The sequence below is a fragment of the Cornus florida genome, unplaced genomic scaffold (assembly GCF_030987335.1).
Source record: "Cornus florida cultivar Cherokee Brave unplaced genomic scaffold, ASM3098733v1 CherokeeBrave_3.0.0_Hap2_Chr05, whole genome shotgun sequence".
Taxonomy (NCBI): Eukaryota; Viridiplantae; Streptophyta; class Magnoliopsida; order Cornales; family Cornaceae; genus Cornus; species Cornus florida.
In genome coordinates, this window is record NW_026775575.1 from 96,363,122 (window position 1) to 96,435,210 (window position 72,089).

The window sequence follows — 72,089 nt, forward strand, 5'->3', positions numbered from 1 at the left end:
ATGTACAATTATTAGGATTTTTTTTCCCATTTGTTCTAACTTAGAACTTTTCACTCCATTTGGTTAGATAGAGAGAGCAAGAAAGGAGATGGAAAAAGGAAAACAAAAAAAAAAGTAAAGTGAATGAAAAAAAATTATTTTGCTGCGAAGCAGTTATTGAACTAGCTATTATGTAATTGAAAATCAACTTCTATCAACCAATCAAATTTGTTGAATAAGTAAAGTAGTATTCATTATGGGAGGCGAGTAACTTTACAAAAATAATTATTACTTTTTAAATGACACAACTGTCCTTTCAATTTCATCTCTTTATCTATAATCTTCAATATTTAAGGTCTCTTATGACGAGATTTTTTTTTTTTTTCAGGAAAATAAAAATTATATTGAATAAATTGCCTGATGGACTAAAATAATAAAAAATAACTATTAAAAAAATTATTTCTTTTGTCAAGATTCCAAAAGAGAAAGAAAAAATATACGAAAAGAGAAAGTTAATTTTTATTTTTTTATTTTTTTATTTTTATCTTTATTGAATAAATTATCTTTTTTGATAAGATTAAAATATATATATATTTTTATCGAATGAGTTATTTCTTAAAACAATTTTGCATGAATTTTCTATTTTGTTATTTTAAAATTTAAGGGTTTAATTTTGCAAAATTTATGAATATTATAAGATAATGTGAGAAAAAAAAAAAAAAAGTTAATTACACCAACCTCCTTTTATGATTTGTCATAAAGACTTATTCATTGATCAATGATACATTGGTGGGACCACCATTTCAGCACTCACATGTCTACCCATTGTTGGGCCTGCGTCAGATTTGGGTGACCTGAGAAGAGAAGAGGTCTCCGGTTGCTTGGATGGCCGAAAAATTTGGCCTCCCTTGTACACACACACACACACACATACACATACACATACACAGATGGCCTTGTATATATACATACATACATACGCACACATACATAGATGGGTATTTAAGTAATTTGGGAGATTCGTATAAGTTAGGTTCATTTTTATGTGATGAACCCCCATGTGTTCGTTTAAGGGTGGTTTTTTATTATTATTATTTTTATTATTTTTTATTATAACACTTCTATCAGTATAATTGGAGCCCATTTGAGATTGTTTTTCAACTACTTAAAAGTGTTTCAATTTTTTTTAAAAAAAATTGCATGTAAGTGTGTATGATAACAATTAAAAACACTTCTGAAGGTTACCAATTTTTGCTCAATAAAACTTTTAAATGAAGCTAGATTTTGGAAATTTTCATTGTGCATAGTATATTTTAGGTAATTATTTTTCCTTGGATAATTTTATCCTATTTTATTCCGTCCTAATTTTATAAAATTGCTATTATTAGATATGGTAATATTATATTAAAGGATATTATTGTAAAATTAATACTTCAATTATTTAAAAAAATATTATTACTAAACAAATTTAAAAATAATTTAAGTATAAAAAATACTTATTATAAATAGGTCACCAAACACATTAACATGTTTTTTTTACCGATTGTAATTTTTGAATAGATATGTCATAAATAAACTTTTTTAATAAATTAGATTGAAAGAAAAGAAGAAAGGAAGGATGAGACATCCTATGGAAGGGGTTATGCATTTCCTTCTATTTATTTGGTTGGATAAAAGAGAAGAGAATAAGATTATAGTTTCCGTTCCTTAAGAAGGAAGGAAAGAGAACATTTTAATTGTTTTTAGTATCATATCCAATAATATTTATAATATTATAATTCATAGAGGATAATAGTAATTCAAAACTTGCATAATTTTATATATTATTTAATTTAAAACTTTTATAATAGTCCACTTGTTTTCCCTCTATTCTTCTATCTATTTTTAGGCGAATGAAAATTTATAAAGAAAAAATGATGGGCCATCTTTCATATATTTTTTGTTTTTCTTATTTTATTTCAACATAATAATTTCAACATAATAAAGGAAGTTCATTCATTCCTTCTTGTTTTCTCTACGCACCACTTCCTTCCTTATTAGTGATATAAAATAATAAAAAAAATAAAAAATCTCAAACTTATTTGTGTAACCTATTTTCTCTACCTACCACTTCCTTCATTAGTACTGATAGAAAATAATAAAAAAATAAAAAATCTCAAACTTATTTGTGTAACCGAATTTATTCCTAAAGCACTTTTATCAACGCAGCGCTTTGGGTCTTTTTGGCATAGCACCTACCTCCCGTAAACCCTGCAAAAACTATAAAGACAAAAACCTTCGCGGTAAACCACAAAAGCCTGAACACCACCTTCGAACCCGAATAACCCAGAAACGGTGGCCGCCATGGCAGTAACTGAATTAAATCCTAACACCACCATCTTCGACGACGAAACCATAGAGAGGAAGAAGAATGGAAAGCGAAAGAGAGATAAGAAGAAGACAACTCTGGTCGAAGAAGAAGAAATCGGAGAGGAAAGGGCCAACGGAGATGAAACAAAGAAGAGCAAGTTGAAGAGAGAGAAAAGGTTGGTTGAGAATGATGATGAAAGTGGTGAAGAGAATGGGGGTGAAGAGGAGAGAGAAGAAGAAAGTGAGAAAACGATTAAGAAGAAGGTGAAGATTGGGTCTGGAATTATGAGTACCGAATCGTTTGCTTCGCTTCCCGTTATATCTGAACTCACGATGAAAGCTATTAAAGGCTTTGGTTTTCTCACTTTTCCGTACATGACTCAGGTAAAAACACTTGTACATTGTTTTTGATTTGATTAAATTGATGTTTGTTTGCAATAGCTCCTTGTGGAGCTGTATTTTATTATGTTCCTCTTTGAGCTCTGTTCGGATAGAATCAGCTCTTTGATGGAAATAATAATAAATATATAAATAAATAAAATTGAGGATTTTATTTTTCCATCCTAGTTAATTGGCTTAGACTAGGTTCATTATGACTTAGTTTAGTTTAAATTTCATTTTGTAAAATCTGGATAGATTAAAATTGAATTATATGTTTCCCCCTATTCTCACCCTCCATTTGGTAGCTAACTAATTGAGAAAAAGGAACACATAGGAAAGTAAGCATTTGATAGATATTATTATAAGAGATTTTAGAGTAAGGAAACACTGTTAGATGGGATTGAGTTTGCTGCTTATATCTGTAATTAGCTTTCAATCAGGTCAAAAGGCTATCCAGTTGGCTGCAGGGTTATAATTCTTATCAATGCATATGTTACAATATGGGTATTACTTATTTTTGCTCAACAAGATACCTACATCGGGACCAGCTCTTGTTTCTCATGTCCGCGAGTCCTATTATGTGTTCGTCTGGCCTCTCAAAAGGCCAGTAACTGATCCTGAAGAGTAAAGCACGGACTTTGGCTTTTATTCCACTACAGATTTGGAACGTCTTTTATTTGATTCTGTTGCTGTGTCTGGTTGCTTGGGGAATTGTAGAATAAAATTTCAGCTTCTCTCGACTTGAATAAAATAAATCTAACTTGACTGAGCTGAATGCAACTCTTTGGTTGAATTAAGTTAGTTTTCACAGTTCTGAAACCAATACACAAAAAATTTCAAAAGTTTCAATAATTTTTTCTTTCATGTTTCCTCCATTATTTCAGCAACAAAATGAAGGTTAATGAATTAAACTAAGAAAAGATGCTGCCCCTTTGTTTGTGGAAGTTTTGACATAGAGACCATAATAAAAGAAGGGCTGAACTTCAAAATTTGTAAAAGCCATTCCTACACCCTGCTATTTATGGATTCCTTCTTGTTTATTCTTATGAATTCTATTTAATCAAAGTCATACGAGTGTGAAGAAAAACGAAAAAGAAAAAAACCACACTAAGTGTAGGGAATACTTTTCCACATCACTTATCAGTTATCACATGGGAGGTTTTGATTGTCTTATCAATATTGGCATGCTACTAGCTACCTATTGAGAAACCTTAGGAATGCAAGAATGGGAATATATTTTTCCTGTGCTTCATTTTGCATTTTACGCTTCCTATTTGCCTGTGCATGCATGTATTTATCCATTTTGTGCATATGTATATATATTATCTCTTTGCAAGAGAAATATTTACGTTTCACTTCTCATGCATGAAGCAAAGATTAACCTTTATGCAGATAATCGTATTTGTAATATCGTATCTATATAGTTCATGTGGAACTTATATTCTTTGTTACTTTTTATTGCAATTGCAGATCCAAGCTAGAGCAATTCCACCACTATTGGAGCACAAAGATGTTCTCGGAGCTGCAAGAACAGGTTCGGGAAAGACGCTTGCCTTTCTTTTGCCGGCCGTTGAGTTGTTATACCAAATCCGCTTTACTCCTCGAAATGGGACTGGTGTGATCATTATTTGCCCTACAAGAGAGCTTGCCATACAGGTAACTACTCATTCTTCCTTTTTTATTTTTTGCAGGGGGAATATTTTGGTGAGTTATGTGCAAAGATCTTCATGATCATACATACACTCATGATGTTGACATTGAATCTCTCTAAGTTACAAGGGTCCTCTTATCTTTAACACAAACAAGGATACAAGAACGGACAACAACATGACACGAGTGCGTGACATGGATTTTTTTTGAAGTATGATATGCAGATGGTCTGAATACGACAAAAGATTGAATAAGCGTCGGAGAATTATTTAGGGGTGCAAATGAACCAAGCTGAGCTGAGCTTTGAGCTATTCGGGCTCACTCATTTAACTCAAAGGCATGTTTAGGCTTGTTTTTTTTTGCTCGAATTTGGCTTAGCATAGCTCAATCTCGATGCTGCATTGTTATCCAAGCTTGGCTCAAGATCATTAATTTTTTTTTTTGCCCGTTATTCTTTAAATAAAGGGTTCCATGTGAACGTCACCGGTGTTGCGGTTGTGTGACAAGCTCGCTTAAAATGATGGTGCAATCATGAAAGTAGTGGCGAATGGTGACATGCATAGATCTCTTGGTGGCACTTACTGGCAATAATGGTTCTGGCAGGTTGGATGCGCTGGCAGTGGTAGTTCAATACTGTGATTATTTAGGGTTGCCTGCGGTGGTTATAATCAATTTGAGCTATACGGTGAGATGCCTTACTAGAATCACTACTACTCTCCTCTCCTTATACGGTGAGATGCCTTACTAGAATCACTACTACTCTCCTCTCCTTACTCTTTTTGAACTTTCTCAGCCAAACTTAGGTAACGAGAGAGAATAGAGAGGCTGTAGTGTTGCACGCAGTGAGCCTTTGCATGATTGCACGTGGGAGCAAAAGTTGTGAGAGAGAGAGAGAGGGAGAGATCTTATATCCACAATGATTGTGTTTGGTTAAAAAACCTACTACAAGGGCTTGTTTGGTTGGTAAAGGTTATAAGGACATATTTGGTTAGACAAAATTTTAAGGATGTGTCTTTAGTTGGACAAAACTTAAGTGCATGTTTGGTTACTGAGTTGAGTGTAACAGAGCTGAGCTCACCTGTGCTTAAGTTCTGCATGTTTTATAAATGAGCTTTAATTTTACATCCGAACTTGGTCATCTAATAAATAAGAGGCAGTAAAGGAGTGGTGTCTTAGTTGCTTATTAACAACTCGGTTTATTTGCAAGTTGCAACCCTAGTATTGTTACCAATTTTGATCCTTATTAATCAAGGGTGATAGGAGGGGTAGACAAAGTGGCTGCACTCACGATTTGCACTTGGTGACTCAAGCATTAAAAAAAAATATATGAATTCAAATATTAATATCAAATATATAATTTTGATTAACGTTCTAAGTTTCTAGATTAACAGTTGAATGATGTGAAAGATGAAGCTAGATATGTGTCATTACATAAGGTTGCAAATAAGACGAGCCAATGCGCATTTTGGGTTGTTTGAGGTACCATAGCGAGGCTTGATTCTTGGTTGACCAACTTGATCTAACATGCTCAAGCTTTTAGTTATTAGTACTCTCGCAAGCTCAAGCTTTCCTGTTTTCAAACATGTTTAGAGATTTAAATATCATTATGTTGTTGTATAAGTATGGATATACATACATACTTAGCTGTAGTGAATATAGATAAGCATATGTATAGAATTATATATGTTTCACATAACTAGTGGAAGAAATTACCATTGATCTCGATGCCAGGGATGGACCTACAATATGTTCAGCCCCACCGCCCCCCGCAGCGAAATTACAAAAAAATCTCACTATTGCCCCCCCCCCCCCCCCCCCCCCTACAATTTCCTGGGTCCGTCCCTGCATGAACCTCATGTTCTACTGTTGATGTTGTTGGTATGAAAGACCTCTAACCTGCTTGGATGTTGAGGTCGTTCATGGTCAATGGCAGAGTGATTCTAGATCGTTGGAATAGATTGATGTCATTGATGGTGCGGGCTTTGCATTGCATTGCGGTAAAGTGGGTTGCAGGTTTTGATCAATTCCTTCACTTCTTCTCATTCGTAAAATCTTCTGTACTTGTTAATAGCACAACAAGATGAACCATTTTAATGACCAAAAGAAAAAGAAAGTGACATAGCTGAATTTACTCCTTTTTTTTTTTTTTTTCTTTTTTTTTTTCAAGTCGAACCAACCATAGAGATGGAAAGAGCAGCGAAAATTTAGTTGGAAGTCTGTAATAAAAAGGTAAGAAAACAATTGAAACACATTCAATTCCTAACAATCATCAAAATGTTCACACTAATTCGGAATTTTAATCTCTTTCTTACATTCCAACCGTAAAATCTCAAAATCACTTAAGCATTCTGTCTCCACCTATTTAGACAACATATTTGGTGTTATACGTGGCGATGTTCGAATATTTATATATATATATATGTGTGTGTGTGTGTGTGTGTAGATATATATATATTTGGTTATCTTTTGAAATCAATCAAATGAAGTTTTAAAGATGAAGCCAACTCAACATTGCAGCAGTAGTCTATTGGTGATAAACACTTGGAAAGTTTTTTTGCTTGCTTACCAAAAAAGAAAAGAAACATTCTCAACTTTCAAGACTCCGGATTGTGGACTTTAAGCTTAATCCATATATGCTAGTCAACTGTGAGAGCAAAATCCTGCCTCATTTTACAAACCCATATGGTCTTCAAATCCACCAAATTCAAAGCCCTTACTTGGTTGGTTGCATACAAGACAGGCGGCAAGATGTATGGTTTAAAGAGGAGCAAACTTAAAGCTCTCTCTTGTAAATTTGGTTAGCTTTTGGAATCAATCAAACGAAGTTTTCAAAGATAGAGCCGACTCAACATTGAGATATGACTTTTTATACCATATTTGCTTATTGTTTTTTTAACTTGATAACAGCTGATCCCTTTTTCAGAGGGCTTGTGAGTTGTGACCTAACCAATCATTAAAAATGTAAACAAAATTTAATCCTGTACTGTAATCCATTAAGTCACTACTTCTATGTTGAATTGTTCTGGAAATAGCAAATGAGAGAGGAAAACATTAACAGAATACAGAGATCCCAACATTGTATTCTTTTTATTTTTTATACAATAGAAATAAAATTTAACAGTTTTGTTGTTGTTTCATAATGTATATTCCAGTTATCTGACACACAACTTTCTTTCGTTATTGCAATTTGTTCTCAATCTAAAAGTTTGAACTCATTACTGCTTCAAACTAACTGCATAGAATATATATGCAATAACATTATATATTCAGAGAACTTGCACTTCCCTGACTGATTATCCATTCATTTGATGCAGACACATGACGTGGCAAAGAAACTTCTCAAGTATCACTCGCAGACTCTTGGCTTGGTTATTGGTGGTCCAGCTCGAAGGGCAGAGGCAGAACGTATTGCAAAAGGTGTGAATCTATTAGTGGCAACACCTGGTCGACTTCTTGACCATCTTCAAAACACCAAAGGCTTCATATATAAAAATTTAAAGGTATCGTGCAGTGGCATATACAATAGTTGATTTATATCCTAACTTACTACTAATGGAGAAAAAGGATTTTGTGGGTCACTTATTTATCATCTATATCTTCCAAATAGATTTTTAATGTTAGTGGCCTCTTGCCATATAATTGATAATTGAAGTTGAAGATATGATGCAAATTGCAATATATCCTATGAATCGTTAAACTAAGAGAGTGCTGATTGGTGAGTGAGTGAAACCTGGACTGCACAAATCAAATGGAAGATGAGATTTTTTCTTGGTGACATGAATGGAGGATGAAGAAAGTATAGTGTATAAAAACACATGGTATGAAGCCTTTGAATTAAAGCAGGCGAATATAATATGTTCTGTTAGGTTTAAAAATTGACATTTATATATCTTGAACTGGGTGAAGCTTAACAGGAGCTCAAAACGGGTTAAGAAATGCTCCCCAACATCAATAATTTACAATTTTGTATTAGCAAATACGGTGGATGATGTTCAAGTTTCTGTACATGGATGTGCACGTGGTCTTAATACTTGGATATACCAGTTGATTATTGTTACATATTAAAATCCAAAATTGATCAAATAGTAGTGAAGTGTAGGTAAAGGTATATTTATAGAAACATGTTTTATTGCCTCATTTGCTTCAAATTGCTAAAAAAATCTGTATAATGATCAAAGCCAAATCTTAACTAAACCGAATCAAGGCAGACCTGAGTATGACCCAATTAAATTAAATCTTTAATTTGAGTTTAGTCAAGTTCAAGAAAATCAGTCTAAACCCATTCAAATTCAGTTTTGTTTTAAATTGTTGGTAGTCCTAGGTGCATTGGAAATTTCCAAGGATATAAATTAAATCGTGGGTTGGGGGACAGCGGCATGATGTAGGAATTTATAGAATAAAAATAATTTATTTGCTTTTGGTTCATAAGCATTGCTCCTGAAAATGATGTTCATAGGTTTGATCATATTGTTCTCTTGTTGATTCCCCTCCCTCCCTCTTTCCTCTCTCTCTCTCTCTCTCTATGAAAGCATGATAAATTCATGGTCAATCTTGATTTTAGAAAGGTTCATAGATGTAGTTGAACATCAGTAAAGTGAAGAAAAACATTTACAATACATACCTGAGGTCCTTAAGATAATGGAATTGGAATAGTAGCTGGATATGAGGGAGCTTTCAGACTTTCAGGACTAGATATTAGCCAAAGAAAGACTTGGAATCTAATCTTGTACTAAAAATAGTTGAAGACCAAGACACGACATGGGAGAAGCCCTTAGATAAAACCATAAAAGATATTTCTTCAAAAAAAATTAGATCCTATTAATATTATATTCCATCGTAACCTAACGGGGACAGTACTTTGATGGAACTTCTGGGAGAAAAAAATCATGACATATGTTGCTTTTTGGAGTGACTTTTGCAAGGAATGTTATATCTGATGACCCATATAAAAAAAAGACGATGTATTGTGGTCTAGATGGTTTTCTGTGGCCTTCTATGGCACAAGACGAATTTTGTGCTATTCAAAATCCATTACGTGTATGGTGTGAAGCCATATTTAGAAAGATTCTCTGCCAGTCCATGAAACATGGAAAAAGGCACCAGGCATGGTATTGGGCATGAGGAGATTGTTGTTTTTTTGGCCTCTTTGAAGGCTTGAGGCGTTTTTTGGCCTTGTGTATTTCTTTGGGATTCGCTTCCCTTTTGAGTGCTCTTTTACTTTTACTTATCAAAAAAAAAAAAAAAATCATGTTACTTTTTTGATAGGATTTCAAATATTACTAATTACTTCATGATTAATAGATCAAATATTTTATGGTTGTAGCTGTAATCCATAACTTGTAGTTACCTTTATTGGACAGAGAACACCACGAAGACGCTTTATGTGTTTTTTTGTACAAACATTTGTATTTATATATGTATAGATAGATAATCTATATATTTGTACAGACATTTAAGATAACTCCCTCTTTGTCCTGTACAACTCCTTTTTAATTTTTAATTTTTTTTAATTCCTCCCCCCCCACCACAGTAAATGACCTTAGTGTACTTATCAATTTAAATAAATAAATAAATCAGTAAATGACCTAAATGTATCTCCATGTGTTAGATTATAAAAACTTTTTAGAATTTTACATATATCCTTATGTTGATTTTTCTTTAGAATTATTTTTTCCTATACTAAAAGAATTCTGTATCTCAACATCTAAGTTCTGACCCTGTTGTCATAAAGCTCTCAATATGTCCTGAAATACGAATTGTGGACATAAGGTGTTAGACATATTTTCAGGATTGGTTAAGTGGTGTTGTTCAAGATATGTTGAACATGAACATATTCCCTTCCTTCAGAATAATAAGAACAACCAAAAAAAAAAGAAGTACCAAGGTTAACTCCTTTTATATCATCTTTAAAGAACCCTTGAGGTGGTAAACTTACTGGAGGGACTTTAGAGATTAGTTTTAGGTTAATTCCTTTTATATAATCTTTAAAGAACCCTTGAGGTGCTAATATTCAAGTAAACTTACTGGAGGGACTTTAGTGATTAGTTTTCATTTCTCAATCTTAATACTAGGGACAGTTGCTTGGCGCATGTAGAAATTTGGAATGTCAAGCGAGAGAATCTGGTTTGGAGTTTTGCAAATAATGCCTGAGAGTTAGGTTTATATTATTATCTATCCCTCTCAGCACCGTATTTTGGCAGGAAAAACTCTGGGCAATTGCCTTTTCTATACTATATAACTTTGAGCAAAATAGTTTGTGTCTAGAAATTGAGCATGGAAGGATTTGAAACCTTTCTATAGCCATTTGGAACGGTTATTTCTACATAGTTGACACAATCATGCCTGCTACCCCTTGGCGAGAAATGAAATTCTTGACTGTCTAATAGTTCCTTTTTGTTTGTTTGTTTGTTTTTTTTTTTTTTTTTTGTTTTTTTTGTTTTTTGTCACATTCAGTGTTTAAAGTTTTTTATGTTAGTTGAAGATATTTGAAAGATTGTACGGCTGCACCTCTGAAATTAAAGTTAACATACCTGACATCTTATTATATTGATGCATCCGGTTCTTTAAATTTTCCTTCGACTTGCAGCTCCTTATTATTGACGAAGTTGACAGGATATTGGAAGCGAACTTTGAAGAAGAAATGAAGCAAATTATTAAGATTCTACCTAAGGTAAATCACCTTATATTCATTCATATTATAAACTACTGCAACACGAAGATGTTATAAAGCAGGGTTTACATGATATGCGATTGTTTTGTCATGATTTCCTGTTAATTAGCATTGTCCATCGTAGTTATCATAACTGGACCGATGACCAACCTATTTTGGTGCCTGTAACACGGTTCCACTGGCTCAACAGCGGTTCAGGCCCGCTGTTCTGGCGGCTTTGCATATATTTGGAATATAGGAAGTTATATATGATAAACAACTCAAAATGCTTAGCATATTGGCTGTTTTACTGCAGTACAGCTATATAATGGTTCATGGTTGGTGGGAAATAAACTTTTTGTAATGGCCTTTTTATTTAATTTTTTTAGGTGCAAGCTCTTCAATCATCATATCAAAGAGTCTTTTCCGATATTAAGGCTAGATGGCAGTCTAATGTGTGAATAGGACTTATAGGCTGACTGGGTCATGTTTTTCCAGTCTAATTAGCCGGTCTTGTCCAATTTGTTAACAATGGTTTCCGCTTTCTATCGGTATCTTCTCAAAGCAAAGGATATTTGATTTTATTGGGGGGACAATTTTTGGGATGAGTACTTGCAGTGCTGGTAAACTAAGGGTGTGATTGTCTTTACTATGAGCTTTCTATTTTAGTTTTCTAGAAATAAGAAGCATGTTAATGTTTTATTCTCGTTTTATAAAAGCAGAAAATAATTTTTGGTATTCTAGGGATGTTGCATGAAATTTAGAACGAAAAAACAAGAAAGTGATGTGTGTTATATCAATGATAAAAACCACTCACAATAGAACGAATCCTTGTAGGATAGGTCTATGTTGAGGGTGTTGAACCTCAAGGACTGTGGTGGATTGTCAAGTATAAAATTAATCCTAATTCAATTCAAGAGAAAGATGATTTTATTGTTTTCTACTTCTAGATTGCAATAAAAATGAAATTAAACTAAATTAACAAAGATTGAGATCAAGGGAAGAAGAACTTAGGGATTGACTTCACCGCTAGCCTCGTAACATGGTCAATTGCTTCTCCTATGGGGAAATTCACACTTATGTTTTCAGCAATTTTGGACTAACAATTAAACTTTTCATCATGGACAGCTTCTTGACTTTTATTCTTTTTAAACGATTTATAAAAACTCACCGACTGTTTAAGGGCTTTGTTGGGTTCAATTGCGAGTTTCCCCATTGCTCTGTTAGGGTGAGTGGCTTCATTGTTACTACAGATTTCACTGAAAGGGTGCATGGAAAAAAGAAAAGAAACAAAAAGAAAAGAAAAGGACTTTGTTATCTTCACCTGAAACAGAATCAAGAGGTTCAGATAGTTCTATGTAGATGGGTTACAAAGGAGATCAAGGAGCTCTGATTGTGGCCAATTCTTCAGATTTGCCATTGTGAATGCAGCGGTGTTCCACACTGAGGATCTAAGTGAGGCTTCTTGTTTCTTGGTATTGAAGAAAACTCATTTTTTGTAACGGGTATGAATGATTGTAGAGAGAAAAGATTGATGGTGTGTGATTTTGAGTGCATATGGGAGAGAGGCTTTTGACCTCCTGCAATTCCAACACCAGGTGTTCTGTTGACTAATGTATCAGTGGAAGTCTTCCATTTTTAGCAAGTATTTTTCTATTTGCTGGTGTGACACAAGGAAGCATCACTCTTTTGCTTCCAGTTTGATCCTCTCTTTTGATGGCTTGTTTCCAACTTCTGAAAACGAAATTTACATGCTTTTTCTGTTTTCCCTTTTTTTTTCTTTTTTTCTCTGGTGGTATTTGGCTTTTGGTACCGAAAGCACAAAGTAATAGCAATTCCAAATGCACCCTAATTTTTATTTCTTCAAGTTTCTTAAGGACTTGAAATTACTGGAATTTGTCAAATATGACTCGGATCTAGGAGATTAAAGATTGAACTTTTCCCCTTATAAAGGTAATAGGAGTAGTGCCCTTGAGCTATATTATTTACTGTCTGTTGACTGATATTGTTCCGCAAAAGGATCAAATCAATGGTCTAGGCAATGTATAAGATATTGGTTCTTAATATGTTGGTTTTTTTCTTTATTTTTCAAGTTACTTGGTATGTCTTATGATCTATTTTCTGGTAGTCTTCCATTCTCTGAATTATAGGGTCAATTTATATTGTATTGATTGGATAGTGTGATGAGGTGCATAAATTCTATCACTATTAGTAGTTGGAATGACATGCTAATATAACAGTAAAAATCACATAATCATGCATTGTTTTGAAAGTTGAACTAATTTAGATGCTACTTGATGTCCAGATGAGGCAGACAGCTCTTTTCTCAGCTACCCAAACTAAGAAGGTACACATATTCAAATGTCAAATTGATCATTCATTCCTTTGCCAAGGTTCCAGGCATCAACATTTGTTGTCAATGTTTAGTATTTTAATCATTTTTTTTAGCTTTATATGAACTTGGATGGTCGGATGGTGAACAAAGTTTCATTTTTCTCTATTTTTAACTCTGAATGGTATTGAAATTGGTGTCAAAAAAACTTTTTAGTTAATGTTTCATGAATGACTGAAAAGGAACATTTTCAGGTTGAGGATCTTGCACGGTTATCATTTCAGGAACGTCCTGTCTACATTAATGTGGATGATGGGAGGACAAAGGTAAGTTAATAGTATGAATTTTATTTATTTATTATGATATTCTCTAATCTCAACTTCTAGAAACTGACAAGGCGTTGGGCATTGTAGGTCACTAATGAAGGTCTGCTGCAAGGCTATTGTGAAGTGCTCAGTGCCCAGAGATTTGTTCTTCTGTATTTCTTCTTGAAAAGGAACCTCTCAAAAAAAGTGATGGTTTTCTTTTCTTCATGCAACTCAGTCAAATACCATTCGGAACTTCTCAGATACATAGGAGTGAATTGCTATGATATTCATGGAAAGCAAAAGCAGCAGAAAAAGGACCTCTACTTTTTTTGATTTTTGCAAAGCAGAGAAGGGCATCTTGTTATGTACCGATGTGGCTGCTCGCGGTCTTGATATTCCTGCTGTGGTATGCTAGTATATATATGTTATTCATTTTCTTTAGGGTCGCGATCGAAAAACACCCCTATGATATGCATATAGAGTGTTTAAATCCCTATACGTTCTAGAAATTTCCAAACATTTAATTTTGGAGCAAATAAGGACCTAAATGTTGAAAAGACTAAAATGTCCCTGAATAAAAAATAAGTAAAAAACTAATGAAAGGTGAAATGACTAAAATGTATCCCAATAAAAAACTCTCCTCTTTTCTTTCTTTCTTTTGTTTGTTTGTTTGTTTGTTTCTTCTCCATCATCACCGGCAACAAGCATACTGTCGGCAATGAAGCCAGTCGCCGCCGGAAGCGACCTCTTCTTCTGCTGATCAATCAGGTCGGCGGAGCGCGACCTGGTGAGCACCATGGACGGCGACCCAAGGGACCTAACTCCTTCACATTGCAACCCAAGGTCGCTGTTCCTCTGACCTCTTCCCACCATGGCCACCGCCATTCTCTTTTTGAAAACTAAACCTAATTTCTCTTCAACACCCAAATCAATATGGTTACACCTCTCTCAACATCCTCAAACCCAATACCACCTCCACCATCAAATTCCTGGTACAGCGGCAAAATTAATCCTCCATTCCTCCCCCATTATCCCAACGGCAAGCTCCGTTGCCATGGTGTTTTTGCTAAGATACTGCTAACCTTTTATAGTGTCATATGGTTGCAAGCTTTGATTGGGTTATTACGGTCACAAAGGTAATTACAATAATATGGTGTGGTTTGATTATGACATTCGGTTAACTCCAAACTCTTTTTTAACTCACTAACCTAACCATGTTATGGTTCAATGCTTGAATTGAAGGTTGAATGTTGTTTGGCTTGGCTCTTGACCAAGTCTGTGGTATTAAAATTGTACTGTAAATCTATATATATATATATGTATGTATGTATGTATGTATGTGTTGTATAGGGAGAGAGATCGAGATTAAATTAATATTTATATAAAATATGTAAGGGCATTATTGGAAGAGATAAGGGTATTTTCAGAATTTTGTATCGTAAAAATGACTTGTGCAATGCACATGACTTGATTTTTAACGGAACAGTGACTTTAAGCCCTTCTTTGCTACATTTTTTCAAACTTAATGAACTTGTATACGCAAAATAAACAATAGGGGTGTTATTTGCCCAAAATGTAAACGTTAGGGGTGTTTTTATCATTTTACCATTTTTTTTTTTTTAAATTTTTGTTGTTGTCTTCATTGTCGTTATTATTTCGTGATTGTTGGCCTTGGATTTCATAATGTCCAATAAAATTCTCTCCCCCTCTTAAAAATTAAAGAAAGAATTGCGGTAATCTGCTTTTACGTCAGCCCTTTTACATCAGAAAGGGATTATTGCAGCCATAGTGTTGACCACTGCTAGTGATTGTTATATTCTTTTAATTTTTTTTTAATATAGATCATTATAAGCTTATGAATCCATTGCTATTTGCTTATATAATATATTTTTGGGCAAAATTATTTGAAAATTGCGAAAGGTTGCCATAGTCAAAGCAATTATTCTCATCTATAGAAGAAATAGACAAATTATGAAGACTGAATTATTCTTTTTTCTTTTTTCTTTGCTTGCAGGACTGGATCGTGCAATATGATCCCCCAGATGAACCCAAGGTGATCAGTTTCTTTCTACGTCAATACTGATATTTATATTGTTAAGGTCCCCATTCTCATGCTCCCTTGTTGAAACATGTGCCTTTGGGTAACTACTTTTAGGAATATATTCACAGAGTTGGTCGAACTGCCCGTGGTGAAGGCGCCAAAGGAAATGCTTTGCTTTTCTTGATTCGAGAAGAAATGAAGTTTGTTAGTTATCTTAAGGTCTGTATACTTTACCATGTGAGGAAATGCAATTTTGTGAAAAAATTAAATGACCAAACAGAAAAGAAGCCAAATGAAGGCTGGGATGGTAACCCCCTAAATCTGTGATGGTGAGGAATTCTCCTCTTTACTAAAACACTGAAAGGATATAAGTTTTCCTTAATTGCATTTTTAAACAATAATCCCTCAAGGAGGGTGTGCTGGAAAATTCGAAAGCAACCGCTGTTATGATCTGTGGATAAAAGATAATAAACAAAAAGCAATCTTTCTGCTTGGTTTAATTGTAACTGAGGTTTGACTAGTCTTCTTATTTGAAATATTATTTTATTGTTTATATCAGGCTGCAAAAGTGCCTGTGAAGGAGTACAAATGCAATGAAAATAAGCTGGAAAATAAGCTGGAAAAAGTGAAGTCTTACCTGGTAATGTCTTCTTCGGCATATTTCACTTTATTTTCTCTGGTGATGTCTTACTGCTTGGGACTTAAATGGACAATTTTGATTGATGCAGGAAAAGTTGGTGGCCAACAACTATTATTTGAACAAGTCCGCTAAGGACGCGTATAGATCTTACATATTAGCATACAATTCACACTCTTCCAAGGACATCTTTGATGTTCACCGCCTTGATCTGACGGTACCAACCTTTTTTCCTAACCTTTTAAATTGAAATTATGTAAACGTATAATCTTACTGTTTTATCACATGCTTTCCAATGAATTCATGATTGAAGGCAGCCTAAAGTTGTTTAGCATTTCAAATGAATTCATGTATGTAGATGGAATAACCAAGCAATTATAGCACTTGGGAAAAGTACTGCTGCGTATAAAAGTGAGGGGTGCAATTAAGAGTTAGATTCTAATTGCTGACGATTAAAGATGTTAAAATGGAATAACAAAGAGAATTCTAGTGAGGCCATGATTGGTACGCAGTATTGGGGCTGGAATTGATGGCCAGATTGGAATTAGAACTACTCAATCTGTTTCTGGAGGCGATAGGAAAAGAAAATTTTGAGCTTCACTTCCTTGGAAATTAAAAGAAACATAAATTGCAATTTTCAGTTTTAAGGGATGGGAGGGGTGGGTCGATTTTGATTCTGGGTGGCCATCTGCTATTTGTCATATGACTCATCTCTTTCATTTAATTGCTCAGCCCCTCTTCTATTTCATCTCTCTTAGTTTTTATCACATCTCGATTGGGGATAGTTATATAATGGGATGGTAGAAAATGGAAAAAGAAAAGAAAAGAGGGAATGAGAAAATTATAATGCTTAATTTAGTTGAGAAAGTTTTGGGTGGGGTGCGGGTGAGTGTAATATAGAAGTAAAGGGGAGGGGAGAGGAAAAAAAGTTAAGGGAAGAGAAACTTATTTTCCTTTATTTGGTTTAGAAGTGGTATGTAAAGGGTCATTCCAAAATGATCTCTTACCTTCTCTCTCATTAATACAGCATCACATTTGGATTTTATGGAGGGGATCGAATTTCTCCATTCTGATTTTACTCTACTCTTGATGCTCGAAAAGTGGATGCATCTGATTCCGATAGGAACAATTTAATTTTGTTTGTGGGATGATTCAAGCGTTGGAACACAGAACTAAGAAATTAGAATTGCTATTATGTTACTTGTATCCTTTTAACTCATCCAAATTTATGAAGACATCCATTTCAAATCCTTACAATTTTAAATTTAATTTAAATCCCAGACAATTTTTTGGGTCACATCACGTCGTTAGCTATCAATTCACATTGGTACGGGAAGGCTGAATTATTTTAATAAATGCAGAAATATTCTCAACTGAGTCATTTGAATTAATAAATGTTACAAATAACTTCTGAATTACTCAGAATATGCAATCTTGTAAATTATTTATGACTTGTTGACATGTACATACTTAAATGTTTGCTGTACATGCTTCAGAAGTGTTTTTTTTTAACTTATCCGAGTGATCCTTACATTTTGAAGATGATTTATACTAATTTCAATGAATTGTTGGTTCATGGAAGGCTGTTGCTGCTTCATTCTGCTTCTCCTGCCCTCCAAAGATGAATCTAAATATAGACAGCAGCGCATCCAAGTTCAGGAAGAAGAAGCGTAAAGTTGATGGAGCCCGACATGGATTTAGTGAGAACAACCCTTATGGGAAGCGAAAAGGGGAAGATGATATTCGGCAACTTGTAAGGTATTAGCAAAACATGCATCAGCAAAAAATACTAGGTTATACTACACTAGTAAATTTATCCGTTCACAATTTCACATTGTAATACATGTTGCGCAAATGCTCGACAGATTTTTTTGTTTTGAAATTATTGGGAAACATTCAGTTGTGACAAGATCAGTGCTGCCTAACACAAAAAAAATTGAAGCCAACTTGTTTTTCCTTTGATAGCAGAGCAATTGTCCTATTTCTGAAAATGCTTGGAACTATTTTTTTGCGAAAATCAAGAGGCCATTTGTAATTGCCTAGAAAAAATCAACCGAAAATTGCTAATGTGTGAGAATGATGATGATCAATGAGAGTTTGTATGGAGTCTCAGGTGGATTGCGGTTGACGAGGTTGTCCCTTTTGAAAATACGAAATCATTATTCATTAATAACATCACTCTATTCATATAAATTAGTCGGAATTGTGATTTCCTATCATTACTCTCTTTGAACAATGTACTAAAACAAAAGGTGATAGTAATTCATAGGATTACATTAAGAATATGTTTTTTTTTTTTTTTTTTTTTTTTTTTTTTAATATTTTTGCTTTTCTTTTGTTGACATTTAAGTTGATAATTAATTTACAAATGCTTATTTTTATTTTTCCCTGTTTTTGGCATTAGCAAGAGTTATTAGCCATTCAGCATAGTATTGTATATAGGACTACACAAAATGAGCTCGAGAATACATATTTTTGCTTTTCTTTTTCTTTGCTAATCAGGGTTGGAAAAATATATGCTTAATGATGATTGTTTAGAAAATTTGTTTTACAAGTTGCCGTTTGTTCCAACTTACAATTAAAATCACCAAGCAAACAATTAAAAAAAAAAAAAAATTTATATATACACATAAGCGAAAAAAGAACATGCTACACTAGTAAATAAACATTCAAATTTTCAAGAAACCTAGAAGAGCATATTCCATAGAAGAACAATAACCATCTCCTTTGCCATTAAACCCCACCAAAACCCATCAACACCACAGCCTGAAAATCTCAATGAGGCATCAAAATGGGAATTCCTATCCCAGTTAGCATCACTCATCTTGTTAATCGAGTCCCCGCCAGGAACATTATTTTCTTTCTCGCATGGTTTTACCCCAAACGGAACATGGCTTGACGACATTAATCCAGCTGAGTAACAGAGATTCAGATTGTTCGAAGCTCGAAAACGACTTCCCATTCTCTCATAAAACCTTTCTGGGAACTCAAGTTTCCCTCCCAAATTGTTCCCATTGAGGTAAAGAGAACCAATACAAGGCATTGCTTCCAATCCTGGAGGTACATTTCCTGAGAGACTATTGTTGTTGAGCCCCAGAAACCTAAGTCTTTTCACTTTTGTCATGGACTCTGGAATGCTTCCTGTAAAACCCATGTTTGAAAGATCCAAAATTTCCAGGTTCTGTAAAATTTCCCATTGAATGCTCATCAAATCACCACCTATTGGGTTGTTAGATAACACCATCTCTTCTAAAGAAACCATTTCATGAAGTGACTCGGTTGGTAACTCACCAGAAAGTTTGTTGTTGCTCAAGTCTAGAAGTGTGAGTTGCTTTAGATTTCCAATTTCTCTTGGCAACACTCCCTCTAAAAGGTTGTTGCTCAAGTCAAGCTTCAGGAGTGAAGTCAAACCTCCAAAAGTAACAGGCAGTGTCCCTGAAAGTGAATTCCTGCTTGAGTCAAATATTAATAGCTTCTTCAGTCCTCCCAAACTAGCCGGAATCTGACCCACAAAGCGGTTTCCGGCAAGGTTGAGCCGCCTCAAGTTGACAAGATTGCCCATATCGATTGGCAATTCACCCGTTAGCCCATTTTCCAGCAGCACTAGAGATTGGAGGTTTTTGAGTCGGCTCAAAGTTGTTGGAATCGCTCCAACTAGGCCGCGGTTTGATCGGAATTCTAATGACTCTAAACTTTTTGCAAGTTTCTCCCAATTTGATGTGGGAAGTGTGACCGGGTTTCGCTGAGGCGAGGTGAAGCAATTGTAGAAGGAGATGGTCTTTAAATGCTTGAGCTCAAACAGGTGATTTCTGAATTTTGCATTTGGAGTGCACTTGAGAGAGTTGTCATAAACAGGTCCGATGTTTAAAGCTGTGACATACCAAAAGCCATTGAAGAGATCACAAGATACACCCTGTCCAATATTATCAATTGTTCAAATTAATTTCTTTTTGAAAAAAGATCATAATATATAGGAAGAATATAAAAAAATGCATTACCATTTATAAGGTAAAATATTTTTCTACATATATGAGTTTTAGTGTGGAAAAGAATAATTTATATCACAATTGATATCTGTGTGAATTGCAACTAAATTAATTTTTAAACATGAAACTGTAAATGCATGAGAAGTGAGATACAAACAAAAAATTGTACTAAATAGTGCAATTTCTCTGAACATTACTTTGTACTTTATGGTACCTAACTATAAGCAATGTACCATGACAAAATTGTTTCTTGGCATGCATGTAAAAGTTTCCAAATCTAATCACACTTTGATAATCCATATTTTGGTGTACAAGTATTGAATTCTCTTACAATGGAATGATGGATCAAGCATACTTACATACATACATACATACATACATACATACATATATAATATCATTTTTCTAATGACAAATATAGTATTGGACAATATATATTTCTTGTTATGCATGCATATATGATAGTAAAAAATTTAGCACACACACACACATATATATATATATACCTGTATGGTTGTCCACCCACAAGGGTCCGGATAGAGATCTGAGCCATTCCACCGCTTCCCCACAAAACCTTGTATAGCTGAATATAAGGCCTTCTGCTCTTTTTCTTCCATGGGAGCTACTGAATTTTCCGCTTCGCTATTGCACAAAATATATGAACAGATGAAGATGAACAGAACAAGGCCAGTCTGAATTTTGATAGTGAAATTCTCCATTTCAAATACAAATATATTACAGATAAATAGACTGACTAATTAACCAAGAAAAGAAAGGAGCAAAATGAACCAGATAGAGAGGTGGCCTGGTAACAGCTTTTAGCAAGAAGCGAATTTTTATCAGTGTCTTCAAGATTTTCTAGAGAAACAAACAAACAAACAACCAGAATGCAAAAGAAATTCGGGTTACTACTAAATTAGCCCAACTGAAAGGCAACGAAAAAGGTAAAAGAGAGAAGGAACATAGAGGACATCGAACTGTCTTGCTTCTGTTTAGTTATTACTCAACAGAAAAACAAAAGTTATGAGGAAACTCAGAGGACACAATATCTAAGAAAGTGTTGCAGACAAGTACCAAAAAACGCTTCTCGAGGCCAAAGAAAAGGTAATGATGGTAATGACTAACAATAAGATCAGAGTAGTAAGTGAAAAAGAAATGGAAGATCAGAGAGAACTTTCAGACGAGGTTACACACATAGCTAGGTCTGTGAAGTGCTGAGCTTGTGATTCTGAAGCTACTTGAATTGGTTGTTTCTATTGGACATATATATATATATATATATTAATTACATATCATGTATATTACCCAGACATGTTTGAAGGATTTGGCTATTGTTAGTTGGGGAAGATTTGATTTTTGGGTGTCGGAATTGCACTAATTAGGGTTAGGGTTAGGGTTAGGGTTAGGGTTATGGGGTGGGTGAGGGGGACCAGTTTCCATGCAATGCATGCTGAGTCATGCTTAGGTTTTCTCTCTTTCTTTGCTATTATTGACTACCATCGGGTAGGATGTTGCGTTGGGTTATATAGAATTGAAATTAAACACCTTTTAAATATTACTTCAAGTTTGGATTAGGTTTCGAAATGGAATCCTATCTAATTGATTGTGATCACTCGTGTGAATGAGATAAAACACGTACTGTTAATGCACCGATCGAATCCCCTCACTAAGTTTGGTTGGTTGTGACTTTTGACCTCCAGCTAGCAATTAAAGAATGCAAACCCTATTTATGTGTGTGTTGTACAGCTTAGCTAGGTTAGTCAAGCGACAAAGAATGGTACTGGTACTATATACATAATGCATCCTCTTATCTCAAGCATAGGTACGCGCCATGCAACTGTAGCCTCAAGTCCTATATATACATTAGATATATGTGTGTATATATATATATAGAGCTGTGTAGTGACTGAAGAAATAAAGTGAGCATAGCACAAGGACCAGTGGATCAGTGTTGATAAAGTGAACAATTTAAGGGGCTTTGGTATTTTGAACTTTGGACCATCCTACGTCCACCCCCTATTATATATACCCTACTAGCTAGTAATCGTTTGCAGGTCTAATTATTTGAGAGGTCATTTTCTCCTTTAATTATAAGATTCTCTCTCTCCACTTCAAGGATGGCCTTAATTTTGAGTCCCAAATATGGGCTTCTGGACATGGATTCAGACAAGGTTTGCACTGACCAACCAAGCCCAGCATTAGAATGGGCTTTTTGAGCTAAGTTCAAATAGCAAATTCAATGATGGGCCCAAGTGGCAGAAATAATACTCCGTACTAGTAATTAACTTGCAAAGAGAGGAAAATGTAATGGGAGGGACAAAGAGGGGAAAAACTTCCTTGCGCATATAACCTTTTATTACTGCACTTGTAATATTCGTACGGCAGTTTGTATTTGGGATGCACCCGTTGCATCGTGCAAGAAAGTATTTTTCGACAAAGAGGAGAGGAACTTGAGAGAATGTACTTGAATAATAATAATAATAATATATTATCTCCGTTCCATATTAGACGTTCATATTGTAACTACGATTCACAAAGATGTACTAAGAGTTTATATTTTAATTTTCAAGCATTTCAAATTATGGAAGTACAAACCACTTGCACCGTAATTATTGAAAAAATAATAATTTTTATAGTGGTTCCAAGACACGCAACATTCAAAACAAGACCATCTATTCATACGATGAATATCTATTTAAATAGTTACTTTTGGTTAATGGCTAATTAATGTGATTAGCCACTTAAAGTGGCCATCGTTGTGTTCATAGCTTACTATAACCGGTCAAAAAGTGGCCATGCATATATTTTATGTTATAGTCTTTTCCGTTAAACTTTTATTTTTTTTTTTATAGTTTTACTTTTCATTATTAATTTGCAAATCATTTACGAGTAAACTAATTGGTAAATTCACTTGGGTGGAGTAGAATTCCGAAAGCATTTTTCTTGTTCCGTCTATTGCTAATTCCAATTTCCAAACATAGCATACCCCCAGCTCGGGTTCGAACCGCCTTCCCAACATTCTTAGATTAAACAAAAAGACCTTACAAGTTTCAGCTTTCTTTCATAATCGAAGCACATTCCGAAGGCGGTGCAAAGAACTTTTGATTGCAAAAGAGCGATATATATATATACATATAGTGTATAGACAGTCTATGAATTGAATAGGGAGAGAGAGAAGCAACAATGGCGGAAGAATCAGAGAAGAGGTTTCATGCTGTAATGGACAAACTCTTCCACGCCCCTCCCAAACCTAGAGCTAAATCAACAACTTCTTCTACAACAATAACCAACTTCGCCAGGTTTTGTTCGATTCTTTCTATTCTTCTCTCCTAAGATTCATTCATTTCACATCGCAATTCGCTAGCTCTATATTACTACAATATTCGTAATTGTTCTATTCTTTTTGGTCATTAGTCAGATTCGTGGTTTTTTTTCCTTCATTCCGATGACATTTAGAGCTATTTGATTCCCGTTTTTATGCAATTTGAATCAATTTCATTACCTAAACATCAGATACTCTGATTTGTTTTTTCTCTGTTATATTTTGATCTTCATTGTTATTAGGGCTTATTCTTTTCAGATGGATTTTTTCACATATAGAACATGGTTTCAGATTGAATATTTAGCTAAAGATTTTTACAATTCCTTTATTATTATTATTATTATTATTATTATTATTATTATTATTATTATTTATGTTTATGTTTATGTTTCTTTTTATAGTTCGTTCTCTGCTGCATATATGATTGTTGTATTCTGTGGTTTGTAGTTCGTCTGGAGTTCAGTTGCCAAGAGGCAAAAAACGCCCAAACAGTATGGTTGAGAGATTGCAGAAGTCGTTAGTTTCAGGTGGATCAATCCAAACTCCGCTATGCAGACCATGGGATCGAGGGGATCTTTTGAAGAGGTTGGCTACATTCAAATCTATGACATGGTTTGCTAAACCTAAGGTATGATTTTTGCATTTATTCTTATCATATGAAAAGTTAAATTTATTCACTATACAACATGAAAATGGTGATTAGTTGTGTCATCAGTTTTATATCAATTACATATTCATTACTATCTGATTTTGCTTCTTAAAGTTTTTACTAGGAGAATTGACCGTGCTTGATAGTGAACTTTGCTTCAACTTTTATAGTATTGGTATTTGACTGTGGTTTATAAGTCAGTTGATTAAATATCTGAGCTCCTGTTTAGGGTAAGTGGCAGGAATTCTGCTCTGATGCATCTTATGAGAAATTACAACAGCAAATGCAGAGAAACTTCTTTTCTCCCTATTAGGTTGGTTATGAACTTGTTTGTTTAATGATTTTTCTTCTTGATACCATGTGGTGTCCAATTTATGGGACATTTTCCCACTCTTTGAGTAATAATGATTGAACATATGCTTAAAGTAGGAGACAAAGATGTTTCAAAATCATGTTGCTTTCATGGTAGGGAGAGGTCTGGTTTGGACCCTATCTTACTACTTAGGAGATTGATAATAGTAATGCTCATCAAAAAAAAAAAAAAAAAAAAAATTGGATTGATAATAATAATAATTGCTTGTAGTATTATGGCCTAGAAGAAGCATATGATGGGTTCTAAGGGAGAAAGTTACTCGGTTTTATTAAAGAATAGATATCAATTGAGACAACTACTGGATTTAAGCCATCTATGGTGGCAGGTAAATGGTATCGAAATGCTGGATGAGAAACTAGTTAACTCCATTTGCAATGTGCTTCAATCATGATTGAGCTCTTTTTTTATGAGTTGGTTGTGGATGTTTATGAAAGAAAGTTTTGTGGCCTTGAAACTAGGTAAGTGTGTGTGTGTGTGTTAGAGAGAGAGAGAGATCAATGATCTCTTAAACCATTCATTCTTACTATTCCATCTTCAAATTATTTATTTATTGTATTTTTATTGTTTTGTATAGACCTATTTATAAAAATTTTTGTGAGGTACACAATCCTAAACTTTACTAAAAGTCTATTTTTTGTTTCTTCATGAGGCGCATTCATAACTCAAGATTTTAAATGCAAACCCGGCAGAAATTAATTTCTGAAACTATCAAAACTTTCCATAAATGAGCAAATGCAACAAGATGTCTCAAAACCTCACCACAGAGAGAGAGAGAGGGAGAGAAAAAAAAAAAAAAAAAAAAAAAGATGTCCATAAAAAACTTTTAAAAAATCACTCAACATGATACTTATCAAAAAAAAAAAAAAAATCACTCAACATGACATCTTTTTGTATGACTTGCCAAACAATGTATTATCATTATCACATGCCAAACAATGTATCATATGTATGGAAATTGTCCTCTTAATGTTTAAGTATGATGAATCTTAAAATGTGAAGAAATCTCTCCCCATAAATGATTAGACCTTTATGGTATACGTCTATGATCCCCTAGAAAATATTTATGATAAGTGGTATCCATGAGTCAATCATGGAAATAGGTCCTTCAAGATGTGTGTTTGTGTCCAGACTCCAGATGCAGGAATTTGAAGTTAACTATAACTTTGTGAAAAAATACAATAAGTCATTTACTAAAAAATAAAGTTGTCTTATGGTAAGAGAATATAAGAAAGCTGTATTTCAAATAATATATAGACAAGGTTTATTGGTATACAATCTGTATATAAAAGGATTGTTCAGAAAAGTAATTAGTTTTCATAACTTTATTAATAAGAGATTTATTATTATGATAATAACACACATACAAAAGATTTATTATTGATGATAATAAGACACCTCCCAAAAGTATTAAGAGTAAATGCTACTGTTTCTTTACTGCAAGTGTTTTTGTTATGCTTTCTATCTTTTCCTTTTCCTCCTTAAATTATGTTTTAATCCATGCAACTGGGAGGAGGGATCAGATTGTTGGTCTATTGGAAAAATGGAGTTGGGGTAGGACGTATTAATGGAAAAGTGGCAGGTGCCAAAATAATTAGATGGAGGCGACACTGAAACATTAAATTGTTCCGAGGACAGGGCATTAAAGGGGAGTCTACTGTGTCAGTGCAATAACAATACGTTGGCTAGCATCATGACCTAGGAAGCACACGGAAGCTTTTCCTAGGGGTCCGTGACAATATCAGATTCTCTTACATGTGTGGGACAGAACTCAGACACTTGTCCAACACGGCTAGAAGTGTCCTGAAATTTGATTTTTTTCTGGTTGGACATGACAGAGACACATTTGGGACACTTCCAAGACATTGCGGAGTAGTTCTATAATTATTTTTCTTAGAATGTGATTCCAATGCAATTTTAAAATATATTACTAATTATTTAGAAAAATAGTATAAAATTTTCTTCTAACAAAAACGACAAACATGTAACTCTAAGTTCCAAATTAGTGATTTCATTGACTACAATGTGGATAAAATGAGTAACAATTTATATATATGTAATAATATATTATGATTAAAATTATTATATATATAATCATATCCTACTTATCAAAAAAAATTATTATATATATAATCATATCCTATGTTTTTTTAGTTTGTTGTATGGTCGTGTCCTTATCGTGTTGTCCCTGTGTCCCGTATCTATATCTGTGCTTCGTAGATCAAGATAGATTTGAACTAGGGTAGCTCTTTGTAATAAAAGGGGCTGTTTGGGGGTCAGATTATTGAACTTGAGGGTTCACACTTCAGGATATGTACATGAATTATTATATTTCCACACTTCTTTTTCTTTTCCTTTTTGTCTCCTTGGATTTTGGTTTGGGCGTTTAGCTTTCCCGCCTCCCTCCAAATTCACCTTTATAGACTATGCTCTAAATTTGATTTGATTCCTCCAATTAAGGTCATATCTTTCAGTACACACACACATATTTAAATTAGATATGAAACTTTGCAAATTTTGAGTTCTGGTCTTATTTTCAAACTTCTTATGGAACTTCATTAAGTTGACTTAATAAGTTTCTTTTCATATCACTTGCATACCTTGAGCATTATCTTATTTTAGGGTTTTGAAGTTCTACCTTTTGTTTTACTGTTTATATGAAATGGAAGCATACTTTGTTGGTTCATTTCTTTTATTTATTGTTTCTCTTTTGCATGGTTTTTTCGGACTTTGCTCTTTGAGATTTGTGGATAACTATTATTACTTCCATCTTTATCAGGTAGTAAGTGCTGTAAATTGTGCTAGGAGAGGTTGGGTCAGTGTAGACGTGGACACTATTGCCTGCGAGTCATGTGGGGCTCGTCTCTTCTTTACTACTCCGCCATCTTGGACACAGCAACAAGGCATGTCATTCTTCTCATTCATTATTTTATTTTAAGAATATAATAAAACATGCACTAGTATACAGTGGTATGAGATATATTTAAGCTTATTCTTTGTATCTGAGCTGGAACTTTATTCATGTGCTAATCCAGTCGAGAAAGCTGCATTGGTATTCAGCTTAAAGCTGGATAATGGACATAAGCTACTTTGCCCATGGATCGACAATGCCTGTGATGAAAGGCTAGCACAGTTTCCGCCTATGCCAGCTGCTGTCTTGGTTGATGAGTATAAGAAACGTTCTTCTGCACTCTTGCACCTTTCAGCTCTTCCTGTGATTTCATCTTCAGCCATTGATTTCATGGGAAACCCTCAGTTGGAACACTTTCTCAAAGGATTGTCAATTGTAGAGTTCAGCAACGGGTCTGCTGACACTTCTCAAACAGAATACCATGTAAATGAATGTGATATGGAATCTTCTGTCTCGTATTATCAGGTTTGACAATTGTCTGCTAGCCATAGTTACAAAATCTTAACTGATTTTAATCTCTCTCTCCCTTTTATTAATGTACATGAATGTTGATATAGTTGGAAAATTATTACTACTTGTATGTGATCTTCATTCAGAATTATATTGCTATTCTTTCTTTTTTGCATGTATATGACTTTATTGTTGGTGAATAAAATTTCACAAACCCATGAAGTCGTTAGCTTTTGGTTCACCTATTGAGAGAGAAACTCACCTTGTTGTTGTTCAGAATGGTTCTCACTAACCTTAGCATAATGTCAATTATGTCAGTAAAGCAACTGAGGAGTTATGTATCCTTCTCATGCACTTGTTACTTACTGTTTATCGTACATGAGTGAGTGATATATGGCTTCTCTGTGTGGTATTTTTCTTTCATTTTAGCATAGTTTTCAGTTCTCACCATGTATAAATGATAAACAGTGCTAATTCCAACTTCCTTTATCGGTTAGGCATTTCAATGTGACTAGTATTTGTGTAAAGTAATAAGTAACTTAAGTTTCCCTGTCAATCCTTCAACACTAATATAAGCTCTTCTGTTCCATGTTCCTCTTTTCTTTTAGATGAGCTTGTTTAACATATTGGTGAGAAATTATTCAATGTTACTGAATTATTGGATAAGCGATGATGTTTAGAATCTTTTGCAGGCACAAAAGCTCATAAGTTTATGTGGCTGGGAACCTCGCTCACTACCTTATCTTGTTGATGGCAAGAACCAACAAAATCATTGTAGTAAAGATCTCAGTCATTCGGATTCATCCCGTACGGTTTCTAGTGGACAGAATCTTAGTATTACTGTCTATTCTTCTGAAGCCAACCCGGTTGAGGCAAATGACGATCCAATGGCTTCTAGCGGAGTACAGTCTGATCCGAAGTCTGTTGTTTTAGATTGTAGACTTTGTGGAGCATGTGTTGGATTATGGTCTTTCTCTACAATTTCACGACCTGTGGAGTTGTTCAGATTAGTGGGATATTCAGAAGTCAATGGTGAAAATGGTTCTACTCATCACAGAGATCTTGTTGATTGTATAGGCAGGACTCCTGGAGTCAATGGTTTAGGCAATGAGACTTGTAATGAAACCAGAGAAGGCATACTGAATACTGCTACAACTCTTTCCACATCAGTAAATAATAGACCATCAAATTTGAATTTGACAATTGCTGGGGGTCCTCCACCAACAAAGCAGAACTTCAGAGCAATGATTTCTTTACCTGTTATAGGGCGAAATTTGAGAGCTCGAATTTCATCCGGTTCAGATTTTAGAGATCATCTGTGTGTAAAGAATTCGTTTCAGGGAGGTAAAAATAACGCAGAAAATGCTCTTACTGGTCAAGGTTTTGTGCCAGAACAGGTGGAGATGTTACAGGACGAGAGATATGATGATAGACATTGTACTTCTACAAGCACGCTTAGAAATGAGAATGACTGTCACATGTCACTGAATGGAACAGATAGTGGTGGACAGGAGTTCCCTGAAACCTCTACACCAGACTTCCTTGCTGAGACATCAATACCAAAATCTTCAGATTCAGTTGAAGGTTCTGGCAAAGAAGATGACTTGCCAGAAAATGCAGAAAATGTTGGAACAGTTAATCAAGCAGTAGGAAATCTTAGTTGTTCTCAAGTTGGAGATTCTACTATTACAGCCTCTGATGATCACTTCCCCATCACAAATTGGGAAATTAGTGAAAATGACACATCAATGGCGGTTGAGCTTGTAAATTGCTATCTTCAAGAGGATCCAGGAACTGATACGGTGTGCAATGCGCAAGCTGATTGCAGGCATAGTAGTGCAGTCAAGGCCAATTTGCAGCAGGCAAACAATGATGTGGCTTGTTGCATAGGCAAGTAAACTTATTGCTAGTCTTTACTTTCTTTCACCATCATAATTCTAGGTACAAAATTAATTTGTCACATTCGTGATCATCAACTCCAATTTCTTCTACTTTTATCATCTATCATTCTTATTTCATTAACTGGATATTTAAAAAATAAATAAAAACAAAAAGAAGAAGAAGAAGAAGGAATTACGCTTCTTACTCATCACTCTTTCTTGGTTCGTTTTATAAAGGGCAGCCCAGTTCACGAGTTTCATGCCACTGTGGGGTATGGGGAGTGTCAGATGTGTGCAGCCTTACTCCACATGTGGAGGAGCTGTTTCCCATTTCAAACCCACAGCCTTCAGGTCCCAATAGGGCAACCTTACTCTGCCGCAGGGTCCCCCCTCTTTCTTGATATTATATTTTTTATTATAACAAAAATATATGTATTTTCAAGAGAGAGAGAGCACCCAGAAGCTCCACATTGGAGCCCCTGTTTAAGCCAAAAAGAAAAATGAAATTGGGGATGTCTCCTAATATTACATGGTCCTCTTTCGAACACAACTCTCTCTCTGATACGCCAACAACCTCCTCTAAAACTGAAGCCACTCATTGTGAATCTAACTGGTGCATGATGCTGGCGATTCCTTCAATTAGCATATTTTCACTTTGTGCATTTGTCTTATATATACTGTTAACCTTGACTGCTAATTATTATATTGCCCTTCTTCTTGTTATGATAATAATTTCAGAGAAGATTGACAAGCTTGCTCCTTCTATTCTTTCAGGGAAGAATCCAGAGCAAGCACCATTAGATGATGCAATAGTTTTTGATCCAATCATGCAGCACAGACATTTTTGCCCCTGGATTGCATCAGTTGACAATGCAGCACCTGGATGGCAACAAACACTGTATGCTTTACAACGTCAGAAGGAGTTTTCTTGTCCTTCATCCAAAGATGCTCCATCTTCTTCTTTGATTGAGGTACTTCTAAATTTTCTTTTACATTACTAATACACTAGCACCTAATCTACGCCCTTTATGCTAACATACTCTGCAAAGAGAAAAACTCATTTGGACCAAGAGATGGCAATTGGGGTAAATTTGGGATGGGGGATAGTGAGGTCAAGAAGGGGCAATTTTGCCCCTCCTGAACTGAGGAAACCATTAAATGCGATTCATAGGAATCAATTCAGTAGGATTCCTATGCAATATGATGTGCCCATTACTTATCAAAAATATATATATATATATAATGTGCCCATTTAGATTGGAGTAAGAAAATTCAAACACACCCTTTTAGATTGGAGAAAGAAAATTCGGACACCCAATTCTTATCAGCCTTATTTAAGAGATTTACACACCACACCACCCAAACCCCCCCCCCCCCCCCCCCCCCCCCCCCCCCGGCAGGCGGGAGTTAGGGGGTGGGGTGGCAGCGGGGGTTTCTTAGTCATTTCTACCATACACTCGGTTTGAATAAATTTTATTCGCTTATATCCCCTAGTTTGTCTTTTTTTCACGTAGTTGATCTACCAGATGAAGAATATAAAATATAAAAAAATTCGACCTGAAAAACTGATCTTTCTTCTAACACTACGTAGCCATCATTTATAAACTTGATAATCTAGAACCAGTTTTAGGAGTTCCTATAAGTAATGGTCCTATGAATCTCTTGAAAATATTATGATAAACGGCACCAGAAGTTGATGTATGTCATCCTATGCCTTCTTTTTTTCTTTGAAAAAAATCAAAAATAGAAATTGAATTCTTTAAATTCTCTCTAATTTATTTCACTGATTTTTTTTTTATTTGACTTGAATGAATTGTTTTAAACATTGTAAAAATACATTAATCAAACGTTTAGTTTGATGTTGTAAAAGCAATGAAGTTTGCACAAGTCATTTTGTTTAGGGTACATCAATCTGAGAAGTTATGGTTCCAGCACTGGCCGTGCAGTGCCCACCCGGTATTCACCCTATGGAGATTTGAGACTTTTTCTTACCCCTCATTTCAAACCAATCTAGTTTGAAGTTAGACACATAAACACCACCTTGAACTATAGTCGGGATTGAATTACATGACACAAAAGTGCTGCATGGTTGGTTAGCCTTGATTAATAGCAGAAGATGCTGTTGATTATAATTACATGAGATACTTGACAATCAACCAAAATCAGTTTGAAATTTCAACTCAATCCATGTCTGTTTAGATATCAAGTGAACTAAGCACGTGGCAACATAATGTGCCATTTACCCAGTAATACCATCCGTTGTTTCACTGTTTTCATTTAGGTGCATTGTTTTACCAATACACACCCTTGTTAAGTATTTTTGTCTGAAGAGAATTATCATTCTGTCCTCTATTACTGCTGTTCAGGTGGATGATCCCGTTTCTTCAATCAAAAAGCTTTTCATGTCTCCATCTGCAAAAAAAGTGAAGCTGACTCATGGTTGAAGCTGAAAACTGTAACTGAGTTCAGGGGATATCAGAAGATGGTCCCATGCATGTTTAGAATGGGAGTCCTAAACAGTATAATTCTTTTGCTCAGAGACACTGAAGAGGTACTCCCATTGGAAGCTTATAAGTTGCATCTTTTTCGTTTTCATTTTTGACAAGCCCAGGGCTGTAACTACTGTTTTTGGCCTGTTGTAATAGCAGTGCACGCATTGCTAAAAAACTGCGCGAGTTAAAGCTTACATATCGTAACATTATAGTGAGGCTTTTTGAATAACGGAGTGCATTCTCTCTCTTATAAATTTAGTCTCTTAGAACATGAAAGAATAGATAGGGTTTTGAACTGCTTTCTGTGTCGTTCCAACAAGCTTTTGGATAAAGGTCGGTTGAAGCTTCTCTTTGCTAAGTTTGGATTCGCTCCATTTACCATAAAAAAGAAGGGAAAAGAAAAAAGTTCGGATTCACTCCATCTGTTTATGTTTTATGTAATTCCATGATCTCTGTTAGTCTTTTTCTTCCAGAACTAATACCAGCCCACAAAAAAGAAGTTGTATCTAACCTCTATATGCACTTGTGGGTTAATGATTATTCATTTATTGAGTTGAGTCCAATATCCATTTTCTCCAAACAATAATATGGATTTAATTTTTTTATCATTTCCATTCCTCTGTGAAAACTGATACTGTTATAAATTTGCTGTTATGTACTCGAACACAATTTTAGTCCATCCAATTGGTTATTAAACGTTGGCCCCCATCATTTAAACATTGGGTGGTATTCAAATCTACGTAGTAATATTTATGTGAAAAACATGTTTCATTGGCTAAATTGATCATGTGGATGGTTGAATCACAACATGATATGTGCCATTAAGATATAAATGTAGTTGCCAAGTAACAAGCAAAACACACGAGCAGTTAAATTGATCATGATCATGATCATGTTCAATCAAAAACGCAATCTCCACGAACTTCTCAAAAAACATGAATCAAACGAAACATAATCGGACCGTGTGCTTTCTCCATAATTTCATCTTTGTCCTTGAATCTTTTCTTGTAGTGCTTCCTTCCCCTTCAACAGCGCATTGGATAACCCATATTGAATCGAACCAACAGATCATGTGCCACAGGTTGAAATCATGCCGGCCGTTAGCTAGAGAAGGCATTGACGCGTGTTGACAGGACAGGGAACAAAAGCTTCATAGTGTCCTCTTTAACAGCCTTGAACAGCGGGGTTAGGTTTTATGTCAAAAGGACCTAGCGGTCCCCTTATCCTCAAAGATGAGAGGAGTTCGCTCCGGACCAACGTGATCAATAAGGGCTAAAATTTTATGAAAAGTTGTCATGTCAAAGGATGGCAGATTTAATAAAATAACTAGAAGAATAATCATTAAGATCTTGTAATCAATCAACATTTATGAAGCTGTCCACTTAATGCAGTGTCGAAATCTATTCACTTTAAACTCCACGAACAAGATGTGGGGTTGGGCCATTGTGTTATATACAAGGCGACATTCCCAAATAAAAAAACTCACCCTTTCACTATGCCAAAAAGAAAGTTATCAGCTAACTTTGACATTGCATAAGATAATTATTCAGATTTTTGTAAAAAAAAAATTTTGAAAATGATCCAGAGCGTTCAAAATTTGTGCAAGCTTCATCATCCAATGCATGGTGAAACCAGCCGGTAAATGACATCCATCAGGGAAACAAAAGTTGAATAGCTTTCATTCTTTATCTAATAATGCAACCCCTTTATACCAATAGGTGCTCTTTCCCATACTCTCGCACAATTACTGGCACACTTGTGGGTGGAACCTGCGATTATGCAATAAACGAAAGAAAAGAGAAGTCCTTAGCTGATCAAATGCACTCATCAACGCAAACGCATAGCAACAAAACCAATAGCTAGAAAGTAATAATTTACTGGATAAATCCATAAGCTTCATCCAATGAATCAATTTACTTATCACTTTGCATAAAATTTTGAAAGGACATGTTAAAAGCATCAGTAAGATTTCCAGAACCTACTATGACAGTTGGCTAGAATAAAATATAAAAAAAGAGTTGTCTTGCATACATATATATGTACATATATACATATATGCATGTGTATTGATTTAATCACATCATAAAAAAAACGGGGAGAAGATTCAGAATAATCCATGTCTATCCAACGAAGGAGCACCACTCTCATTTTAGACAAACAAGAGAAATATATAGCAGAGGCCCATATTTTAAGTACATGACAATAGGAAATAAGCCTCCCATTTTGCGAAACCAATATATAAAAGAGCACTACCACAATACAGAAATGTCATATGGAAGGGTTAAATGCAGAAACCACCCCTACACTAGCAAATAGTGCAAATGCTCCCTTGTGGTTAAAAACAACCCCCAACTTATAATTTGGTGCAAATAAGGACCTCTCCGCTTAAAAAGGCTATAATGCCATCTGTCAGTAGAATGAAATAATATTATAAAACGAATATAATGTAAAATGACCGTTTTGGACAATTACCGAAAATTTTTAGGTGCTTCGGGACCACCACGTCATCTGTAACTTCCTTCTCCCTCTTTCCAATTTCTCTCTCTTTAACACATTTCCCATCCCAACTTATCTCACTCCTAATTTAGGGAAAAGGAAATAAAGGTGATTTGCCTTCCCCCCTCCCCCACCAAAAAAAAAAAGAAGCAAGCAAGGAAGGAAAGAAAACAGAAGATTTGTTGCAGTTTTGTGGAGCCACTTTGGAGCATCATTACATTGGACTTTGGTAAAGGAACACGTACTCCACTTAGAAATTGTGATTGGACTTCTATCTATTTGAAAGTCTTTAAATTTGCAAGTAGGTCCTAAATTGAACATGCTTGATCTTTAAGCCATTTATTTGCTTCATTTGCTCCGCATTTCTTTCCATTACCTATTATACTTTCTCTTTCCTAGAACCATTGGTTCTGCACCTAAACACCCACGCCTTGTGCATGAGTTTTAGCATAATTATCCTTCGTTGCATTCTAGTATCTTACTTGTGCATTGTGGTAGTTCATAGTTTGGTTTCTTTAACTCAATTTGAGTCTTATATTGGCATTTGTCTCTAATCATTCTCATGCTTGTACCATCTCATTGAAATCGCTATGATTGTCCATGACACATCTCTAATGCAAAGTCTGCACTAAAACAAAGAGGGGATACTATCTGCAAAAGCATGCCCCATTGAGTTCACTAGAGGTGACACGTGTTTCCCCAAGAATTAGGCATGACCTTAGAGGCAATCACCATCATTATTATATTGAGAACACATACAACCATCGTTACATGTTTGCTAGTCCAGAAACATCTTGAAACCTTCAAAGTCTGCACTATGCAAAGAGGTCATACTATATCTGCAAAACACATGCCCCATTGAGTACACTAGGGGTGACACGTGTTTCCCCAACACTTGGGCATGACCTTAGAGGCAATCACCATCATTATCATATTGAGTCCCATTTGGGTTTGCTAGTCCAGAAACATCTCGAAACCTTCACATGAGATGAACCAATTTTAGGGAGAGTCGAAACCATAGTCCTGTCATGAGACCTCCAGTTGTTCAAACACGCCAAATCTATAAGTGTGGAAATCTACTTGATTACTCAGATGACCTAGATGAGATTGGACCATTCCCTAATCACATGAAATATCATATTAAAATTGAGATCTACAACAATGACAATTATTAGGAAAGGGTGATTTGGAAGCATACCAACATATTTTGCACATTTCTCAATCGTAAGGAAAAAGCTTGTCAAATAATTAATGACAAACTAAGTTCAATAAATGCAGTGTCTAAATCAAGTGTTCTTAAAATGAAACTTCAACCTGAACCTTGTCCACAACCATATAAGATAGCCAGGATAAATGGAACTTCCTTGACCATCTTAAAGAGATGCTTGGTTCCTATCCAAATGGGTGCCTATTCTGAGAAAATATGGTGTGATGTCCTACCTACAAATGTAGCCCATGTTCTACTTGGTTGTTGATGCAGTGAAAATGGAAGAGGACTTTCTTCAAGCAGTTGAAGATCCTAAGAAGACTAGACTGAGTTTCCATTACTAGGGGCAGCTGATAGCCTGATAATGTGAGCAATTTATGTGATTGATTATGGGTCTAGAGTCATTTATTTCATATTTAGGATATTACTGTTGTTTTGATTTTATTAATAAGTCATGTGCCTTTTAAGTGAGTCATGTGACTATATAAGGGCTGTTTTGTCATTTTTCAGCACTTTATTCTGCTTGACAGAATAATAGCCTTTAGATTACATTTATATGAAGGGCTAGGATTAAATCTTTGTTAAGGCATCCCTTGTGTCTTATAAAAGGGGATGTTCCAAGTTGTATTCAGCAGCCTTTTACGTATTATCAATATATCTGGTCTGTTGAAGCAGCTTTTTACCTCTCCCTTTGTTTGGGATTGAGTTATGGGTGTTTAAGCTATTCGTTATCTTAATCCAGCTCTTTTTTGTTTCTTAGCTAAATTAATCCAGCTCTTTGTTTTCCCTTCTTATCAATTTTTCTTTTCCTTCATAGTTGATTGCATTAGTTGGTATCAGAGCAAAGTTTTGATCCAATGGTTTTGTGTTGGGTTATTACATCTCTCTCTTAGGTTTTGCAACATGCCACCAAGGAGAAGAAGCCAACCTCGAAGACCAGCCGTTCGGCCTGATCAAGACACAGCAGTTGATTAACAACAAGTGCTTGATGTGATAGAAGATCTAAGAAGTCAGATTGAAGCTTTAGCCCTGCGAGTGGCGCAAACCCCAGCCCCTTCTCAAGATGGCATCAAATCTGAGGAGGAGAACAATCTGGAAGAGGATTTTATTAATCCTTTTAGCAGAAACGCAACACCTAGACCAACACCTATTCCATTTGAAGAAAGGCGTTGGGATGGTGGCTTTAAGGTAACAATTCCTGAATTTGTAGGATATCTTGGAGGAGAAGAAGAACAACCACTACAGGAGGAACCTATCTATAACAATGATGACAAGTGAAAAAAAAATTCGTCAAGCATGCAGAGCCATGGTTGGAAAGTTTCTATCATGATTCAGAGAATGATCCAACAAGTGATCAATCATGCTTGTTCATAACATCTACTACTGTAGAACCATTCGTTGAGTGGAGTAAGCCTCCAATTTTTTATGAAGAACCACACATTGAATCATACGAGTCAAAAATCCCTATGGATAGGGATCAATTAGCAATCTTTGAGAAGGAAACTACAAAAGAAGAATCTCAAAATGAAAGAAGCGGTGAGAATGTGGTGGTAACATCGCAATAGAGAAACAAGAAGTGCTTAACCTTTCACCAAGGGGAGTTTTGCAAGAATACAAGTCTGGCCATTTTGGTGTTTGAAGATTCGAGCGCTTTCCAAGAAGTTTTTGAATCCATGGAGATGAAAATAATGGATTTCACTTTTATGATATGATTTAGGGTGACTTCTTCAAGCGCACTACAACTACTAGGCAGTTGTTGGAACAAAAATTTAAGTTGATTAAACTTCTAATTCAGGATACGTGTTCCACCAAGTTTTGCGAATCTACCCAATTTCAAAAAAAATCTAGTAACATCCATGTTTATTTTGCAAATGTATTCTTTGTTACTATCAGGAGATTATTGTATTTGATTCGAGTTTAGAAAAGAAGAACGATGGGATGGAATGCCATGCTCAGATTTTGGATTGATCATGGAAATTTGCTTCTAACTCGATGACGAGTTTTCTCACCTAGAGAGACTGATGCAGTGCAAATGAGAGAGGACTTTCTTCAAGCAGTTGAAGATCTTAAGAAGACTAGACTGAATTTCCATTAATAGGGGCAGATGATGATGTGATCAGTTTATGTGATTGTTTATGGGTCTAGAGTCATTTAAATAAGTCCTAAGTCTTGTCTTTATTTCATATTTAGGATATTATTGTCATTTTGGTTTCATTCTATAAGTCATGTGCCTTTTAAGTGAGTCATGTGACTATTTAAGGGTTGTTCTGTCATTTTTTAGCTCTTTATTCTGCTCGACAGAATAATAGCCTTTAGATTACATTTATATGAAGGGCTATGATTAAATCTTTTCTAGGTCATCCCCTGTGTCTTATAAAAGGGTTATTCCAAGTTGTATTCAGCAGACTTTTACGTATTATCAATATATCTAGTCTGCTGTAGCAACTTTTTACCACTCCCCTTCTTTGGGATTGAGTTGTGAGTATTTAAGTTATTCGTTAGCTTAATCCAGCTCTATGTTTTCCTTCTTATCAATTTTTCTTTTCTTTCATAGTTGTTGCCTTAGTTGTCCATGGATTTATAATGTTGGTGCAATCCATTATAAAGGGGGCAATTCCTTTGTCTTCAAGTATAGTGGTAAAACGATAATGCTAAAACCTGCAAAATCAACAAGACCATCAGAAACGGGTTCCTAGAGCAACATATAGGTCTTCTCAGCCATCTGATGACAAAAATGTGTTGGCAAAAGAAGGAAGGAAATTCCCAGTGTTCCATCCAACAAGGCATTGGAATCCCCACTATCTAAAGTCACTAAAAATAAATGAAACTGAGGGTGTAACACCAAAGGTACCTCCATCTAAGTTACCACTCATTCATCACCTCATTAACTCTAAGACATCTAATTCCCCACATTATTGCTCGACTCATAAGAAGTGTGTTGAATCAGAACAACAAGCGAACTTCAAATAATGACTTCATTCACTTATCAAAAAAAAAAAAATAATGACTTCATTCAAGATAATTTTGCCATTGTGTCAGATAGAGATGTCAAATACAAAAGTCATTTTTGGAAGACACTTTGGACACTTTTAGAAGCCAATTTGAAATTTCCCTCAGCATTTCATCTTCAGATTGACGCAAAAATTAAGGTCATAAAGCATAACCTAGGATTAGGTTTCTTATGCTGAAGCGCCTAACTAGAATAAAAGAAGGGGATAGGGAGTAGAAGATGAGATGAGACTAGAAGAAAAGGGGAGAAACAGATGAAGGGGATGAGGAAATAGAGTGCACAGATAGACTAGACTGACTGAGGGGTAAAAGAACAGCAAGAATAAGGAAAGAAGAATGGAGGGAAGACCACTGAGAATCACTAGTCTCAATATAAGAAATTGTTTTGAGTAAGAAAAATTATGAACTTGCTGCACATTCTCATAGTAGGAATCATGCATTCATTGAAGGAGATTATGTTCTAATTCGTGTGCACCCACAATTTTATCCTAAGAACTCTTTCAAAACAATGAATACCCAAGTCATTGCACCAGTCCACATTATTCATAAAACAAGACCTAATGCATATTTATCTAACTTGTCATCAGATGTGAGTAATAATTCAAATTTTTTATGTGGATTACATGTCACCAAACCAAGCACCTTTGAGCCTCTTGTTTTATTGACGTTTTATCCCATAGGTGAAACTGCATATTCTTCAGCATCAGTTGTTGCTCCATTTCTACCACACCTCCAGATTGATAATCTTATTGGCCATCAGAGTGATGTTGCACATGTTGGAAGTATTTACCACTATCTTGTTTGATGGAAAGGTCGTCCAGATTCAGAGCAGAATCACCAGTTTTACTCTCCGAAGAAGAGTTCTTTTGGGTCAGGGAGATTGATGCATAGCATAGATAGGCCTGCAGACCTACGCTAGACCTAGGTGACCATCTTACAGGCTGTATTCAGCTCTTGAGAAGGCTGGGTTCAATATTCTACAAAGATTGCAGTCAAGAGAAGGCTGAATGCAAGCTGGATTTTATGTCTGCAGATAAAGGCTGCACTCAATCTTCTTGCAGGGATTTTTTTTTTTTTTTTTTTTTTTTTTTTTTTTTTTTTTTTTGTGTATTTGACTGAAATATTATATGTTTTTTTACCGATTAAGGTGTCTTAGATATTTTGTGTTCCCTTAGTATTAAGGAAGCTTTTGATGCCAGAAATAGGCATATATGTAACAAAGATATTCAATTTTGAATAGTAGTCTTGGATTGAGATTATATTGGAAGTATATTGAGACTAGAGAGTCTCACAGGTCTTCCCTCAAATTCTTTCCCGATTCTTGCTGTTCTTTACCCTTCAGTCAGTCTGGACTATCTGTTCACTCTATTCCTTCATCCTCTTCATCTGTTTCTCCCCCTTTTCTTCTAGTCTGATCTCCTCTTCTACTCCCCACCCCCTTCTTTCACTCTAGTTCTAAAATTGTATCAAAGCAAGCCCACCAGTCATGCGTCAAATTTGGTATCAGAGTTTTGCGTTCATCTATCTGTTCACTCTATTTCCTCATCCCTTCATCTGTTTCTCCCCCTTTTCTTCTAGTCTGATCTCATCTTCTATTCCCCATCCCCTTCTTTCACTCTCGTTCTAAAATTGTATTAAAGCAAGCCTACCAGTCGTGTCAAATTTGGTATTAGAGCTTTTGCGTTCTACATCAGTATGCAAAAGTATACCTTCAAAGAATTCAGAAAGTTAAAATACAACCAAGAAAACAATCCCTGCCCCCTTTTTGACCAAGCAACAACCGTTCAAACTTTGAGTTTTTAAGATTTTTCCATCACGTTTATCCACTTCTCATCCCAATGTTTTGATGGAGACTAAATATTGAATATTTCAATCCAGGAGTTAAGATATCCAACCAATATCACCACCCTTTATGGACCACTAGAATTCCATAGAATGAATTTGAACTTTACACATTGCACTAAGCTCTCACCTTCTAAACCATATACATGCATGTGTCAGCGCATGGCATGCACACATAACAGGCTAGAATGACAGAGCAAAACTAATGCTGCCGTCCCCGAAAGATCAATTGAGACTAGGAACTGCAGTCTTGTAAAAGTTTTCTTTCGTTGGGTAGTCTCCAAGCCAAAAGTTGGAATATTGTGCACATGTTTTACCATTATCATGTTTTCTGTATCGATAAACAGCATTACCAACAATATATGGCAAAAATAGATAGAAAACATTAAGCAAGAAAAAAGGATACATTCTTAAGAAACTATGTTCTGTGGCATGCTTGAAAATGTAAAATGAACTTCCAAATTTTAACACAAAATCGAAATATGACTCACCATGCCATAATCTGTGATGATCATAGAGATATAGTCAGCAGGAGTGGCATCATAACTGTTAAAGTTACACCAAAAGAAACATTTTCAGAATCAGTAGCAAAATACAAAGTTTCATTTATTTACCATTAGAATTCAGGAACTCACAGTAAATTCAGGAGTTGCAGATTTTCCTTATTGGCCCAATTATCCAAATAATTTACATCCATTCTCCCTGAAACCTTAGCAATGGCATTTGGATTACCTGCAAACATTATACATATTTAGGCCTAGGAGCTATACCTCAGACTCTCTGCCTCTGTAAAAGGTCATATACTTGCTAAAAAAAGAATTAAAGGTTATATAGTTAAAACATAACAACCATTTGAACATCCATTAATTTAGATTAAAAAATGCCGAATTTCTTTTTATAAATAGAAATATATATTGAGTGGACAAAAAAGGGTCACAACCCATATACATGTGGAGGAGAACAGACATACCTAGCTCATTGGAGCAAATTGAATCAAGCTGTACCCTTTCATGAAACTTGTATGCTTCACAGCAAACCATAACTGGGACACGGAATGCATGAGCAACCATAGCAACACATGCAGTTCCAACCCTTGAGTATACAGTTCCATTAGACAATACAGAGGCAGCCCCAAGAAAAACTCTTGTGACTTCATGAATGACATAAGAAACAGCATTTACATGAGTGTATGTACAACTCAGGCCTTTTGCCACCAGCCTACGGAGTAATGCTTGGCCTTCCAGCTTTGGGCGTGAATCTACCACCACAACACGAAATTGTTTACCTAGCTCATGGGCATGTAACAGAATCATTTCAACAACGGAGGATGATCCATATGTGAGAAGAACATCCCCATCCCTGATCTTGGTAACGGCATGACCGACTATCACCTTGTCTGCAAGTACTATTTTCTCATTAATGAAACGATCAATGTCTGAGCATAGAGAGGCTTTTGCTTCTGACTCTGCTAGAGTTAGGGGTAACTTGGCAATACGAGCCTTCAAGAACCTAATAGCATTCCCCATACTGATAGAAAGGGGCCTGCATTCAATCAAAAATGAAATGAAACTATTGACCTTGGAACTTAAATCTCTAGCGAGAATTTTTTCTGGAGGTGTGGAATAGTCTTTAATGGCTTCCTGAAATGCCTGAAGCATTGCAACACAACGAGCATTACCCCCAAATACATCTCCTGCTAAATATTGCATTCCAACCTGGAAAAAGTTCAAATAAAATCATTATTGTTATGTTATTTTAGAATTTGATGATATACAAATATAATTCAGCAGCCACAATAGCAAAGTTCTAGTTGTTTAGAAGAACATTTATGTTGTCATCCATGTCTATAAAGTGAATACATAACAACATTGGACAAGAGACTAGAAATCAAGTGTAATAAACCTATGTAAGGAGACTAGTATGAGAACAGTGTCCATAAAAATACAGGTGCCTGGCATGACAGCATGAACTCCACTAAACATGATACAAGTTCTGGTGCCTCAAACAGTTAGATATATCTACGTGTGTATATATAATTTAAAAAAGAAAAAAGAAGAAGACATAAATTTATATCTACTTCCTTTTTCTTTTTCTTTTTTATCAAGTAAAAGCATACGTGTTTGTATAACATGGTGAAAAAAGATATTTAAGCCCACTTGTCATGTGACTAGAAGTTGAATACTCATGTTTCAATTTTCAAAAATTATGCTTCTAAGTACACAATTAGAACAAGCAGAACTGAAGCACTGAGAATCATTTAATTTTTTTTTTGTAAGGTAAACCTTGTAAACAGCAGGATGCATCGGATCTAGTTGGAAAAACTTTGACTCAAGTTCAGGAAGTTGGGTTCCATGTTCATATTGAGGTAAATGCCGAAACAATTCAACTCTGTTTCTAGCTTCAGTTTGTTTGACTATTGCATGCCTTTTAGCCTTTTCCACTCGACTCTTATTATCAAACTGCATGCGCGGAGGGGGCACATCTTTCTTCCTATCTTTTTCAGGTAGTCGATCACCACCTTTCTTTTGAGGAACTGCTGCAGATTTCATTGGGAGACCATCCTTCTTTTGTGAAGCCTGCTTCACAGTTTTACCCGGTTTTTCATGTGCTGGAGCCACTCCTCCTGAAGCAGCAATAGATATATTCGCTCAGCTACAAATATTTCTTCAATAAGATGACGAACCGTAACTTGTAAGTCATGTGCATAACCACAAAAAAATGATGATTCATAGGTACCACCAAACACATTACAATAATAATCCTTACTAAAACTAAACATAGTAGAATAAATAAGCAAAGTCAAGCACAAAAGGCAAATTGCCTTTAGGCTTTCGAACTACAGGAGTCCCTTGTATAATTTGTTTTTATACTTATATTTGATTTGGGGTGTTCCAGGAAAAGTACAGCTTACATCCAGCAACTCATCTAGCAGTAGAGCCGAAATTTATTTAATATTATAGCACTTTCAATATCCAAACCTATAAAACAGAGCATTCCAATACTCTATATGTCAGGTATTGTTGCTACAAACCTCAGTTCTATGACATACAAGCTAATCCAACTTCCATAAAAGATTGATAACAAATAGAACTCTCTTAGACCCCTTTGAGATTAGTAGAATTATTGTATTCAATTGAATTGTGTATATCTACAGGGTTATGGTTCCTTTTCATATACTTGACCAGAAATAATATAGGATGCCAGAGGATGCAACAACAACAAAAAAAAAAAAATAAGAATGAAATAAATAAATAAATACCTTTTTAAAATATCATGGTGTATACCAAAACCAGTATCACCTCAAAGTAGATCATTCTGAGACTTCCTTGACCTTTTTATATATATATATATATATATATATATATATTGATAAGTAATAATGAATTTAAAAAGGCATTCAATAGGGGAACGCATCCCAAAAACATTAGAGAAACCAGGGTCTAAGACCCCAAAGAATCCAAAAAAGTAATTAAGTCATCAGAAGAGGAACAAGAACTCCTCTTCACATAACTAAAGAGAGAATGAATAATAAAAAGTTTCAGTGTCGCTGTAAACGACTCCTTCCCTTCAAACATTCTACTATTTCTCTCCTTCCAGATGCACCACCAAACACAATGTGGGACAGATTTCCAATAATCACAAACACTCCTAACTCACACGACAACCTTTCCAGGCATGAATCAACTCCTTAGTAGAACGTGGTATTACCCAACACATGCCAAACAGGCCAAGAATAAGATTCCAGCAATCGTGCACTACAGAGCAATGCATTAGGAGATGATCAACTAACTCCCCATCCTGCTTGCTAGGTAACACCGATTAACAAAACAATTTCCCCTTTTCCTCAAATTATCGATCGTCAGAATCTACATGGACTCTCTTATTTCCCTTCACGTACCCTAGTCGACACGACACAACATGGGTATGGGTACAAGATATGTGTCCAAGACATGAACCCAAATCAAACACCCCGATCCATCAAATGGCTTGATCGTTGAAGAAGTAAAAACTCAAATTTAAGGGCAGATATTCATTCCCTATCTATGATAGATGGAAACCTTTTTATTTTACCACATCTCATTTAATTTCAGTAATAATTGAGTAATTTCTTATAAAACAACAATATTAAACATTACACTATAATAAGTAAATGCGCATTACATGTCTACATACCCGTATCCAAATTTTGGACACATATTCCTGTATTGTAAGATTTGGATTTGAGTAGGCCCTTACACTACAACACATGTGTACCCGATAAACTTACCCGAGTTAGGTAACATAGTCTCTTACCAATATCCAAATGATATCCTTAAAATCTCTAAGAATTCTCTTGGTCTTTATCTTACTTACATTGTCTAAGCCTTGTTATCATTTCAGTATAGTAAACAATTCTTTAATTTCCTGCAAAATAAGCATAAAATTGGGGATGGGGGAATTATCAATGTACTTAATAGTAAAAAAATGAGTTAAACTTTTGTAGATTTAAGAAGCTTTGCTTTAGGTTTTCCATCCGTAGCTTGTTTCAAGATTACTTAAAAATTAAATAAAAAAACACTAGTTTTAATACTCCAAACGCATATGGACAAGTCCTAAATAAGTCACCTTCACCTTAGAAACCAAGAAACAACTCGATATTAGTCAATATTGGCAAACAAAGCTGGTCAATAGAGCCATTACAGTGCAACTTAGTTGATATTGGCTAACACAGACCATGACAGATACTACTCTCCAGCCAAAAAATCAGCTTATTTTTGTCATACCAGTAAAATTGGGACATCGGCCAACATCTGAAAACATTTTTTCCAGTGCTCAAAAATCTCTAGACAAACAGACACAGTGGCTCTTCTAAGGGTAAGCAGCTGGTGCTTGATTGGTTACTCAATTGTTTTGGTTGTACACATTTGAAGCCCTGAACATGAATCTCAAACACCATTGGCTAGAGCAGGGGGCATAATATTGGTACAGAGGGTGCTTATGAATATTTTCCATTCAGTATTCTTTATTTTTTTAATTCATTTATATATTTGTTATATCCTGACAAATACTGTAATACACACACACTCACCCTGCCTCTATGGGGACTTGAACCCTCAACCTTCCACTTTTAGAGGTAGAGGAGATACAACTAGACTACAACCCATTCTTTATTTATTGTATTATTTCTTCATACATTGAACCTGAAGTGGTAGATCAGCTACAAGAATAGTGATGACTATTTAGAATCATTCATTATTTGGGACAGACCTAGATTAGCTTATATGATCTGTCTTTATTCTTATACATTATTTGCTACTTGACAAGTTCCTATCTTTTGTACTATGTTCTCTCATCAAAGCATACGAACAAAATAAAATACAGTTTCAACAGGGCTAAATTTTGTTTTGGCAACATGAGGCCTGAAAGAAATTATGAACTCAAAATAAAAATAAGAAGATACCATATAAATCTACTACATGAGGGACCCAGAACTGGTTGAAAAAATATGGTTAATAACCGTATGGATTCTCAAAGAATTAAATACCCAATCAAAATTATTAGCACACATGTATGCTTGTTATCAAAAGGTATTCTCTATTTATTTAAAGATTCCAGTACGCCTTTACTGATTAGGACCACTAACCAACATATCAAATAATCAAGCAACAACAGATGAAGGCAAATTTTAATTGAATGAAGCTCTATGAATAGGTTGTTCAATAATTTATTAAAAAAGACCTGATCTTGCACAAGTTTTAAGCATGTGTTAACATGTTAATAGAAATCAAACCACTAAGATATCCCCAAGAAAAAAACCAAAATATTAAAAACAGAAAGATTTATATATACATGTATCAAATGGTTCCATTGAACTAATGAAGAAGGAACTATTTAGAGAAGAAGTTCTTTGGTAGATATGTTAGTCAACCAAAGAAAACTTATTACAGAAGGCTAATAATAAAAAATAACTGATAAAAATGACAGATAGTATTTTCTGAAGTCTGGGATACTAATCAAATGGTAGCATAATTAATTTTCAATAATTGTTAATTAAAAGAAGAGAAAATCATCATTTAAACCTTTCGCAGCAGCTTTTGCAGCTCGTTGAGATTCCTGCAGAGCACGTCTTTCAGCTTTTGTTGTTTTCTCTTTCAATTGTTTTGAGCTTGACAGCTTTTCACTTTCCAATAATTCAAATGTTTCTCCACCCTTTTCTGCATTTTTTCCAAAAAATGCAACTTATAAGAGACAAGCAACAGAACAACTGTATCAACAGAAAACAACATCTATGCAAATTCTATACCAGTTACCATAAAAGTTAAGCTCAATTAGAAAGAATATCACTAATTTCAACTCACATAAGGAGGCAGTGAAACCTATCAAATCATATATATAATTCGGCCATCTCTTGTAGTAATACTTATTAAGAAAAGGTTATCACTAGCAATAAGCCAGAGCTAATTTATTTATTTATTGCTTTAAAATTTCATATTATAAACATGTACGTAGTTTTTTGCTAATTTCCTGAATGAGTGAAAAGACAATTGGTCTTGAACCACCTATATCGGGTAAATACACCTTTTATAATGGGTCCAATTGGGGTTCTAGGAATATTCTACCTCTCTTATTCTCTGCCACCTCCATCTGTATTGCAGCCAAATAGCCAATCATTCTTCAATTACAGTTCATATGCACAACGGGGAAAAAAACAAAAAGAAAAAAACATTTCATCTAACTGAAAGAAAGGCACCTCCGTCTTCAATCAGAATCACAGGAAACCATTAATTTCGGCATAAGTTCAAATCAAATTAATCAACACTTCATAATTCCCAAATGGGAAGTTTAAAATGAGCAAAGTTCCCCTCAAAAAACGTAACCAGATCAGAAAAGCTATTCCCCACAAAAATAACTAATAAATAAATCAATCAGCACACCGCCATTAAAATCCAAATGCTTCAATGAAACAAAACACTTAGTTAGGAACATAACATTCATACACCAAAATAGTGGTTGATTCAAAATGTCAGATCCACTCAACCACTTCGGGATGGTGCAGACAATGGATTCCTCTCTACGGCTGGGGATGACATCAAATTCCGGAAGTGATTACTGCTTTAATTCTAAATGTGTTACATTAGCTTTGGACTTTGACAGGTAGGGCAACAATGAACATAAACCAGGTAGAATTCAAACTGCAACTCGGTAGGGTTCAATCCGAAACAATGCAACCCCAACCCAAATGATTTTTTTTTTTTTTTTTGATAAGTAAAATGTATTAAAAAGCGTTCAAAAGGGGAACGCGTCCCAAGCTATACAAAAATAAAGCGGAACCTATGATCTCAAAGAGCCCAAAAGGTCCACAATATCCTCAATAGAGGAAAAATCTCTCCCCCAACCCCAACAAAAAAGAGTACAAATAATAGAAAATTTCAACACCCCAGTGGAGGACTCCTTCCCATCAAAAAATCTTCTATTCCGCTCTTTCCAAATGCTCCACCAAACACAAAAAGGGGTTACCCTCCAGAAGACTCTCGCCTGAGCCCCTACATATTTGCCCCTCCAAATATCCAGCAATTCCCGAGAAGTCCGAGGCATGACCCAATGAATACCAAACAGACCAAAAATGAAACTCCAACAATCATGAGCCACAGGACAATGCAGCAGCAGGTGATCCACTGACTCCCCATTCAACTTGCAAAGACAACACTGATTAACAATAACATGTCTTCGCTTCCTCAAGTTGTCCAAAGTCAAAATCTTACTCCAAGCTGCAGTCCACACAAAAAAGGCAACCCTAAGAGGCGCCTTGGACAACCACGCCGTCTTCCACGGGAAGGTAACGCCATGAAAACCAGAGAGGCACACAAAAAAAAGACCGGACCTAGAACAACCCCTGAGTAGAAGGCACCCAAATCAGGGAGTCAACACCAGTGCCCTCCACCTCTTGTCTGTACAAGAGAGCCAACAAGCCAGTGACATCATCCAACTCCCAATCCTGAAAAGATCGCCAAAATCGCACATCCCAAGACAACCTCCCGCTATCAAGGCGATAGCAGTTAGCAACCATAGCATGCTTGTCAACAGCAATCCTAAACAGCCTTGGAAACAAAAGAGCCAAAGGCCTATCCTCGCACTAGGGATCCTCCCAAAACCGGACAAACCTTCCATCCCGAACTCTGAATCTAACATGTTTAGAAAACTTATCCCATCCGTTTCCAATGGCCCTCCACACCCCCACTCCACTAGCAAACCTGATTGGCCTAGCTGACCACCCCCCTCTCTCCTCCCCAAAGCGACAAGAAATTACCCTTCTCCATAATCTATGCCTTTCACTGCCGAATCTCCAAAGCCACTTACCGAGGAGAGCACTGTTAAAGGGGGCCAATCTCCTAATCCCAAGCCCACCCAACTGAAATGGCCTGCAAACCTGCTCCCATCTGACAAGATGATACTTAAACTCCCCCCCCCCCCCAAAAGGAAGTTTCGTTAAAGCATCTCAAGACGTCCAACAACCGAGGCTGGAACCCGAAAAAGCGAAAGAAAATACATTGGGAGGCTTGACAAGATACTTTTCACTTAAACTCCCCCCGAACCCCCCCCCACCCAAAAGGAAGTTTCGTTAAAGCATCTCAAGACGTCCAACAACCGAGGCTGGAACCCGAAAAAGCGAAAGAAAATACGTTGGGAGGCTTGACTAGATACTTTTCACTAACATAACTTTACCACCCTTGGAGAGATATTGCTTTTTCCAACTAGCTAATCTTCTCTCGACCCTCTCAATCACCGGGTCCCAACTTCCCACCCTCCTGGCCAAGTCCCCCAGCGGCAAACCCAAATACGAGATAGGGAAGCGTTGCGTCCCACACCCTAAAACAGCAACCAGAGTGTCCACCTCCTGAACCTCCCCACAGGTACAAGCACACTCTTGCCCACGTTGACTTTCAAACTAGAGACAACCTGAAAGCAAACGAAGACACCTCAACTGGGACACCTCTGCCTTGCAAAAAACAATATTGTCATCCGCAAAGAGTAAGTGAGAAATCCCCATCTGCTGAACGGAGTAGGGGCCGATCTTGAAGCCCCTTGTAAAACCCAAGTCCACCGCCCTTCTCATCAACCTACCAAGTCCAACCCAAATGATGATTGGGCTTGGGCAATATTTTTTCAACTTCGTGCCAGATTTGGACTAAAAAACTTCCACATAATATATTCAATATGTATAGCTTACTGCGAGGCATATACAAGCTTATTGCCAAGGTTCTTGTTCTTAGGATGAGTAATGTATTGGATGGAGTTATTTCGAAGTCCCAGAATGCTTTTGTTGGAGGACGGCAGATCTTGGATTCTGTTCTTATAGCAGAGGAATGTGTAGACTCCAGGTTGAAGAGTGGGTCCCTGGTGTCTTATGCAAACTTGACATTGAGAAAGCTTATGATCACGTCAATTGGAAGTTCCTTCTTTACTTGCTTCAGAGGATTGGGTTCGGAGATAGGTGGAGGAAATGGATCGAAACATGTATTTCGTCCGTCATGTTCTTTATTCTTGTGAACGGATTTCCTGCTGGTTTCTTTGCGAGCTTGAGACAAGGAGACCCCTTGTCGTCTTTGCTATTCCTTATAGTCATGGAGGGTTTGAGCAGACTAATTAGGAGAGCGGAGGATTTGGGTTATATTAGGGGGCAAAGTCGGCAAAGATGTAGCTTATCAGATAGAGATCTCCCATTTGTTGTTTGCAGATGATACCTTGGTTTTTTATGATGCCGATGTCTCCCACCTTAGATATTTGAGGTGCATACTTGTTTGTTTCCAGACGATTTATGGGCTAAAGATCAATGTTGGAAAGAGTGTGCTCGTCTCGGTAAGGGATGTTCCAAATATTTCCTCCTTAGCTGCAATTCTTGGGTGTGGGGTGGGTGTTTTTCCTCTTCCTTATTTGGGATTGCCTTTGGGGGTTTCCTCTAGGAGGGTGGGGAGCTGGGATCCGGTGATCAATACGTATGAGAAGAGGTTGGCAGGATAGAATAAGCAATATCTATCGAAGAGGGGAAGGTCACTCTTATTAAGAGTACTCTCTTGTCCCTTCCCACTTACTTTTTATCTTTGTTTCAAGTCCCATGCTCTGTCGCTGAAAGGATTGAAAAAATTCAAAGGGACTTTCTATGGGGTGGAAGGGGCGAGGAGTTCAAGTATCATCTTGTTAACTGGGAGCAAGTTTGCAAACCCTTGAAGTTAGGTGGTTTAGGCATCTGAAAGTTGGTTCCTTTTAATAAAGTTTTATTGGGAAAGTGGTTATGGAGATTCGGTAGAAAACGACATCGCCAGTGGAGAAGGATTGTCTCGTGTCATTTTGGGGAAGAGAGTGGTGGCTGGTCCTCCCATCCAGTCTCTGTTGCGGGAGGCGTCAATGTGTGAAAATTCATTCGGAAGGATTGGGATGTCTTTTCCTCACACACCAGATTCAAGGTTCGTGATGGTAGGCGCGTCCGCTTTTGGGAGGATTTATGGTGTGGAGATCAATTGTTGTCTTATTCCTTTCCTAAACTTTATAGTATTTCCGAAAATAGGCACGCCTACGTAGCTAACTGTTATCGGCTTGATAGCAGTGGGGTTACGTGGGATGTGCGTTTTAGGCATTCTTTTCAGGATTGGGAGATGGACGAGGTATGTGTTTTTTTGGATTTGTTGTATCCATAGAAGGATATTGGCAAAGAAAATGATGACATTTTGTGGGTCCCATCCACCCATGGTAGATTTGCTGTTCGATCCATGTTCTGTCGTTGTCCAATTTCGTTGGTCATGATTTCTCATGGAAGACTATATGGCTTTCTAAGGCTCCACTTAAGAGTCGCATTCTTTGTTTGGACTGCCGTCTGGAGCAAGATTTTGACGTTGGACAATTTGAGAAAGAAAGGTAACACTATTGTTAATTAGTGTTGTCTATATAAAACAGACGGTGAGTCTGTGGATCACATTCTTAGGCACTGCCCTGGAGCATATGATTGTTGGAACCTCATCTTCGGCATTTTTGGCATACATTGGGTAATGCCTCAGTCCTCCATAGGACTGATTAACGCGTGGAGAAGATGAAAAGTGAAAAGTCACGGTCGTGACTATTGGAGGATAGTTCCACACTGTGTTTGGTGGTGCATATGGAAAGAGAGGAATAGCAGAAATTTCGAAGAAAATGAATCGTCTTTGGTGACCTTGAAAATTCATATTCTTCGTTCTATTTTCTGTTATGTGAAAGGAAGCGCTTGCTCCTCGACTGATGACTTAGTTGACCTTTTGGACTCTATTGGTCCTTAGGTTCAACTTTCGTTTTTTTGTATTAGGGACGCGTTCCCCTTTTGAACGCTTTTCTAATCGATTTTTACTTATCAAAAAAATATCTATATTCAATACATGATTAGGAACCAAAAACCGACTAAATAGACCTAATGAAATATAAGATAGTTAATTTTTTTCTCAACCGTGGCTACTTCTTAAAAAAAACTTTGCAATATGAAATACTTGCTTCCACAAAGGATTGTTATGCCCTTTAAATAATGAAGACTAATTCTTCAATTATTTCATTACCATCTCTTAGCTGAAGCACCTCTCTCATACATTCTTTCACTTCTTTTTCTTCAAATCTATATAGAGAAAGAAGAAAGAGAAGACATACTTTTACATAGAATAAAGAGAGGACAAATGCCTCTGGTACAGATTAAGTTAACAGGCAAGTATTAATGGGATTGCCAAAGCCACACAAGAACCAATCTGCGAAAAATCAAAAGCCATGCTTGATGTTGTAGTGCTGATCTTGTTGGGGTATTGCATCACTTTGGCATTCTATCCAACTATGCTTCAATCTCCTTTACTTTCTCTCTCCTAATGGTCAAATATCTTCATCGTTAAACTTTTTTATCAAATGCTAAAAGCGTATTGAATTAAAAAGTTTTTTAGCCACTCTTCGTGTTGAATATAAAGTTAAATTTGCTGCAACTGGAAAATCATGAGAGGCTATTAATGAGATAGAGAAATTCAAGTTACATGTGATGAATAATGAATTGAGTTTATTGTGTATTCTGCAAAAGCAACCAAAGCTTAGTTTGAGCTCATGAAGTGAAGATCAAACTACCCACGAGCAAGAGCATCGTGAGTTGAAGGTTCAACTCAGTTGGACTTTGGCATACCCTATTAGAGCTCAGTCTGAATTGCAATTGATCCATAATTTCTTCCAATCTGAATGAAATGCAGTTAGTAAAATTTGATCCATTTTACCACAATTTACTTTGTTTAGTTGTAAGAATGTTAGACAAAAAAAAAGCACCTGAACTTTAAGTATGTCTATTTCAACTAACACTATTCACATTTTTTTTTAGGAATTGTGTTTTCTATTGTAATTAGGTTTCTATTTTAGAGTTGTATTTTATTACGTAATTTCTTGCTAAGCAAGTGTTGGGCTCTAAGCAATTGTAATCCTTGTCCGACAAGGAATTGGGTTTTTGTCTATAAATAAATATATAGGTTGAGGGTTGAGAGTTGTGAGATTGAGAGAGATGTAATCGCGTGAGGGAGTTGATGGGTAGACGAAGTTTATGAGTTGGTAAAGCAAGAAAAACACCGGTGACACTAATAGAGAGGGGACCGGCTTGTGGAGTGGTGCATGATAAAAAGGCGTGTTGGTAAGCTACTATTGTAATATCTCTACAGAATCATAGTGGAATCTCTTCCCATCTGTGGATGTAGGCTGATTTTGGCCGAACCACGTCATATCTTGTGCTTGGTTGGGATTGTTTTGTTGGCTTTCATTGGATCTCAATCTTCACGCGCTTCCACAGCACCAACAAATTGGTATGAGAGCCAACAGTTCGTGTTGAGATGTTCGTCTTTTGTTTGAAGGAGAACCAGAAAAACACAAGTCTTCTCAACAAAAGCTGCAATGGGTTTAAGTAGCAGATGGAGTCAATCAATCAGCTTGTTTGATCACAATGGTCAAAAAATCATGATGGGTTACATGGCATGGAGTTAGAGAAGTCAAGGTGGAGCCTTGGGCAGCATATAATGGGAATGTTCAGAGTTCCGCAAGATTGAAGCCGCATGAATTGTCCGACTCAATTGCTACGTGAAGCGATGATTAGCTAATTTGGAATTTGAGCCAAGGTGGAGATTGTTAGGAATTGTGTCTCAGATTCTACTGTAATTAGGTTTCTATTTTAGAGATGTATTTTATTATGTAATTTCTTATTAGGCAAGTCTTAGACTCTAAGGAATTGAAATCCTTGTCAAACAAGGAATTGGATTTTTGGACTTGGTAAATAGTTATCTAGGTTGAGGTTAAGTGTAGAGAGAGATGTAGTCTCATAAGGGAGTTGATGGTGTAGTTTATGAGTTGGTCAAGTAGGAAAAACACCGATGACGCTTATAGGGAGGGGATCGGCATGGTCCATGGAAAAAATGCATGCACGTAGTGTTAGTACTCTACTGTTATAATATATCTATATAATCATAGTGGAATCTCTTCTCATCCGTGGATGCAGGTCGATTTTGGGCAAACCACGTTATATCTTGTGTTTGATTGTGAATTGTGATTGTTTTGTTGGCTTTCATTGGATCTCGATGTTCATGCGCTTCCGCTACACTAACTTTATCTTTTTCCTTCCTAGTTCATGTAACACTCTTTAGGAAATGAAGATCTAAGTTCAACACTACCCATCTACCTAACATGAAGCTCTTCCTTTCTCCAATCTTTGGACCAACTATGTAGAAAGTTAATTATTTGAAAATTATTGTCTACCACAAACGTTGCCTCTTTAGTCTGTGTCGTGAGGCTGGATACATGTCTCCACCCATCTAGCTGTAAAATAAAGCATAACATACCTGGTGGAAGTATAAAAATTAGGTTTTAATCAAGTATGCTTCACAAATATTATGACAAGCAAATCATATGTTCAACTTAATCAAATATAATGCCTTCTAGCTCCTTCTGCCGTTTTCTGAGAAAAAAAAATTTCTTTCTTTAAAAAATTAAAAAAACATACAAAAATGATGTAGGATGCAAGAAACTACCTTTAATTTGAATTTTCTTCCTATTGGCTAGTATTTTATTTCCAAATATGTGTGTGTAGCTTTCTAGCCCCATATATTGGCTCGTGGTCCAATTGTTGATGGCTGAGTCCCAGCCCATGGGTGCGTGAATCCCATGTTATAGACCCTTGATCTTCTTGTAACATTTCCTCATGATACTAATAAAATAATCTCCTCTATTCTTCATTCATTTTCCTCCCATTAATTCTATTTAATATTATTCGAGTAACATCATAAAAGTAAATAAAACCACTGTAAGGATATTAGGAATAAAATGTAAACTGTAGCAAGTTGCTCAAATGTATGACAAGATTATCGTATTTACTTTTTAGCATAGTTTCTGAAGCTTCTGGCTGATACATTATCACTATAATAATATCAAGCTTTTCCTGAACTTCAAATAATATGGAAAGCAGCTACAACTTCTCTTAATTATGTAACGAGAGGAGTACATATTTTTAGCTAATTTTTAATCAAATTCTAAAATCAGCCGGACAAGTAGTTAGCTAGCCAAAATGACAAGAAAATATTAAAAATCAAATATCTAAAATGTTTACATCCTAAACCAAAACATTCCAAATTTAACCAAACAACTGGAATTCAGAGTCAAACCATTTTCATCGTCTATTTCTGTGTTCCTGTTTCACCCAATGAGATTTGAGATTCAGATTATTCAATTCCAAAGTTTCAAAATTATCTACCAAAACAAAGAAATCAATGCATTGTCTGATATGAGGGTTGAGAGTCTATAAATACCAGACACTCCTTGAGGCTTGGTTGATGCGGTGGTATCAAACGCCCTCGGGATAGAGGAAGCGAATTTCCCCGAATTGCTTCGGCGAATCCAATTGACGGAGTCCTCTGAGAATTCTCCGTCGACCACCTTTGCCGAAGCCGAAGGCGAAAGCACAGGAGAAGACCCGAGGAGAGACTCGGACGGGTTGTAGCTCCCGACGGCCACGTTATCGGCGGAGGGCCGCCTCAGCGTAGACGCGGGAACGGGCACGCCGACGGCACGTGACGACGACTGGGGAGCCAAAGAGGACTGAAGGTTGTCGGAGGCATGGCGCGGCGGGGGAATCATGACCGGAGAGAGGGAGTTGCCGGACGGAGAGATATCAGAGACCGGAGGGGACGACGAGATGGGTGGGGCGGACAGGGTCCGATCCGGTGGCGGTGGCGGTGGTGCAGTGGGAGCGAAGAAACCCACCTGGCGCACCTTAGGGTCGATCACTCTTGAAGTCCGACGCTGGTCCATGGGTAATTGTAATCCAAATCGCTAGGGTTTTGGTTTTGGTTTTGGTTTTGGGTTTGGGGAAATTAATCTTTTGTCCATTGAAGAAGCTTCTGTATACAAGTGGTGAGAGCTAGGGCTTCATTGAAGAAGAAGGATTCATTGGTGCGAGATGCTCTGATGGGTGAAACTCAAGTCGGCTATAATGTTGCAAAATAAAAGTACTATTAGAAAGTGGAAAATTATATATATATATATTTTAAATAAAAGCACAAGAAAGAGGAGAAAAAATTTAATTTTTTCTTGACATAAGGTGTTGCGTATCAATTTTTTCTTGACATATGTTGTTGCGTGGTGTCTTATAACTTTTTTTTCAACGTTATTTGATTCTTTATTTTTCTATCTATTCTGATTAGGATGAAAAGGGGAAAAAGGTACCATGGTCAGTTTTGTTTTCCAAAAAGAATAAGAGGGAGAGAGAGTGGGGTCATGCTCTATCTGATCAGCCCTTGCGAATCAATTCCTCAACCTGCCTCGGCGACGGCGAGGGGATTTGTAGGGGCTCATCACACGGTGTGGTGGCTGGGAGGCCATATGGGTACAACGGTACATGACACATATATGACATAATACAAATATAGTAATATGATAAATAAATAAATAAAATTTAAATAAGATAGAAATGCAACTTGAAAGTTACAGTAAAACGGAAACGGGAGCGAGCACGAAAATGATAATTTGAGCAAGTGCCGGAAGTGCATTCGGGGAAACGGGAGCGAGCACGAAAATGATAATTTGAGCAAGTGCCGGAAGTGCATTCGGAGTGTGAGAGCGACAACGGTTGAAAAAGATTATGTCACTTAGCGTGAATATGTAATAATTTTTTTTTTTTTTTTGTTCATTTCATTCATTTAATCATGAATGAAATTATTAATTTAGAGTATAACGTTACATGTTTATTATTTTTGTATTTTTTGTATTTTATTTTTTTTATTTAATCTATAATATACTTTGAATTGCATTAAATATCATTCTTATAAGGAAAAAAAAAAACAAAAATGTAATTATAAAACTATTTAGTCGACGTCTTGAAAGTGCAAGAATTGTCCTGGTCATATTCCATTGCCTCCATTCAGAAAATAAATAATCAATCAAAAAAAAAAAAAAAATTTACTTAAATTTCATTTCAAGACATTTTGGCCGCCTCCACGTGTCCAATTTCTACAAGTTGAGTGGTTAAAAAGCTAATCTTATTATTTTATTACTTATATAATACAAAATATATACAATATATAAAGCGGTTCGATTCGGCTTAGTCTAGTCTTATAGAACTTCAAACCGGAACTAATATTTTTGGAACCGTAATCAAACCAAACCGTGAAAAAATCAAACCAAACTTCCTGCTCTTGTTTGGTCCAATTCGTCGATTCAATTGATTTTTTGTACACCCTATTCCTATCATGGTAGTTTTCTTACGCGGATACAAAAGAAAAGATAAGAGATTTAGGAGATATTTGATTATCAATTCATACTTAATTCTAAATATATTCAATTACTTATTTAATTAGATGGGTTTGTGACCAATAGAAAGGTATATTTTTAAGTAATGATCGAAAATCAATTATTATTGGATGCTGGACAATTTTAATTTTAAAAAGTGTCAAAAAAAAAATCTTAATTTAGAATTAATAATTTAAAATTTAACGTTTAATTCTGAATAGATTAAGCGTTTATCCAATTAAGTGTATTTGATAACGAAATTTGAATACCACTGAAAACAACACCACTTAAAATGAGGTAAAATTTTAAGTGACTGGAACATTACTGATATTGAACACTGAAAATTCCAAAAAGTATCAAAAAATATTTATTTTTTAATTACCACTTAAAAACTTCAGCACTTAAAATTCAGTCCTTAAAATTTTCAGTTCTATCAAACAGCACCTTAGTTCTTAAATCTTTTGATACTCATTTTTTCAGTTTCATTTCCACCTTTGTAATTACGGCTCTGTTCCATTACTTTTAATAATTACAATAAAACAATAATTTCCTTTATTTTCTCTCCACTGAACTTTTAAACATAATTTAAAGTTAATGTTATAATTTCCATTATTATTCCTCATTAATCAAACATAGTATGAGTCAACACTATTCTCTCTCTTATTTAATTTATTTTTTGTCTTTATCCTTTCACTCCTACTCTTACAAACACAAGAGTATGAATTTTGCTATATAGCCTATATAAATATATATGCGTCAAATTTCACAAAACCCCTACTATTATCATTTTTTGATCAAATAACTCCAACCTACTTTAGAAAACCCCCAACACTATGAAATTTAATCACATTACACCAACTTTGTGATTAAATAATGAAACTAACCTTCTGATACACCAAATTATTTATAAAAACAAAAATTAGTAATTTGTCAATTGCAAAAATAACCTTGGTCACATTTAAGTCAGCAAAGCACAGAGAATCTTGAGGACGCAGATTTCCTATCCACCACCACGCCGAATCAAAGAGAAACCCTAACACTACTTACACCTTGAGACCCAAAACTCTAACACCACTTACACCTATAATTTTTAGTGTATGCAATTCAACCCAATCAAACAAGAACACATACAAATCTCCATGACCACCACCTGCAACAACGTAACACCATCTCAACAGTCAAATATCTCCCTCTCTTACGCATGCGCATACACACATCTGTAATTCACAACCTTTCCCCTTTTATCACCAGCCAGAGGTTTGATTAGTCGGCAATATCATCGGCTACTGGAGAATAAGAGCACAGAGAGGGAGTGTTCTCTTGGTGTGTATATATATATATACACAAACACAACACATATGATGCTCATGACCGGCCTTCCGGCATCAGAACTAAAAAGATCTGAGCTATAGTTGAAGGGGGTTTCTGCCGAGATTGCCATCGCCTACCCTAGCAATGGCGGCTTTATTCAACTGGTGAGTTTCAGAATGGTGATTAAACCGGAAAAGCTTTTGTACCCAACTGTCAGCTTCAAGCTGGCAGAATAAAGAGAAAGAAATCCTAACACCAAATCATTTGCGATGGCTATGTGCAAGCTTCACCGTTGCCGTTTTAATTATGTTGGTGGATAGTTGTGCTTGTCGGTATATCACAGTCACCGAGTGATTGGTCGAGGCGTCGCCGTTTGATTTTTTAGTTGTTGGTCGGGGCTTCGTCATTTGTTTATTAGTCTCGCTTCACCGTCGTCATGTTTTCCTACGCTGCATCATCTCACCATTGTACATCGCCGGCGGCTTGGACAGCGAGAGAGGTTAGAGAGAGAGGGGAGGGTGAAAAGATACCCAGTTGAAAAAAAAAAAAAAAAAACTACAAATCAGCAGCCTATTCAGCTAATAGGTTGCTTACACGTGTCCTCCATTTTTTTCCACATTGTGATTTAGCACCCTTTTATGAAAGGGGTAAAATAGACTCTACCAATTTCCGATAGTGGGAGAGGCTATTTTTGTAATTAGCAAAATACCAATTTTTTTCTTTTTAAAATGATTTGATATATCAGAAGGTTAGTTTCGTCATTTAATCACAAAGTTGGTACAGTGTGATCAAATTTCATAGTGTTGGGGGTTTTCTAAAGTAGGTTGGGGGTATTTGATTAAAAAATGATAGTAGTGGGGGTTTCGTGAAATTTTCCCATACATACATACATACATACATACATACATATATATATATATATATATATATATATATATATATATATATATAATATGTTTTGAGCAGTTAGAAGGCGATTACGAATGCATTCCTGATGGATTTCTAAGTCAATTCAGGAGGGGAAAGCTCCCCTACAAAGGTGTAATTGTTTATCTTTTTCGAAATAAAGTAGATATATTTTGAGAAACAAAACTTGAAGATCATGGCAACATTGGATTTGAGATGGAGTCCCAATTGAATTAATCCAGTTAGCTATGTATGTAAAGCTTTTATTCCCACATTATGTACTATATTTGTGGTAAATAACATCCCAAAGCCCAGAAGAGTATGAAAACTTGAAGAACAAGTGATCATTGGTCTCTACCTCATTCGAACAAAGAGAGAAAAATTAGAGTTACTATTCCTGGCAAATGTAATAAACAGACGATCCCTTATTTGTAGTTGATGAATAACTGATTGATAAAGCCTATTGGAATGTTCCAAACGAGTATGCTGACATATTTTTTTTCTGGCCAATCCCAAAGTGTCCGTTTTTTATCCAACATGAGAGTTTTTTTTTTTTTTTTTTATTGGAAACGGTCCAACGAGCAAAACTCATTGCTATGCTGTAATATACGTTGTTTTGCGGCCAAATACCATCGTTTTGGCCTCAAAACGGGTTTTCTTATTGAGATTTTTCTCTCGATAATCCGAGATTGTACAGATTGTATAGCTATAGGATTGACTAATTTGTAGGTAATTAATTTCCAGATTCTTGTATAATTAGTTACCTAATTTGGTTAGGGTTTATTCTATAGATAGTATCTATCCCCATTAGTGAATAATAATTCAAATACAATTTTAATTCTCATATTTTTCTTCTGAATTGAAGTTGGTATCAGAGCCTACCGAACAGGCTTTGAATCTCTTTGAAACCTTGTAACCTAGAATCCAAGCCATTGTTCCACAACAAACAACCAAACCTCTTGAACCCTTGAAAAAAAATCTCTTTGAAACCTTGAAATCCAGAAATCCAAGCCACTATTCTAAAATAAACGACCCTATAGAACCAAAACCCATAGAACGACCATCGCCAGTCACAACGCTTGTTGCGCCTTATCGCCGCCGCCGTCGTCATAGAGTCGCTATCATTGTTGTGCCTTCGTCGTCGCTGTACATCCGTGTTGTTGTCTATGTCGCTGTGTTGTTGTCTTGGTGATTTATTTATTTGAAGCCATTTTTTTTTTTTTTTTTGGATCTGGTGTTTGTCTGGTGTCGTAATACACTGTCTTATTGTATTGAATCAGAGTTGAAAAAAAAATATATATATATATATATATATAAATATATGTGAGTGAAAAAAATATTAAATCATCTGGGACGAAATCAATTCCTATTGTTGTTCAATCTGAAGGTGTTTTTAATGCAGGGATTATTCTTATTGAATCAAATTATGACGTTTGGTCAGGGGAAACTCTCCTATATTCGTGGCTAGACAAAGCCACCTGCTGAATGAGAAGATGGATATGAAAAGTGGTATGCCAAAAATCAGAAAGTGAAGAGGAAGTTATTAATGTCCATGACTCCAGAAATTATGAAGCATTATTTACGCTTACCCACTGCCTACGAAATCTAGAGTGCTCTATCAAAGGCTTTTTATGAAGGGAATGATGAGTTACAAGTTTTCGCCTTGAACCAAAAGGCCTTCACTGCCAAACAAAATGAAAAATCTCGATCTGAATATTTTGGAGAGCTAATTGAGGTGTTCCAAGAATTGGACCATTGAGATAAAGTGGTCATGAAAGATCCTGATGACATTGAAACGTATCAGAAGTCTATCGAGCGACTAAGGGCTCACATATTTCTTATCGGATTAGATGGTGATTTTGAACAAATTCGTGGATAGATTTTACGCAAAGATCAAGTTCCAGACTTGGAAGGATGCTACTCTTTGATTCGACGAGAAGTGGTACGTCGTGCAACTCTGAAAGGGGAGTCTGAAAATTCTGAAGCTTCAAACATGATGGCTCGAAACTGGTCTAATCAAAACCGGCACGACCATACTAGGCTCAATTAACTTAAGGCCACCAACAATGCAGACAAGTCTACCTACAAATGCACCCATTACAATCAGACTCGTCATACCAAAAGCTGTTGTTTCGAACTTGTGGGATAACTGGAATGGTGGGATCATAGTCGTTGGAAGAAAAATTTGAAAAAAAACCTCTACTGTAGCAGTTGTTGAAACAAAAACAAAGGATGATGTTGCTGAAAAGGCCTTAGGGTTGGTAGTAACTGCAGATAATGGTGGTAAGGTTTTAAATATTTCTACACCTATTTCTAATAGTGCATGGATAATTGATTCTGGTGCTACAGATCATATGACATTTGATTCTAGATAGGTCCCACCTCTTAATCTGTCCTCACAAAAATTTGTTTCTTCTGCCAATGGTACTTCGACCCCAGTTATTGGGGAAGGATCTTTGACCCTTACTGATAATCTGAATTTAGATTCTGTTTTAGTTGTTCCATCTTTAGATTATAACCTTTCGTCAATTTCCCAAATAACCACGGCTTTATCTTGTGTTGTAATTTTTTGGCCTGATTTTTGTGTGTTTAAGGACATCTAAACAAAGCAGACCATTGGTTGTGGTATTAGTTGAAGGAAGATATATTTCTTGGACTTGATGTCAAAAAGTTCTGATAAGTTATAACAAGCGTTGACAATGAATGGTTCTAAGGAGAAAAAAAAAAAAATTTGAAATATGGTTGCGGCATCGACGTCTGAGGTATGCTTCCTTTGGTTATCTGAAAAAATTATGTCCGAGTTTGTTTGGAAAATTTGATGTTTTTAGTTTCCGCTGCGATGTTTGTGAACTAGCAAAGAGCCACCGTGCTTCGTTTCCATTATGTTTGAATAAAAGTCCACTTCCTTTGTAATACCCTTAGTTTTCAAAAGGATAGAATTGGGAATTTAATTTTGTTTTTCATTGATTAATTGATTTAATTATGTGACTTAGTTGTTTTGTTTTCTTAATTGATTAATTGTGTTTATTTAAATTAATATTGTCTAATTGTGTTTTTATTTAATTATTTATTTGACTTGAAATTGTCTATGTGTTGTAAGTGACTTATGTAGTTATAATTGTTTATTTGTTTTTTAATTGGATGTTTAATTGTGCTGTAATTTAGTTAATTAAAAGTAGGTTAAAGGATGGTAGGGTATATAGTGTAGGTTTAGGGTTTTGAAGATTAGTTAGCCGACTTTTAATGAGTCGTGGAATTAGGATTAGGGTTTAGCAGGAACCTATATATATAAGACAGTATGGTCTGCTAGGTTAAAAACCCTATTCACGACACAGTATCTTGAGAGGAAAAACAGAAAGCTGCTGCAGAGGGAATCAGAGAGGGTCGTGAGAGATCACTTGTAAGGCTAAAAGAGAAAGAAGGGGTTACTTTGGGATGGAATTAAGAAGCAACAGAGGAGTAGAACAGTGATCAGAGGAAGGAACAGTCGTGAAGAATTCTGAAACTTAGAGACGGCGTTGAAATATTTCAAACCGAAACCTAAAGGCAAGTTTCAGTCTATCTCTTTCCTGTAAACTTGTGTTCTGTGCATTCTAAATAGTCTTTAGGAACCTAATTAACTTTTAAAACAGACTTGTATGCATATTAGATTAGGTTGTAATCTGTGTTATGCTTTTAAAACTGAAACTGTGTTTTCTGCCATAAACTGCTTTGATTCGGTTTTAATTTTTGTCAAGTAATGCTAAATAGAAATTTGAGGAGTTTCTAAGACTGTTGGGACTTGTATTGAACCTTAAGAACTTTAAGGAAATTTGGAACAGAGGATTGAACTTCGCCGGAAGTGAAGAAGACAAACAGAAGAAACATAAACTGTTCCAATCATGGTTTAAGTTTTTGTCAAGCAATTTATACTAGATTTGGAGAAGTTTCTAGGGTTATTAGGACTTAATTTGAACCTTAAAAATCTTTAACAAAAGTGGGACAGAGGACTGAAACCTTGCTGGAAGCGAAGAAGGCAAACCGAGGAAGCGGAGAAGGAAAAACGGAGGCTGGGTGAGTGAAGGCAGCTCCACCCTTCAATAGAGACGGCTCCATTGAAGTGGAGCTGGCTCCATAAGGGGTTGAGGTGGCTCCAATGTGGGTGGAGCCGGCTTAACCTAAAATTGGAGGCGGCTCCCTTGAACAGAACTCTTTCGGGGGTATTTTTGGTAGTTTTCTGACTTCAGGGGCTTGAACGGAGTTTCCAGAAAGTTGTGAGAAGTTGTAAATACTTAAAATTAACCTATTAGACCCTTAAAATAGTTAGTATAAGTTGGTGGGTTAACTAGAGAAGACGGTATGAACTATAAAATATTAAATGTGAATGCCGTCAAAAATGAAGGAGGACTGTATTTCTAGTGTTTAGCAAATTAGATGAACTGGTATAAAAGGGATTCATAGGATTTCATATAAGTGATATCTGTAACATAATTAAGTCCCAGGAATGTTGGTTAGGTTTTGGTTATGGACCTCATGTAATTTTAGCTATTACATTGCATGTCGTCAGGAGTTGTAGACGTTTGGTTGCTAGTTTTATTTTGGCAAACTGAATGGACTAGTATGGAAATATCATTAGGTTTTCATATAATATACCTCGGTTAGACTTCCGAGTGTCATTATATCAGGCACTGGATTCATAAGGAAGGATTAATGGACATCGTGAAATTTATACAAGAAGTTGCGTGCTGTCAGGGATTGAGGAGGATTTAACAGCTAGTTTTTGTTTTAATAATTCAAATGAACTAGTATGAATATATTGGTTGGGAATTCTAATATAATGTGATCAGTTTAAAATTCTAAAAATCATTATATCATGTTATGGATATTAATTGCTGAACTAATATATTTCCTGTTCTATCAATTATATGGGGAGTGGATGGTTTAAATTGTTTATCATTACTATAGTAATTTGAATGAATGTTTCGTGGTTTTAATCATGTACTGTATGCATAATAGAAATTTGCTTATATCTGATTGTTGTTATGTCAGACTCTGGATGTATTTGATGTTCTAATGAATGTGTATCATTTGTGGATCATTTGCATTATATGTACCGGTATGGGATGGTGACATATCAGGGATGGATTAGATTAAAAAGCTAAGTCCTAACTCTTCATACATAAGGAATGGATTAACTAAAACAGTTAAATCCTACATAGATGCATGTCCTGTCAACTAAAACAGTTTAACGACATAATGGATATTTGTTTTATCTTTCTGCACTAGGAAGAAATTTATATATATACTTATGGTACCGTGATACGAGCTCGAGTCTCCTGATCACGGTTAGGGTGCGTATATCACAAAGGTTGGGTAGTTAGATATAGCTGACGTTCCCTGGTAAGTCTAAGTACTTGGCCGCTGGAAAGCGTATTTTTATGTCACCTTCTACCCAGGCTGAACTATGTTATAGGCTAGTGAGCATCATATATATATATATATATATATATATATATATGTGGACTATTTTAGATATTGCCGAGCTATTTAGGATGTATCTGCGTATTGGGTTTATGTACGGATTATAGTAGGATGGAACTTGCATGTGGGCCTGACCCACCTTTATTTTTCAGGTGTTCGTGAGTACCAGGCTTAGGGCTTGTTCGTGGTGATGCAGATACAGTCACTCACTTTTCCGACTACATAGGATTTCTTTTCTTATTTTAGTTTTGGATTTTTATTCTGTAAATTTATTTATCAGTTAGAATTATTAGGGGTCCACTGGATGGATTTCCGAGTTGTACGGATTTGAAGGATTTAAATAATATTAATTTATTATTTAAATTTTGAAGATTTTTATTTTAGATTTCTTTTAGCGCATTATTATTTTATTCTTAATTTAGTTTTTATTTCTGCTTGTTTATGTATTGATTGTTAGGTATCCTTCGGATCTGTGCTCGAACTTGATCACCTGTGACTCTAGAATCGAGGGGTATCACATTTTATGTTATACATTCTGATGTCTGGGTCCGTCCAAAGTCACTACTTTAGGTGAATCACGTTGTTTGTTACTTTTATTGATGATTGTACTAGGATGACTTGGTTGCACTTGATGAAGTCCAAAGGTGAAGTGAACTTATTATTTCAAAAGTTCCATAAAATGGTTGAAACTCAATACGATGCACATATTCAGGTTCTCCGTACTGACAATGGTGGAGAATATCAGAGTTTTGACCTTCAGCAGTATGTGGAAGCACATAGAACTATTCATCAAACCACTTATTCTAATACACCCCAGCAGAATGGGATTACAGAGCGCAAAAATCGACACTTGTTGGAGGTTGTTCGTGCTTTATTGATAGAAGCTCACATGCCATTATCGTATTGAGGAGAAGCACTTACCTCTGCAGCATATCTAATCAATCGAGTACCTTCCAGCTCTATTAACTTCCGGACACCATTGCAAGCTTTCACTGACGCAATTGTTGCCCTATCTGTCCCAAATTTACCTCCTCATGTCTTTAGTTGTGTAGCATTTGTACACCTCTATAAGCATCAACGCAACAAATTAACTCCTCGAGCATTGCGATGTGTTTTTCTCGGATATGTTACTTATCAAAAAGGGTACCGCTATTATCACCCTCCAACTCGACGAATGTTAATCACAATGGACTTTGTCTTCCATGAAGACTCGATGTATTTTTCCTCTGAGCCTGAACTTCAGGAAGAGTACTAGAAAGAAATTCAGACTCTAGATTATGATTTTCTATATTATAATTATCACACTTCTGAGGAAGGCGAATCCCCTGAATCCAAAGACCATGATATAGGCATAAGCTTGGATTCAAGTGGTGATGACTCACAAGTTGGACCAGCCAACCAGGAATTGGATGAATTGGATTTGAGTCATATAAGTTTGGATCAAAATGGTGATGAATTCCCAGAAACGGAAAGTATGCTCCAACTCCACCGTCGTCCGAGTTTGAGTCTCTCGTAACTGATATATAAACCAATCATTTGCTGAAGATGCTCTTGATTTAGTGTCTGAGCCACTCAGAAAACAATTACCATAGCGTCACACTAGAGGTATTCCTAAACACACATATGAACCAGAACTTTCTAATAAAGTTAAGTATCCCATGAGTTATTATTTGTCGAACCATCGTTTATCATAATCAAATTTGTCATTTGTAAATCAATTATCTATTGTATCTATTCCTAACAATGTGCAAGAAGCCTTAGCTGACCCTAGGTGAAAAGCAGCTATGAACGAGGAGATGAAATCTTTGAAAAAAAATGAAACTTGGGAACTTGTTGATCCTCTACCAAGAAAGAAACTAGTCGGATGTCAATGGATTTACACTATGAAGTATAAAGCTGATAACACAGTTGAACGCTTTAAAGTGAGATTAGTGGCAAAAGGTTACACCCAAACCTATTGAATCGATTACACAGAGACATTTGCACTCGTAGCCAAAATCAACACAGTTCGAGTCTTATTGTCTTTAGCTGCGAACTTGGATTGACCATTGCAATAATTCGATGTGAAGAATGCCTTTCTGCATGGTGAATTATCTGAAGAAGTTTACATGGATCTTGTAATGTTTCGGATTTTTCTAATTTTCCATTTTCTGATTTTTCGGAATTTTTTTTGCTTTTGCCTCGTTTTGTGTGCCAGACACTGTGGGGTGTGGCGGGTGAGTCCCGAAAATGGTTGGGGCATTTCTTTGAATTCAGAACTCTTAGAAATGTATTGTTGGCCATTTTGGTATTTTTCAATTTTTCTGGCCGAGAGGTCCCTGGCGGGACCCGTAACCCGATTTGTCGTGCACAGGATTATTTGTCTGGGTAGTTATATTTCTTGCATTATTATTTAGTGCATATTTATTAGGTATGTGATTTAATGTGTAATTATATAATGTGTATATATATATATATACACACACATACACACGCAAAGGTGACAAATTAAATATTTTTGGATTAGGCGGGACGCACTCTTGGTAATGGGTTTTCAAATGACCACATGGTCATTTTTTTTTTTGGCTGACCATTCTTTTTCTTTCCTTCACAGCCGTAGCATTCTATCTCTCTTGCTGGCCTTTTTTTTTTTTGAAAGCTTCAATAATTTTCTTTAATTTTTTGGCCAATCGGTTAAGTTTCCAGTCTTGGTTCCTCGACGAAAAACGTTCCTCTCGTCATTCTCTATCACATAGTCAAAGGATTTAATTTTTGGAGGAGCGGTGATTATTTTGCGAATTTTTGAAGTTTTTGGATCAAGATTTTGGAGGGGGTTTTGGGCCACTTGAAATCGGATTCCGAAGCCGAGCCTTTGGAACAGTAGAATCTCCTTGTCGACGACTACGTTCCCACCGAACAATTTTTTGTTCTACCGTCGTTGACCGGCGTTGACTTTTCCGGCCGGGGATGTATTTTAGCTACTTTTGAGGTAGGGATGTCTAAATTGTCACGTTTTGACTTTACTTGAGTTCATTATTTGATTTCTTGCTAAGCATGCTTAAAATGACGTATATCGGGACTGAATTATTGATTATGTGTGTGACGGCCCAAACTTTTCAACCCGGTGCGTCAGTGATAAACTGAAAGATGACTCGATAACGGATCCAAAATGCGGAAGCAAAAGATAAAACAACGGTCTTTAGAGATGCAACATGGCTCTAAGACACCATTATGACCCTCAACGAGGTCACGGAACCCAAAGGAATCAAATGCGGAAGTAACGTTTCAAAAACGAACAAGAATGAACCTAGGGGCAAAATCATCATTTTCAGCTTAAAAGTGGGTGCCACAGAGCACACCATTGGAAAGACAACGAAAATTAATGAATTTAGACTCAAGAATTACTTGATTCGGAGTCCGGATGAAAAAGATATGGCTAACGGAAGAAGAAGGGGCAAAACGGTCAAAATGGTGACAACCAAAAACATCTAACCGGTTACCAAGCCTTCCTAACCGGTTAGGAGACCAAAAATTTCGACCAAAACACTACCCATGCACATGTAACTGGTTACGAAGCCCCTTCTAACCGTTTACATGTGAAGGAGACAGAATGGGCAGCCCAAAAACCTGGCAGCAGGGGTTTTCCGGGAAAAAATGAAAATTTGAGGGCCTAGATGACATTTTCTGGAAAAACACAAAGAAGAAACCCCCTCCAAATCGAGTTTTCTACATAAAAATAAAGAAAAATTGAAAAATACGCACTTCAAAATACCTAAAATGCCCTCCTAAGAAAACTGGTCCAGAGGGTCCAAAAAGCTGCTAAATGGAAAAACAGAAACTGAACTTCGGGATCGATTTCCGATGCCAAAACGACATTTTCTGAAAAAACACGAAGAAGAAACCCTCCCTAAAATCACATTTTCTAAGTGACCATATGAAGAACGGAATTTATTTCCCAAAAGAAATTCCCAAAATACCCTTAGGTCAGATTATGCAACAAAAGTGTAAAATGAGTCCGTAGGAGGCTCATTTCACCAAAGAAGAAGCTTTGCCCAGAAACGACCATGCACACAAACGTAAATTACCTAGTAAGATGTGCTACAATGTTCCATGGCCCAAAAATATGGCCGATGCAAAATATGACCCCCCAACGGCCAAAATGCCAAAAATGTAACTTGGAATTCAAAACTATGAAATGACTTCAAAATACCGTTTAGCCTTTGGCCACACCTCATACATGTTAAATGAATTCTAGATAATGAATTTCATACACAATACACGCTTCGGTACAAAATAGTATACTAAAACGCATGAATTTCATATAATCTCATTAAAGGCAAAAATCAACATCCATGACATAAATGTGATTCTAAAAGAAGTTTGGCCCTTGGCTTCATGTCATATACATAAAATGAGAATCAAAAGTGTGCTTAGGCACACATTACAAGTTTCGAATCAAATATACACATTTGACAATTAAGATTACAATTGGCATTCCGAGCCAACCTTCACAAAAATGGAAGTCTTCAAGTCCACAAGTCATCCAAGCATAATGGAAGTCTCAACTTTAATTCTTGTACCTGAAATATACCCCAGTATCGTAGGGGTGAGTAACATAAAGCTACTCGTACGAAATGAGCATACATCGACCTACATTTTACAAGTTTGCATGATTTAATTATAGTGGTTCATTCCACCTAACGTCTATGTCAAAGGTGAAACTCAAGGAACATCCTAGCTACCTAAGATCATTTCTAGCATCAATCACCTTATTCATGCAATTTTAGCAACACAGGGTCATGCTTACACAGACCAACAACATAGGAGCATGTTTACACAAAGCAACAACATAGAGATTCTCAAGATAATCAACTTGAAGTCTAAAATGCAACATCAACTAAATATAACAATTTAGCATAATTAGAATATCTAATACCACACATCAAGACATAGATTCTCTAGGTTATCAACTAGAAATCTAAAAGTGTAAAATCAACAAAATATAGCAATTTAGTATGGATGTACTTAACAACATCAAAATCGCCAATAGCTAAAACCACAAGTCAACAAGGTAAACATGATTGTAAACTTGGAATTGAATGCGAAAACAAATAGTGGAAGACTTGGACATCACGCTCGAAATTCTGCCGAGACCTCAATGGTTATTCCGGGCACTAACCTGCAGGGAAGACCACCCTAAGTGCGTACTATCTCAATGACTTAGAGGACTCACGTCCCCGTACTAGAGCCAAACATTAGCCATCTCAACTCAACAATGTTCCAAGATTCCAAAATATGCCAAATAAGTTCATAACTTATACATATTACTATTACATAGTAATAAGTTAGCAATATAATTCTCAATTGTGCATAATAAGCATTTCATATCCATAATGCTACGAAATCACAAGCCAACAATATATTCATATTAAAAACATACTCTCATGAATATAAATTTAACAACAATATCCTTCAATGCATGTAGCACAATCAAGTGAATACTTCACAAATCAAAATCCATGCTCTTAAAATAGAAACAACTTCTAAAACATGATTAGATCCATGGATAAACAAGATAGAATTTAATTACATCAAAATAATTAAACTCTCTAGATTTCAAATCATTTCCAATTGGCCCCAATTTAATATATGCTAATAGACATATCATGGTCATTACATATATTCCCACAAAAGTTTAATTAGGCCCATGAAATCACAAAATTAGATTTTAATTAATTCTCTTTATTAAAGTCTCTAAATTTCCAAACTCAACCAAATGCTCTTAAATTAAAGTATGTTTAACAAACATGCCAAAACTTAATTTAGAAGCATAATACAACTCAATTTCATGCAAGGTACGACCATGAACTTTAATCTTTCACAAAAGATAAATATTAATTAAAAAGAACAATTCTTATTTACTTAATCCAAATATAATATATGTTAACCAACATATTAAAATAAGATTTTCTATCATACCATAATTCAAATCAAAGTTATATATCATCATAAATTTTAAATCTTATACAAAGAATTAAAAATTACTAACTTTCTAGATTTGATACAAGGCACACATATAACTTGTATAATCATGCTAAACACTCAATACAACACACACAAAAGCCTAAAACATTCCCTACCTCCATTTGAGATGAAATCTCAAATCCCTACTAAAATAAATCGGCTCCGAATCCGACGAAACTCCTAGGTTTTGTCGGAGACAACACCACGAACATGAATCCCAAGGAAGCCCCATCAAAAACACAACTTGACTTCAAACCTGAACTCAAGAAATGGCCAAAACGAGATTCCAATCGGTTGGAATCGAAGGCCTCGCCGAGGGGAACAATAAACACTAAGGCATTAAGGTATTTCATTGAAGGGAAGAAGCTCAAAATAAGATAGAGAAGATGGTAGCCACGGCTGCCTCTAGATCTGGCCAAGAGAGAGGAGAGAGAGAGCAAAAATCTGATTTTTCACTTAAAGACCCCCTATTTATAGAAAAACTCAAAAAGTGTCCCGAACAGGCCCCACCGAGTCCGGAAAAGTGAAATCTGAGCAGACGCGCTCAAACGGCATAACTCTGTGAACAAAAAAGATTTAAAATGAGAAAATATGAACAACAGAAGAAACGGCGTCAACAATTGAGTCCCGAGCAGAGAGTTATGCCCAAAACAAGTTTGGCGCAAACCGGGGCCAGAAACCCTGAAA

The 72,089-nt window shown here is 35.9% G+C and overlaps 3 protein-coding genes and 1 pseudogene across 3 annotated transcripts; 2 read left to right on the forward strand and 2 right to left on the reverse strand.

Annotated features, from left to right (window-relative positions):
- The first annotated feature begins 2,178 nt into the window (after nucleotides 1-2,178).
- LOC132307788 (DEAD-box ATP-dependent RNA helicase 51-like) lies at nucleotides 2,179-18,235 on the forward strand (annotated as a pseudogene).
- Nucleotides 18,236-18,613: 378 nt separating this feature from the next.
- LOC132307789 (piriformospora indica-insensitive protein 2-like) lies at nucleotides 18,614-21,861 on the reverse strand. The gene is made up of 2 exons (XM_059805653.1): nucleotides 20,819-21,861; nucleotides 18,614-20,239 (listed from the first exon to the last, which is right to left on the reverse strand). Exons 1-2 carry the CDS (start codon nucleotides 21,029-21,031, stop codon nucleotides 19,013-19,015), a joined length of 1,440 nt encoding a protein of 479 aa, XP_059661636.1. The 5' UTR covers nucleotides 21,032-21,861; the 3' UTR covers nucleotides 18,614-19,012.
- A 1,433-nt stretch (nucleotides 21,862-23,294) lies between these two features.
- LOC132307790 (uncharacterized) lies at nucleotides 23,295-32,994 on the forward strand. Its single transcript, XM_059805655.1, has 7 exons — nucleotides 23,295-23,611; nucleotides 24,082-24,262; nucleotides 27,433-27,556; nucleotides 27,689-28,029; nucleotides 28,707-29,904; nucleotides 30,669-30,865; nucleotides 32,261-32,994. Exons 1-7 carry the CDS (start codon nucleotides 23,496-23,498, stop codon nucleotides 32,336-32,338), a joined length of 2,235 nt encoding a protein of 744 aa, XP_059661638.1. The 5' UTR covers nucleotides 23,295-23,495; the 3' UTR covers nucleotides 32,339-32,994.
- A 705-nt stretch (nucleotides 32,995-33,699) lies between these two features.
- On the reverse strand, nucleotides 33,700-56,549 carry LOC132307791 (uncharacterized). The gene is made up of 7 exons (XM_059805656.1): nucleotides 55,745-56,549; nucleotides 47,000-47,134; nucleotides 43,223-43,563; nucleotides 41,911-42,655; nucleotides 41,576-41,672; nucleotides 41,432-41,486; nucleotides 33,700-34,155 (listed from the first exon to the last, which is right to left on the reverse strand). Exons 1-7 carry the CDS (start codon nucleotides 56,244-56,246, stop codon nucleotides 34,093-34,095), a joined length of 1,938 nt encoding a protein of 645 aa, XP_059661639.1. The 5' UTR covers nucleotides 56,247-56,549; the 3' UTR covers nucleotides 33,700-34,092.
- Nucleotides 56,550-72,089: the final 15,540 nt, after the last annotated feature.

What these genes read in the sequence shown, in the direction of transcription:
- LOC132307789 (XM_059805653.1), bottom strand. Translation starts at nt 21,031, where the DNA reads ATGGAGAATTTCACTATCAAAATTCAGACTGGCCTTGTTCTGTTCATC. An exon ending in GTGGGTGGACAACCATACAG is followed by an intron (nt 20,240 to 20,818) that starts GTATATATATAT and finishes AATATTGGACAG; the next exon opens with GGTGTATCTTGTGATCTCTT.
- LOC132307790 (XM_059805655.1), top strand. Translation starts at nt 23,496, where the DNA reads ATGGCGGAAGAATCAGAGAAGAGGTTTCATGCTGTAATGGACAAACTC. An exon ending in CTTCTGTCTCGTATTATCAG is followed by an intron (nt 28,030 to 28,706) that starts GTTTGACAATTG and finishes AATCTTTTGCAG; the next exon opens with GCACAAAAGCTCATAAGTTT. An exon ending in CATCTTCTTCTTTGATTGAG is followed by an intron (nt 30,866 to 32,260) that starts GTACTTCTAAAT and finishes ACTGCTGTTCAG; the next exon opens with GTGGATGATCCCGTTTCTTC.
- LOC132307791 (XM_059805656.1), bottom strand. Translation starts at nt 56,246, where the DNA reads ATGGACCAGCGTCGGACTTCAAGAGTGATCGACCCTAAGGTGCGCCAG. An exon ending in CAAGCCTCAAGGAGTGTCTG is followed by an intron (nt 47,135 to 55,744) that starts GTATTTATAGAC and finishes GAAAAAATGCAG; the next exon opens with AAAAGGGTGGAGAAACATTT. An exon ending in TGCAAAAGCTGCTGCGAAAG is followed by an intron (nt 43,564 to 46,999) that starts GTTTAAATGATG and finishes TTGCTGCTTCAG; the next exon opens with GAGGAGTGGCTCCAGCACAT.